This window comes from Sminthopsis crassicaudata, chromosome 6, assembly GCF_048593235.1.
Source record: "Sminthopsis crassicaudata isolate SCR6 chromosome 6, ASM4859323v1, whole genome shotgun sequence".
NCBI classification, from domain to species: domain Eukaryota; kingdom Metazoa; phylum Chordata; class Mammalia; order Dasyuromorphia; family Dasyuridae; genus Sminthopsis; species Sminthopsis crassicaudata.
Genome location: NC_133622.1, coordinates 71,275,182 through 71,347,270, shown reverse-complemented (window position 1 = coordinate 71,347,270; position 72,089 = coordinate 71,275,182). Strand labels below are relative to the sequence as shown.

At 35.9% G+C, this 72,089-nt stretch overlaps 1 protein-coding gene across 2 annotated transcripts; it reads right to left on the bottom strand.

Annotated features, from left to right (window-relative positions):
- Positions 1-30,294: 30,294 nt before the first annotated feature.
- On the bottom strand, positions 30,295-60,254 carry USP38 (ubiquitin specific peptidase 38). 2 transcript variants are annotated; one of them, XM_074274950.1, is made up of 10 exons: positions 59,440-60,254; positions 56,412-56,547; positions 55,226-55,355; positions 54,525-54,626; positions 52,805-52,963; positions 49,231-49,424; positions 45,639-45,732; positions 43,845-43,951; positions 41,226-42,597; positions 30,295-30,546 (listed from the first exon to the last, which is right to left on the bottom strand). In XM_074274950.1, exons 1-10 carry the CDS (start codon positions 60,119-60,121, stop codon positions 30,385-30,387), a joined length of 3,138 nt encoding a protein of 1,045 aa, XP_074131051.1. In that variant the 5' UTR covers positions 60,122-60,254; the 3' UTR covers positions 30,295-30,384. The 2 variants fall into 2 exon arrangements, with proteins under 2 accessions (XP_074131051.1, XP_074131052.1); XM_074274951.1 differs by lacking the exons at positions 55,226-55,355; positions 56,412-56,547; positions 59,440-60,254 and having other exon boundaries at positions 52,713-52,963; positions 54,525-54,564.
- Between the last annotated feature and the right edge of the window lie 11,835 nt (positions 60,255-72,089).

Sequence of the window (72,089 nt, the reverse complement as noted above, 5' to 3'; positions counted from 1 at the left end):
GCAATTTCTTTCTGTTGTTTTGCTTGGGGGGAGGGGAGGGAGCGGGTAGGAGGGTGTTGGAGTGAAGTTGGCAGGCCGGGAGAGGAGGGGGGGAGGCGGACTTTCAAATCAGTTTCAAACCAGTTCAAATCAGGAGGAATTAAGGTGTCCTAGAACTCCAGGACAGATTGCTCTAAATCAGTTTTTAAAAACCCACCAAACTGAAGGAAATTAGACTCGGCTTGAACTCAGTCGTGTTCAGCGGCAGCTCTAAGCTTTTACTAGCACTGGAGGGGAAGTGGAGGAGGCCGGGAGAGGGGCTACAAGTGACCCAAGCCCCCTCCCCCACTATCCGGGAATCCAGAGCGAGCTTTCCCTCCCGCTCTTTGTATTGGAATATAAAAGATTTGGCCAGAGGCAGCCCAGCTCTTTCTACATCCGGAGCCTGGCCAGCCCCACCTGGCCCACGAGCCCTTTCCGCTGGCCAGCCTAGGGGAGGGCCTGAAATGGAACCATAAGCAAATATTTTTTCAGCCAATGGCCCCGATCGCCGCGGTCTCCCACACCGTTGCGAGCTTGCATGACAGCTGGGAAGCCTTTTCAGGTTTAGTCCTTATTTACAGAACGCCAGCTTTATTTTTGCTTGTTTTTGTTTGCCGGCCGATGCCTTTTAAAAACAGTCATTGCCCAATACACCATTGGCCTTTTCCTGTCTTTCCCCCAACCTCCATTAAGCCCTGCTTTGGAGCAAAGAAAAAATTAAGCAAAGGTGATGGTCAAAGCTGCTATAAGTCCGCTCAGGTGCACACCATCCCGCAGCCATATTGTCCACACTCAACTCCTCGTGGGAGGGACGTGGCTGCTGCTTCCCCAACCCAAGCTTGCCTGTTGCTTTTCAGCTGAGTCCAGTGGCTTTTGGGCATTGTTTAGCATTTTAATTCGTAAACACTGTGCATGTTGGATTCCTGGTTCTGCTTTTTGCTCAAAGTTCTAACGTAAAACATCATTGATTTAGAGTTTGAAGGATTCTTAGAGGTTAGTTAGAATAATCCTTTCATTTTAATTGATGAGGAAAGTGAGGCAATGAATCAAAAAAAGTATTTATTACTACTGTGTGCCAGGCTCTGGGGATAGAAGTACAAAGAATAAAAGAATTCCCAGTTGGAAGAAAGGGGAGACAAGTAGATATAAAAATAGATTAATATGTATGTATGTGTATATACACTTATGTACACATATATATGTTTTGTATTAACAATTATATAGATATGAATATATATAAGCTCTTGTCTATAAGCTACAAGTAGACAGAGAGACAACAAAGAAAGACACACAGAGAGACTGAAAAACAGATTGAGAAAGACAGATTGAGGGAGAGACAGAGAAAGATTGAAAGAGACAGAGAGAGATTGAAAGAGGAGAGAGAAGAAAGAAAGAAAGAGGGGAGAAAGAGAGAGAGAAGAGAGAGAGAGAGAGAGAGAGACAGAGAGAGACAGAGAGAGAGACAGAGAGAGAGAGAGATAGGGAGAGAGAGAGAGAGAGACAGAGAGAAAGAGAGAGGCAGAGACAGAGAGAAAGAGAGAGAGAAGGAGAGAGACAGAGACAGAGAGAAAGAGAGAGAGAAGGAGAGAGACAGAGACAGAGAAAGATAGAGACAGAGACAGAGACAGAAATACAGAGACAGAGAGAGTCTAAATTACTTTGGGAAAGAAGCATGGAACTCTTTAGTGACTTGCTAAGGTCACAGGTGGTTAGTGGCAAAACTAGGATATAAGCCCAGGCTCTCTGATTCCAAAACCCATCCTCTTTTCTCCTATTTTGCTTTAGCATCTTTATGAAGTCTCCCTTGGAATACAGTGCTATTCTTATTATCCCCCATTCTCAAGCGTTAATATCAGCATGTAACAAGCAGCAACAACTGACATCCCAAGCATCTCCAAGATGCAATTTTTTTTCTTGAAGAGAAGAGGCAGTTCATGGAAATTTCTCAAAAACTATCTTTTTTTTTTTTTTTTTGCTTTTTTTTGCTAGCCAATAGGGGTTAAGTGACTTGCCCAGGGTCACATAGCCAGGAATCTGAGACCAGATTTAAACTCAGTCCTCCTGACTTCAAGACTGGTGCTCTACCCACTGCACTAACCAGCTGCCCATCAGCTGTGTTAAAAGCCTATGCTAACTTGTGAATTTTGAAATCAACATTACTAACCATTTAGAGCCTAAAGTGTACCTGGTACAGTGGTGTGAATTTGGGTACAGATAATCCTAGCAATACCACTTACCCCACAAATGGCACCTTGAACACACCATTTATTCTAGGATTATTTCCTTATCTGTATAATGAGGGGTTATACTAGGTTTCTTCCAGCTCTAAGCCTAATAATCCTATCATATTTATTCATACGTGGAAATATTCTACCGGCAGACGATGTCGAGAATATGTCCAGGGACTGTTCAAACTTTGTTAACTCTTTTAAAAGGGTTGAAGGAGGAGGCCTTTGCTCAAGAATTGAAAATCCCTTCCTATCCAAAGCAACATCTCCATTGATACAGCATTTAAGTTATTTCTTCTACTGATGAAAGCTAAGTGCTTGGTTGGTCATGAAACCTTAGCCTGAATAATCATTGGCCCACTGACGCCACATTAAGGCTACCATTAGTCTGTTTGTTATCTCAGACTCCTGACATAGAAATCTATTCAATGAGAAGGAGCCTGCATGGAAGTTCAGGGAAGTATATACCAAGAAACCATCTAGTTCCAGAAAAGAAAAGGGCCAAAGAGTCTTCAGTAGAAGGTGAGGAGTTTCTGAGTCAATCTGGGAATGAAAGATAGTAGCAATGAAGTGGCCATAGTGAAGTTCCCAGCAACTGGAATAACTTTAGGGTGGAGTATTTTGTCAGTGGGTCAATTAACACCTACTATGTGCCAGGTTGTATACCTGGTGTATCAAGAAAGGTTTTAAAAAACAAAAAAGAAAGTTTCTGCTCTTATAGAGCTTAAAGGGGGAGACAAAATGGGAACACCTATGTTCAAACAAAATATAAACATAATAAATTGGAGATAATCAATAAAGAGAAGTTACTAGAGTTAAGGGGGATTGGGAAAGATTTCATGTAGAAGGGGAGATTTTCAACTAGAATTTGAAGGAAGTCAGGAGGCAGTAATTCCAGGCATAGAGGATAGTGAGTGAAAATGTAGGAAATTTGGAGATGGAGTCTTGCACAAGGAGCAGAGCGAAAGCCTCTGCCACTGGATTGTATCATATTTAAGGTTTAAGAGGAAATATAAATAGGAAGGGGCAAGATTATGAAAAGCCAAACACTGCTTTTTATCTTGGAAGCTATAGGGAGCCATTAAATCAAAGTAAGACGTAATTGGACAATGTTTATTTCTAGGACAGAAAAGAAGTTCCACAGAATTGCTGGATCAAACAGAAGCCAAAACAACAAAGAATAAAACAAAAATATGGAGCCCCCTAGACTTTGCTTTCCATTGGTTTTGTGAGGTATAAGTGGACTGTGCATTTCCAAGAAAAGGTATTAACTATGAAACCCAAGTACTTTCCAGTTCTGGATAGGTAGAAGGCCCAATTAAGGTAAGGTAATAAATTTGAAGGATACTTTAGTGTAATGGGCCTGGAACTGATCCCCCTGTGCGGAAGGGAGCCGCCCTAATGTCAGTCATCTCCAGGATGTGGTTCCGGGTCGACTAATAGAGCTACGTGTCAGTAGATGCGTGGAACTATGAGTTGCCTGGCCATATAAGGAGAAAAACGGCTAGGCATTGCTAAAGGAGATGGCCCCGCCCACGAAGGGAGGAATCGGGGAGGGTCCAAGAAGATTCTGTATAAAAGTAGGGAACAGCAACGGCTCGGGGAGACATTTTGGGGAGCAGACAATAAAGAACAGCTCTGCTACATGTTGGCTCTCTGCTTATTCCCCGCTCCTGTCTCCGGAGCGGGGCCGGAGACGTCCAAAGGCTGGTGGAAGCTAGACTTCTGTGGTAAGAAACTTTCGGTTTCCAGTGAGACTGCAACAAGGGGTGTGGCAAAAACCCCCAACACTTTAGATCTTAGGAAAACAGAGCTTACAGGAAGTATGGTTTTTCTGACTCCATAGAAATCCTGAGTTCTAATACTGTGTAGCACCTCCTTTGGACTACTTCACTAATTCACACTCAGACTCATGGTTCAGATGCTCTGGAGTATGATTACCCTCAGTTTCTAGGGGTAATTCTATGGGAAGACACTTTAACATTATAATGTTACAATATGCTTTCCATTTTTTGTTGTTCAGTTGTTCTTTAGCCCTGTCTGACTCTTTGTGATCCCATTTGGGGTTTTATTGGACTGGTTTGCCATTTCCTTCTCCAGCTCATCTTAACAGATGAAGAAACTAAGGCAAAATAGGGGGGAGAGGAGGAATATGTAAATTCCTCAGGGTCACACAGTTAGTAAATGGCTGAGGTCAGATTTGAACTCAGGAAGATGAGTTTTCTTGACTACTCTAATGGCGCCACCTAGCAGCCTTTATGCTACCCATTAACCGGCAGCTAATATACACTATTATTAGCACTTAGCAAAATTTACTAGAATAGCATAACAAAAACAGCAGTTACAAAATATTTTCCAATAAACTGGGGATATTCTCCCACAAATACACATAGTAGCCATGGTAAAAAAAATATTAGAATATAATGGTAATGAGGTATAAGGGTAACTCATAACTCTTGGCATGATAAGGTTGTTTTTATTATACTCCTTGAGTGTAGTCTTTCTGCCAGAGGGGTTACTCAGTTAGCTGAGTTCCTAGGATCTGCTTCTTTTCTTAATGGACTCTCTTCTATGCTTTCCATTCCTTAATACTGCTTCATTCCTCAAGTGACTGGCTTTCTATATACATGTCTACCTGGAGTTTATTTCTTTCCCCTTAATTGTGCCTAAACTATTTCAAAACTACGAATACTTGAGTTCCAGAAATGGGTCTCTCCTTCTGGACAAGTTGCTGCTTAGACTTCATGACCAAAGAGTAGGTGAGAGCAAAAGGCATATTAGGTAGATCTGCTGTGGATAGTTTATAAATGAATTCAGAAATCACACATGATGAGGATGTATGGATGAGTTGTTATCTGAACTAGTAGAAAGAGTATCCACACTGAAGAAAATAAGGATCAAAATATGTTCTACTTTCATAATTTTTTTCATTATATTACTTGAAATTCTATAACTTTAGTTTTTCCAAAAAAATCTTGCCATTGTGTCGAGTTATAAAAAGTAAATCCTTTGCTATTTTGGTATAGCACTGAACTATTAATGATTTTGGGTAGTATCATGATTTCCTATTATACTGATATGATCAAACCATAACAATATAATTTCAATTACTTAAATCTTTCTTTGTGTGTGTGTGTTTTGTAATTGTATTTATGTTTTAAGTGTGTTAAGAGTAAATTATGTTTACTTTCAGATATTTTATTTATTCCATAGTTATTATGAATTTTTCTCCTAATTGAAAATTTTCCATGAATTTATTTTGTATCCTGAGAAGGTATTAATCATCAATCAAAAAGCATTTATTAAATGTCAGGCATTATGCTAGACACCAAAGACAGAATTACAGTTTCTTTGCTGAATCTCTGGGGTTTTCTATGTAAACTATCATGCAAATTCCACATAGAGATAATTTTGCCTCTTCTAAGAATGGAATCTTGGATAATTCCAATATACTTGGGAAAATGCCAACCACACACAGAGAAAGAACTATGGAGATTGACTGCAGATTAAAACATAATATTTTCACTTTTTTTTCCCTTTCTCATGGTTTTTTGCTTTTTTCTCATTTTACTTTCCCAACATGACTAATGTGGAAATATGTTTACATGACTGTACATGTGCAACCTATATCAGATTACTTGCTGAGTTGGGGATGGGGGGGGGAGGAAGAGATGATGGAAGGAAAACATGGAATTCAAAATCTTACAAGGATGAATGTTGAAAACTATCTTTACATGTAATTGGGGAGAGGGGAGATGCATTATTGGTGCAAATAGCTTATTCCCTAATGAAAAAGAAAGTCCCTTTTGCTTAGTGGAATATAGAAACAGTATAGATGCATCTTTATAGGAGCATGACACCAGAACAACACATACATCCCAACACTTTTATTAGGAGATATGTCTTGGAAGGAAAAAATAAGGTCCTTCCACTGGCATGTAGTAGTTGAATACTCATGGACAAGTTAGTCAACAATCACTTATTAAGCACCCATAGTGTGCATGCCAAACATTGAGCTAAGCTCTAGGGATACAACAAAGAGGAAAAAAAAAAACAATTTTTGTTTTCAAAAAAAGTCATAGTCTAATAGAGAGATAATATGCAAACTATGTATAAACAAGATCTATATAAGCTGAAGATAATCAATAGAGGAAAGGCACTAAGCATTACAAGAGATTAGTATAAAACTCAGTTTCATCATCTGTACAATTAGAATAACGATATAACACAGGGTTGGTTTTTAATTTTTTTATTCTGAATTTATACCAAGTAAAATGTGTTCCTATGTTCAAAGTAGAACAGACTGTACAGAGTTGTTAAGATGCTCCAACAAGATTATTGAATTTAAAATATTTTGCAAGCTTGAATAAAAAATTATATTCGCTTCAATTATATTATTGTCTATAATAATGGAGAACAGTACTTCAGATATAATTTTAAAATGCATATACACAGAGTTCTTTGAAACATCAGGAACCAATCTTCCCTGTGGTCTACCAATGAGTAGTGGGGTGAAGAGGAAGAAGGGGAAAGTATAATGAGAAATTTACTTTGATTAAACCACAGGACATCATGAGAGAATCCAAATCTCTCCCACAATGGGACCCTTAGAACCTAACCAGCTTTATACATTGGGTTTCTAGAAAAGATAGAATATACTTAACAATTATATATGACTATTTTTGGTAGAATCACTGAATCATTTATGGATAGTGGTTGCAAAATATATTTTATTTCATTATGGCTCATTGTTGTTTATTTCCTTTCTCACACCCTAGTATCCAGAAGTCTCCTATTCCTTTGCTAATTCACACCTTTGTTCTTATTACTCCCTAGACCTGCCTTGCCTTCAATTTGAACTGGAAGTCAAGAGATTTAGGCTCTTGCCAACTCTGCCATTAAAATAGTGCCACTCTGTGCCTCAGCTTCTTGGTTTAGAAGATCTCTAATAGCTCTTTGTTGTTGAGTTATTTCAGTCATATCCCCATTTGGGATTTTCTTGGCTAAGATATTGGAATGGTTTGCTATTTCTTTCTCTAGTTCATTTTACAGATGAGGAAACTGAGGCAAATGGGGTTAAGTGACTTGCCCAGGGTTACAGGTAGTAAGTATCTGAGGCTGGATTTGAACTCAAGTCCTCTGGACTCCAGGCCTCTCACTCTATTCATTGAACCACTTGGCTGCCTCAAGGGTTCTACTATCTCTAATTCTCAGTGACCACATCATTTGAGATCTTTGAAAATAGGAAGATCCAAGTTCTTTGTTAAATTATTATTATTTATTTTAAACTTAAATAGAAAATAGTAAAAGAAAGTAGTATTGCTAGGGTCACAGCAGAACATAAGACAAGATTCAAAATATAAAGCAAAAATTTCCTTTTCAAAAAAGTCTCTATTAAATACTATACATTATGTTCAGAGCTGTCCATCTTTTCTTTGCTTCCTTTAGATTTTCTTTTGTTCTTTGCTGTGCACTTTTTACTTTATTATTTTTTCCCTCTTACCCTCCTAGAAGGCTACATTCAAGTGTGGATATCTATATAATGTGTGTGCATACACGTGCAAATACATATATGTACACACATATACATATATACACACAGATGTACACATACTCACATACATAATGTGTATATCTCTATAATCATAAACATATACATTCACATGTATTTATGTAAGACTGTACTATGTTTATTTGTCCCCTTTTTCTCTGAAGGTGGATCATCATTCACAAATCCAAAATTTTCCATATTTTTCTAACTCTACCAACTCAGTATTTTGTACACCACAGCAATAAATATTCTATCCTTATCCTGTCTAGTTATTTTAAATAGTCTAAAACAATATTGATCAATATGGCTAACATATAGTGTAATTTTCCCATTTTTCTCTTTTTATTAAATCTATTTTAGCTTTAATTTTGAGATCATGATTACTACCTCTGCTTTTTTTTAAATAACAAATTCTCCTCCTGATCTTTATTTTATGTGTGTATCTCTTATTTCCTACTCCTCTTAATTACCCTGCTTTACTTCTCCTTGATACTTTGCCTTCCTATTATTTAGCTTATGCCCCTCCAAGGATCCTTCCCTTATTCTCTTCTCTTCACCCTTTCCTCTTTATCCCACTCCCTTTCTATACACTCTTCTATACCCTACTTTACCTTATTCCCCCACCCTCTTATTTCTTTATAAATTTAAAAGATTTTTATTGCCTTCTAAATATATGTTGTTCTCTCTTTAACCCTGATATAAGGCAAGTAGAGTTCCCTGTAAAAATTCCTGCCTTATCCTTTCCACTTTCCCCCTTCTCTTATCCTTTTACTTCCTTCTGTATTTAGAAGACTTTTATATCCTTTTAAACATAGGTATATTGTTCACTCTTATACTGATTCTCAATGAGAGTAGGATTCCAAAATTACCAGTCCTCCACCTCCAATTAATTCCTCTGTGACAGTTCTTCCTCTTGAACCTCATTTGTATAAGATAATTATTCTTTTTGCCTTTTCTTACCCAGTTTTGCTTTTTAGAATCACATCATATTCAGTTCTAGCACAATCTTTCATTCAAACTACTCAATCGCTAATGACAATCCAGACATATAGTTTACATTTTCACATATAAAACATAAAACAGTTTGTCCTTATTAAGTTCGTTATAATTAGTCTTCGATTTGATTTGATTTAATTTGATCTTGTGTCAAATTTTCTATTGAGTTTAGGCCTTTTTGCAACAAAATCTTGGAAGTCTTACAATTAATTGAATATCTTTTTTTTTTTTTTCTTTCCCATTCAGGATGATGTTTAACTTTATTGGATAGGATATTCTTGGCTGCAACTTTAGTTCCTTTGCTCTTTGATATATTGCAGTAATTGCAGTCTCTTAATATAGCCACTGTTAGGGCTTGTGTAAATTCTAATTGTGTCTCCACCATATCTGAATAGTTTTTTTTTTTTTTTCTTGTTGCTTGTAATATTTTTTCCTTGAACTGACAGTTTCAAAATTTGGCTATGATGTTCCTGTTGTAAGTTTTCCTTGTAGAAAATCTTTCAAGTGGTGATAGATTTTTTTTTCCTATTTCTATTTTCCCTCTTGTTCTAAAATTTCAGGATAAATTTCTTCAGTTATTTCTTGTGTTATTTTATTAAGATTTCCCCCCTTAATTCCAGTTAGTACAATTATTCTTATGTTTTCTCTTCTTGATCTATTCTTGTTCAGTTATTTTTCTAATAAGATGTCTCATATTCACTTCTACATTTTATTTCATTTTTTAATATTTTGTTTTATTATTTTTTGGTCTCATAACTTCACTATAACTATTTGTTATTTTAACATTTATTATTTTGTTTTATTGTTTATCATATTCACTTCTATTTTTTCATTTCTTTTTTATTATGTTTTGGTCTCTTATAACTTCATTGGCTTCTCCTTGCTCAATTCTAGTTTTTGAGAAGTCATTATCTTCCTTAAGATTCTGGATCTGAAACCCTTGATTGTAATAAAGAAAATCAATAATCAGAAAATAAACATTTATTAAGCACCTACTACATGCAAGGCATTGTGCAAAGCATTTGTGATACAAAAACAAAAATAAAAATATTTCTCCTCAAAAGAGTTACATTTTAATAGGAACAAAAATACATAGAAGCAGCCAAGGGGTACAGTGGATAAATCACTGATCTAAGATTCAGAAGGACCTCAATTCATGTCCTGATCGCTTACTAGTTTTGTGATCCTAGCAAATCACTTACTATCTCTCAGCCCCTGTTTCTATGCTATTTTCATGAGATTTTTCCTTGGTGAAGATTGATTGTTTGGTGCCCCATGTGTGCATGAGTAGTAATTTGTGAGAGTTAGAGGGAAGAGAGATTTTATCTTTTGACTTCTCTCAACATTGAGGGAGAAGTTACATAGTAACAGACTCTCTTCAAGTCCCTAAAGAAGCATCAAAGAGTTTGCTGAATCCTCTACATATCAGTGTCTTGCCAGGATTAAAGAGGGGTATTATTCAATGATCTCTAAGGTTCCTTACATCTGAATATATGATCCTGTTGTAAGAGGGACCCTTTCATTTCATTTATCTGGGGCTATGAGCAGTTATTAAATTGTCTGCTTTGATAATATATTTTCCCAGAGCATAGGTGTATGTTCAGTGTTCTAAGAGCAGCAGTTATCCTGACTCAGAAGCTGTGTCAGAAGTAGGACTAGAATCCAAGTTTTCCTGACTTTGAAACTGGACTTTTATCCACTACATTATAATGTCTTTCCAGCCAGAGATGAATATACCTAATTATATTGTCAGTGCCAGTGGTGTCAAACGAAATTATAAGAACAGATTCCTATAGGGCCCTATAGGTTTAATTTAGAAAACCAATTAACATTATCTATGCTATATTTTTATTTATTTTATTACACATTTCCCAATTATATTTTAATGTGGTTTAGCAGGACTTCAGAGTTTTGTGGCAGCTTGTACCCAGTGGGCACTGAATTTGACAACTCTATTCTATTCACAAGAATGGCAATGAGAGAATCTGTCAAATCTTAATTAAAATCTAGATAAACTATATCCATTGCATCCTCTTCTTTATCAGATTAATTCTGTCAATGAAGTTAATATGGCATGACCAACCTTTGAGGAAGCCATGATGGTTTTTTGTGATTACTGCTTCCTTTTCCAAATATTTAATAACCATTCTCTTAATGATATTTTCTAGGATTTTTGTCAGGAATCGAAGTTAAGTTCACTAGTGTATAATTTGCAGACTCTACTCTCTACCATTTTCTGAAAGTTAAGCATTTACCCTTCTCTAGTCAGTTCTCTGGCATTTCTTTTCTTCTCCATGATTTTGTAAAATTCATTGTCTATGGATTAAAAATCACATCTGGCAACTCTTTCAGAACCCTGGCAAACAATTGATTTGGGTGACTGGAATTAACTAAAAGCAACAAGGTATTTCTTATCTTACCCCACAACTCCTTTTCAGCTATTTTAATTCTGCCTTCTCTGGTTCAGAGATTCTTCCTTATGCTTGGAGAAGCAAAACAATAATTGAACCATCCTACTCTTCTTCATCATGAGTTAATATTGTCTCAACTACCCACAACAGAAATTGTAGCACTCCTCTGATTTTCTTCTTTTCCTTGTACCTTGACTGTCTCTGCTTATTCTGAGCTCCTTCATTTCTGATATTAATCTTTAGTTTTTTATTTTTCAAAATACATGCAAAGATAGGTTTTAACATTCATCCTTGCAAAACCTTGTATTCCATACTTTTCTCTCTCCCTCCTAATCTTCCTCCTCCCCTAGACAGTAAGTAATCTAAGTTAAATATGTGCAATTTTTTTAAACACATTTCCACATTTATCATACTGCACAAGAAAAGTCAGATCAGAAAGAAAAAAAAAAAAAAAAAAGGGAAAAAACCAACCAAGCAAACAACAACAGCAAAAAAGAAAAAAGAAAAAAAATGAAAATACTATGTTGTGATCCCCACAGTTTCCTCTGGATGCAGATAGCTCTCTCCATCACAAGTCTGTTGAAATTGGCCTGAATCACCTCGTTATTGAAAAGAACCAAGTTAACCAGAGTTGATGATCACATAATCTTGTTGTTTGCTGTGTACAAGGTTCTTTTGGTTCTACACACTTTACTTTTGCTGATACCATTCTTACATAATCATGCTATCCTTGTCTAGATATCCTCTAGTTTCCTTTTCTCATGCTTGTATCATCTTTATGAATGATACATCCTTTAAAAAAAATCTAATTCTGTGGATGGCTTCCCTGGTCTCTTTAGATAATTGTCTTTTCCCACTCATCACAATCTCTTCTTATTTCTTAAGAATTTTATTCTTGAGAACTTTTTATCCCTTCTGGGTCATAGAATTATAGAGATAACCCTTCCTAAGTGAAATGTGAAATTTGTTTTCCCCAAATCTAGAATGTATGTTGCACTATACCTTATATTATTCTCTTACAGATTTTAGGATAGATTTCCCCTGAGGTTCCCACAATTTTCTCTTCAGAACCTAGTTCCTCTTTGAATAATTTTTGTTGAACATTTTAGACAATTACTTTCTCAGAATCTAGTTCCTCTTTGAATTACTTTTGTTGAACATTTTGGACAATTACTTCCTCAAAGCAGGGTACTGAGTTTAGTTGGGAATGTTTTCTGTTATTGTTTGGCTAGTGGGACTCATTGCTTCAATGGTTTTTTTTTTTTCTTTCAATTTCTGAGAATTTCATCTTTTTGAGTTCAGAAAGAGGAAAGAAGCCAATTTTCCCTCTGTTCTTTCTTCAGAGCTCTTCTAACATAATTGCTTTTACTTTTAGGAAGATTCAGCATGGCACATCAGTTGACCATTTTCCATACTATTAGTGGATTCTCCATATTCTGAATCTTGATTTTCTCTTTTTTTTTTTTTTTTTTTTTTTTTTTTAATCATTCAGTTAAGGTGTACTACGTTGGGACCAGTTTGGAAGAGGTTGTGTCAAGCAGAACAAGCTAAGGGCTAATAGTTCCTCTCCTACCTGAGGATAATGAAGTTCTCTAGAAATATGAGCCCTTGGAGTTGCAGTACTGAAGGATGGTATTTGTCAATATGTGGCTTGGAAGTCACCCAAAGGGGAAATCATTGTGGAGATGCTGTTTTCCAGCAATGGCACTACTGCACATTCTGGAGGAGTGAGATAAAAGCCACACTAACTCACAGCCTAAAAAACAGTCACCTGCTTAGTCACTGCAGAATTGAGCCTGGGGTGGTGCTGTACTTTTGAAAGGATCACCAGCATTTCCCCAAGAAATAAAAACAAACTTAAAGGATGATGTCACTTACTGGGTGAGATACATAAAATACTTTGCAAATTCCAAAGGTGATAAGGCAGGATGGAGCAGCAGAAAGGAATATAGGGAATACTGAGCCAAAGGACCTTCAATCAAATCCTCTGGCTCTTCCATTCTATCCCCGTGTGATGCTGAGCAAATCATCTCATCTTTCTCATCCAAGTGAAAGCATTGAACTTTACCTCTTTCTAGTTCTAAATCTATAATCCTAAACACTATCCATGAGATAGATCCCCATTCTGAATATATAATGAATATAGCATTTCTTGGGCACTTTATTGAACACATTTATTCCTCTCCTTGAGGACAGGGAGATCTCATTCTAAGGGAAATAGAATGGTTTTATGATGCTTAAGGGTACAGTGGAAAAGCAGTTAGGATATCTTGAGTGCCATATCCATTGATGAAATCATAGAAGTTCCTGATGTTGAGTCATTTGATAGAGCCAAAGCTTTAGAGGTAAGAACTTTCTTTCTAGGGTCTTCAGTATTTGGCTGTAGTCCCTGCAGGAGTAGTGCTCCATTCTCCACAAAGGGTGATGGCTGAAGGCAAATAAGGCTCTTGGGTTTGTTCTGGTTGTCTCCATCATGGTCTTATATGAGATTGTGGCCAAGATGGTTGGGGTGCTTAGCTTGCTTGACATATGTCACCTTCTGTCTCTCTCCGTCAGGGTGCTCTGCTCGTTATTTCAGCTGCATTGGCTTGCCTTCTCTATGTGGAGTATTTGGTGGGGATGGCTGAACCCTTCTCCACAGGACTGGGTTGGAAGGCTATTCAAGGTTGGCTGGAGAGTGTCGTTGGATCATACAGTATAAGATGAAAGTAAGGGGTAAAAGGAAGAGATAGGTGAAGAAGAAATTCAAAAGCCAAATAGAGGACTTCTAAAGAGAGCTAACCTATTTCCCACTGAATAGTATAAAATAGAGAAAATTTGCTTCAAAGGGTAAATCATCCTGGACATTCACATTAAGTGAACAGTTATATTCTTAGTGATTCCAAAGCATTTATATAAGAAAGGAAAATGTACTATGACAATTATTTTCCTCAAATTGACATAGTGTTAATCAGATGGCTTTCCCATTGTCAAGTCAAAGAGAGCTTTGAGTGATTTTTTCTCAAGAGAAAAAAATTCATTTATTTTCATAGTCAACAACTGCAACTTTCACTGTTTATGATAAACCTCCATCTTGAATTTAGTTTGGATTTAATGGGTTATTTACTGGGATTTCAAAATAATCTGGCAGATAAATATTGTTGGATGTGTTGGGGTTCTTTCCTCATTATAGTAATAGAAAAGGGAAGTTGGTATTTTTATCCTTTTATTATTGGTAAAAATACCTGTGGCAATATGATATTTAGGGAAAACTCACTGGATTTGGAGGTGAGGTTTGTGTTCTTAAAACTGCAAAAGAGGGTTTCTTTTTTTGACTGTCTTTCAAATACTTTTTTTTAATTAAAGCTTTTTATTTTTAAAACATATGCATAATTGTATCCCTGCAAAACCTTGTGTTCCAAATTATTTTCCCTCTTTCCCCCAACTTCTCCACTAGATGGCAAGTAATTCAGAACATGTTATACATGTGTAATTTTTCTATACATATGTCCCCAATTATCATGCTGCACAAGAAAAATGAGATCAAAAGGGAAAAAAATGAGAAAGAAACACGAACAAGCAAACAATATAAAAAAAAGTGAAATATTATGTTGTGATCCACACTCAGTCCCCACAATCCTCTCTCTGGGTGTGGATGGCTCTCCTCATCACCATTGGAACTGGCTTGAATCATCTCATTGTTGAAAAAGTATAATCTTGCTTTTGCCGTGTACAATGATCTCACGGTCCTGCTCACTTCACTTAGCATCAGTTCATGTAAGTCTCCAGGGCTCTCTGAAACCATCATGTTGATTGTTTCTTATAGAACAATAATATCCCATAACATTCATATATTGTAACTTATTCAGCCATCCTACAAGATGGGCATCCACTCAGTTTTCAGTTTCTTGCCACTACAGAAAGGGCCACCACAAACATTTTTCTGTTTCTTTCCTTTAAGCTCTCTTTGGAATATAAACCCAGTAGAAACACTGCTGGATCAAAAGCTATAACAGATTGATGGCCCTTTGGGCATAGTAACGAGGGCTTCTTAATCCACATTAGGAAGTCAGAGGTTAATTCATCTATTGAACATTCTAAATCTGCTTTATCCATTCACAAAAAGTTAGTTGTGTGGCATGGCAACCTCTAACTCAAAATGACTACTCTTCAAAGTGAAGAGCAGAAGCTTTATTAGAATCTCCTGAGAACCGGGCAGTCCCCTCACTGGAGTCTCAGAGAGAGGAGAGCAAATTCTACAAAGGCCAAGAAATGATTTAAATAGTCAAAACCACAGAAATCTGTGACCTCCTCCCCTCATCTGGCTAATTTTCGCTGCCTGCTTAGATGGAAGTAGCAAAGGTTTGCTAAATTCTAGTCAAGCCAATATTGCAAGTGTGTTTGTCTAAATTTATGATGGTCAGTTTTGCAAATGCCAGCAGGTATGTTTGAGCTGGTATTAAACTCTCTCTTGTAAGGTTTGTACAAACTTCTCAAACCCATCAGACCTTCATAAACTAAAATTTAGATTATAGGTTCAATCTACCTTAGTTAATGATTTTATAAGAAACCACATAATTCCTCACAATAAGGAGATTTATTTAGAGCTAAGTAATAGATTAAGCCAGAGGGGTTAAAGATTTCTTAGAATAGGGGCAGCTAGGTGGCGCAGTGGATAGAGCACCAGCCTTGAATTCAGGAGGACTTGAGTTCAAATGTGGTCTCAGACACTTAACACTTCCTAACTGTGTGACCCTGGGCAAGTCACTTAACCCCAGCCTCATAAAGGGAAAAAAAAAAAAAAAAAAGATTTCTTAGAATAACTAAGGAGACTTAGTTTACCTCAGCTTTCTCAATCAACAAATAGAGATAGCTAGTTTGAAGGCTTCTCGAATATCTCCAGGCCATTAAATTATTAGTCAGGTTCTTCTCTAAGCAGTTAAATAAAGTTCCCAGGGGGTTATCTCAAGTATTTTTGCTAGAAGAGTAAGTCTTTTGCTCTTCTTCCCAGAGCCTTAATGATTAACAGATCCTTGGTGCTGAGTCTTGAATTAACCCACAGTTATTATTCTGAGAAGTCCTCAGTTTCCAGTCTCACTCACAGTGGATAATCATTTATTAAGAATATATAATATGCTAAGAACTTAGATACAAAGTAAAAAAAAATAAACAAAAAACACAGAAATTTAATATCTGTGATCAAGGAAATAACATTCTAATGGATAAGATAATACATAAATAACTATATAAACATAAATTTACACTGAAAATGAAAAGTAATCTCAGAGGGAAAAGACTGAAGATGAGAAGGGCAGATGACCCAGATTGAACAAGGTCTTTTGGAGAAAATAGGATCTGAAGGAGGCCAGTGAAAATAGGAGGTGGATGTGAGAAGAAAAGTATGCCAGAGGAATGGGGGACCCCCCAGTACAGAAGAGCAGAAGGGAAATACATTGTTCTGTGGAGGGAACAGAAAGACCAGGGTTATTGGATCACACACAACATGGAGGGGGAAGATTTTAGATGACCTTGGATAAAAAGGGGCCAGATTGTGAATGGCTTTAAATGACAAACAAAGGATTTTACATTTAATGGAGAATGGATTGATGAGAGAATTGGGACAAGGAGACCAATTAGAAGGCTTCAGCAATAGTTCAGTTGTGAGGTAAATGTCCTGAATCTAGGGAGACAGAAATGTACGCAGGGAGAAAGGAATGCTTTTTAGAGTTATAAAGGTTGAAAACGACACAATTTGACAATATTCATAGTGGAATCAGACTAATTGCTCACCAAAAATTTCCAAAAGACTAAGAGGCAGTCTGTTATCTTTGAATAATCACAACCAGATTCTGATGGCAGGAGGCCTTGGATGTGAAATGAATCGAAAACTAGACACTGGCTTGACAGAGTTTGTTATTTATTTATAAGACAGTTGATGGATCCCACAGAATAATGTTTACAATGGCTTGATTCCAGTTTGAGGAGATATGTTCTCGTATACTTATTATTTCCTTAAGTTTCAGGTGTCTTTAAATGTTCGCATTCCATGTTATCCGTATTTTCAAAGAAGCAGTTCCAAGCTTTAGCCTTTGCTGTAAAAGTGATGGAGAGGGAGGGGATAAGGGTATATATATTTCAGTAGGAAAGATGGAAAGCTGCCATCACAAACAGACAGAAAACGTTCCACTGGAGAAGCTCTGAACAGTGTTAAATATAAGAATTTTGTGATATTAGTCAAGGCACCCATTTACAAATAAACCATTCAAAAGGATAATAATTATAACTGACCTTTTATACATTTTAAGATTTGCATAGCATTTTGTATATATAATCTCCTGATCCTCACACCACTGTGAGGTAGGTCCTAGTATAATCATCACCATTTTACAGATAAGGAAATGGAGGCAGAGAAAGATTAAGTGACTTCTATTTGTAGCTTTCTACTAAATCATGTTAATCTTTAGATTTTCTTTTTAACTTACTGAAGGATGTTCCAAGTGACAGAGTTTTGGGTCTGTCCTCCAAGGACTAGGTTACCTATAACTGAGTCAGAGGGATTCTTCAGGTTTGAATGCAGATTGATGAGTTTGGGGACCACAGTAACACCCAAACACCCATAGAGGAGTTGACAAAATCACAGCAACTTCAAGAAATGAAGTATTTTTTTAGAAAGCTTACCAAGAGATACTCAGAAATCATTATTAATTTGCATAGAAATTTCAACATTTCTTCAGTGATTTTTCCAAGGCTAGAGCATGAAGTTTTAAGCAAGTTTTGTGTGGGTTTAAAAAGACAGGGAGAGGAAGACATTGTTTACATTTAGCATAGCTTCCCCCTCCCCAGTTTCAGTTTTGATCACATTTGTGTTTTTAATTTTCATTGAGAATTTCTCACAATATCAGGGCTGATTTTCCCTTTAAAGCCATAGGCAATGAGATCCTTCCCAATCTTCCACTGAATCTTTTGAAATATGCTTTCCTCAAATTGAGGCTATATGTCAGATAACCACCCCTTATAACAAAAAAGAAAAAAGAGGGGGGAAAACATTTCAGCAAAATGAAGTAATATGTTTTATAAAAGCTCTTTTATTTTCACTGTTCCAAACTTATAGTCCTCCACTTCTGCAAAGAAATAGAGAAAAAAAGTAAATGATATCATTAACAATTTTAGCAAAGCTGTTGGACCTAAAAGAAACTTTCATAAATCATGACTATTCCCTTATATAAGCAACAAAACTCAGCAAGAAGAACTGCAAAATGAAATTCCATTCAAAATTATTAAAGAAGCTATAAAATATTTGGAACTGTATTTTTCTAAGATTCAACCAAGGAGTATATGAATCTAATTATAAAATATTCTTTGAAGAAATAAAGACTAACTCAAATAATTGGAAAAGCATTAATTGCTCATGAGTAGACTAATATCATGAAAATGGCAATATCACTTTAATTTATTCAATGCTGTATCAATCAAGATCCTAAGAAACTATTAAAGAACTAGAAAAAAAATAAAATTCTTATGGAAGAATAAATAAAACCTCTTATGGAAGAATAAAAAATAAAAATAAAAAGTATAATAATTTAAAAATGGGAAAGGGGATGGGACTCTATCAATACTGATCTCAAACTGTACTACAAAGCAATAATCATTAAATTGTTACTGGTTAAAAGCGGAACAGATTAGGTATACACAAGTAGAAACAAACACCTTAGCACAGAGTTTGAAAAACCCAATGACTAGGGAAAGGATTCATTATTTAACAAAGATTGCTGGGAAAACTGGACAGAAGGTTTAGGCTAGCACCTCACATCATGTACCAAGATAAGTTTCATATATATGATTTAGATATAAAAGGTAGTATCATAAACAAATTAGAAGATCTAGGAATAAATGATTTTTCTGATATATGGGTAGGGGAAGGGAAAATGATAGAAGCTCACAGAACATAAAATTAACAATTTCTGTTATATACAGTCTAAAAGGTTTTGCACAAACAAATCTAAGGTAGTAAAAATTAGAAGGGAAGTAGGTATTTGGGGAAAAATCTTTGCAACAAGTTTCTGTGTTGAAAGTCTTTTTTCTAAGTTACATGTATTTATTTTACCAGATTATATAGATATGTAATAAAATTTTTTTTAAATTTATCAATGGGGCTAGAAGTGTAATAGAAGAGATATATTGATTTAAAAATACTTAACTCCCCTCTCCCCCTGGGAAAAAAACCTTAAAAATCAAAACTATACAAACCAGAACAAGATATTTTTTTGTATAGGCTATGTTTGGTTATTATCAAATTTTTTTTTTTTTTTTTTTTTTGCATCCCTGGGTAATCTTGAAGGTCATTATCATTAAAAATTTTTTTTTCAAGAACTATGATGAAATTCACTAAAAAGAAAATTATCCTAAAAATTAAATTTATTTCTCTGCCTTTTGAGGCAATTGGGTTTAAATGACTTGCCTAGTATCACATGGTTAGGAAGTGTTTGAGATTGGATTTGAACTCAGGTCCTCCTGACTCCAGTGCCAAATACTGTACCTTTTCCCTAAAATGATTTTTTTTTTTTAAAGTGAAAGCCAATATACAAATAACATAGCCACAGGATCTGTGGTATTCCAACTTCTCTGAAAATAAGAGATATAAGGAAGATTCCCCATATTGCTAAGTGCCAATTTATTAATCAGTTTAGTTCAGAAGTTCTTCACTTTTTTGTGTCATAGATTCCTTTGGCAAATCGAGGAAGCCGATGGACTCCTTGTCAGAATCATGTTTTTAACTGCATAAAATTAAATATAAAGAATTTCAAGGAAAACAATTGTAAATTGAAATACAATTATCAAAATATTTTTTAAAAGCTAAGTTCATAGACCCCAGGTTAAGACTCCCTGGTTTGGTCACTCTAAATCAACAGACTCATTCTCCTGTTCTCTTGCAACAAAGATTCATCCACTTCCCTGCTTCTGCCAGCTTCCTCTAGGAACTAAATAGACCGGATGTATCAAGATTATGATCTGTTTGCAACAGCTGTTTTCCACTTAAATTTTTTTCCCTTGCATCTTCCTTCATTTTTTTTTTCTTTTGCTTAAATTTCCAGGAGCTCTCTCTGCATGAAACTTAGCCTTCCAATTTCAGAAATTCTTAATTGTTCCAGGAATGCTATTGAAAGAATGTTTTTCTGCTCCTTTTTTTTTTCTCTTTCTTCCCCTCTCCTACTTTTCATTTGATCTATAATTTCAATAGTTTTTTTGTTTTTTATTGAACAGTTGAAAGTATAACTTTAACCATTTTACAATATCTTAGACATATTATCTTCTAGTTTTAGTGGGAGAACATTTTAGAATAAAATTTCATCTGGGTATCTTTTTTCCATAAGAAAACTGAAGACAGCTTTTATTTTTATTCGTCAGATATAACAGTAATGGTGACATTGGTTTAATTTCTAATGATACTATGAAGGAATCTTGGTAGATGGATTCTATGGTCTCCATGTTGCTTCTTGCAGTAATCTGTCATTATGGCCTGAATGGCTGGTACACAGAATATTCTAGAGAGCTCTCATTTCTAGAATCATTATCTTGGATAATGTTATTGTCGTTGAAAGCCACTGGAAAGGTTTAGTTGATGCACTAATAACCCCCAAGATGAAATCATCTCTTCTTGGTTTCTTTTTTCAATCTAAATAGATTTTTATTCAAAATTCAATTGACGGTTCTCTCATTTTAGAAATGTGTAAGCTCCTGCCATCTATAAAATAGCTTATTTAGGGCAACTGCATTTGCTTCCTCAGCACTCCAATGCATGGCTTCTCCTTCCATGTTTTAAAAATAGAGGTTTTCTTTTCTTTAACAGATATAACTAAATTGCTGTGAAGGGAGGATCATTGGGAGAGGAACTGCCTCTTTCATAAGAATGTTATCACTAAATCATTAGGCCTCCAGATTTGATAAGATGCAAATGTTGTAAAGAAAAGCTTGATGTGGAAAAAATTGCTGTGGAAGTTATTTGTATGGGGAAAAAGGAAACTTTTTTTTTTTTTTTTTAAGTAGAAGCTAATTGTATTTTTAAAGCCTAAGAAGGGAGTGGAGGAATGGGGAAGGGGGAGGACTTTATCCTGGACTTCCCTACACAATACGTAGCCTCCCCCCCACCTCCATGCCATGTTAATACTGTTTTATTCATGCATTTCTTCTGCATTTCCGATATATTTTTAAATAGCTATCTGGGCATGCAAATCCAGGCCAATAAAAGACCAATTAATGATAGCTCATTTTTGCAAAATAATTTAACACATTAACATATATTGGACTACTTACAGTCTAGAATCAGGGGTAGGAAAAGGGAGGAAAAAATTTGGAACCCAAGATTTTGCAATGGTGAATGTTTAAAATTATCTGTGTATGTTTTGAAAATAAAATGCTTTAATAAAAAATTTAACATATTCCTTCAAATTGCAAAGTCCTTTAAGCAGTGCACTGTTAAGTTTGCATTTGGATTATAGGAACTTAAACCTATACTAAATCTAGAACTAAAACTTTGTTTAGCCAAACACTGAAGCTCAGTCTGGGACAGGTGTTAAGTTTCAGTGGAAGCCATCCCAAGGAATTAAAAACTCAGAAAAAATGGAAATAGAAAAAAAAAAGTTTTATTTAATTATGTTGATTCCCCCCCCACCCCTAACACACACAAATCAGGGGAAAAAATTAAGTGAATTTTTAAACTAACCAATTGTTTCATCCCAAGATCAAATTCAAATAATATTCAGAGATGCAGCTGGTCAATACAAGCAAAGCTAGTTTCAAAGCTGGAATGACCAAGATGCCTAGACTATTGCTGTAGCTGGTTCATTCTCCACTCAGCTGGCAAAAGGATTTTCCTAACATGCAAAGTCTGATCATTCGATTGATTATTAAAGTCAACTCCAGTGGTTCCTTATCACCTCCAAGATCAAATGTAAAATCCTGGCTTGAAAAAATGTGACTCAGTTACTACAAAAAATAAAAAATAAAAAGGGTGGACCAGAAGCTTCACCTATAAGTAGTCACTTGCTTTCCAAGTCCCTCTAACATTTGCCATTGTCCTTGTCTCATTGCCACTGACAGGTATGAGGTGGAACATTGAGCTGCTTTTTTAAATTAATGGTTTGAAGCATTTTTTTTTTAATATGGGTATTGATAGCTTGGATTTCTTAGAGATTCGCTTTCTCATATCCCTTGACCCTTTATTCTGAGTTGCCTTAACAAATCCAATTAAAGAACTGTCTGTTCCCCTCCCCCTGCCTCAGCTGGAACTGCTCAGGGTATGGGTGGTGGGTTTCTCCCCTTCCCCTATCCTAGCTTGTATTCCTTTGCAGTGATGGATATTGAGATGTGAGAAGGTCTTTTTCACTCCTAGGAACATCAGCTTGAAAGCCCTAATCCTGATAGCCTGCAGGCCATCCAAGGGAGGCAGCAAGAGACAGTGATAGAGGTGGACTCAGGAAAACCCAGGTTCAAACTTGGCCTCAAACACTTATTAGCTATGTGCTCCAGGGTAAGTCACAAACTCTGCCTGCTCTCCTACTGTAAAATGAGGCTAACAACAGATAATACAGGGTAGGACATGTAGCAGGTATTATACAAGTTATTCCCTTCCTTCCCTAAATGATGCACAGAGACATTAGAACTCATTGAGTTTCAAGAACAGTGGGAGGTGTCTACGGGCACTGTCTAAGGGATTCCTCACTTTGTGACCAAAAATCTCTGAATCCCTCTTTCTGGCTAGAAAGGTGAGGACCTCGATTGGCTTTGGGACAGCAAGAGGGGAATTCCTCCCAAGGGTCCTGGCAAGCAACTTTTGAGAGGCAGTTTGGTCATTTATTATTGTCCTTAAATTCTGTTAAGGCATTTTCTCCATTCACTTTTACCTCACAACCCAGCAGGGACAGAATTTTTGAGAACAGAATTTTTTTCCCCCTCCAGACAACAGTCAAATTCAGAAGGCTGGGACTGGCTGTTTTGCATCCTTAATGGTCAGACTAGGCTTTTCTAAATCTTTTTGTGCATTTCCATCTATAACTGAAAAAGCTTTTAAAATTGATGATGGGGCTTGATTCCCCCCGCAAAGAGTTGTTCTACCTTACTGGGGGATTGATATGGAGAGGGAAAAAACCATTTTTGAGAATGAAAATCCAGGAAAAATTTTCCATTCCTGTTCTATGGAAATAAAAGTAAGAAGTATATTATCAACTTTTTCTTGCTGGAAGACTGTGGGCAGTGTTCACTTCCTGAAAGAAATTGGTTTTTCAATACCATTTTCCTCTTGGTTTCATATTTCATTTTTAACACTTGCTCATATTAGTGTGCTAAATCAATCCTTCTCCTGATCTCCATTCCTCCCATCTCTCAGGATTGCCAGCAAGGATTTTATAGGAGGAAGGAAAGGAGGAAAAGGGGAGGAACATTTGAATACTGACCTGTTCCCTGGTATATCAGGAAGGAGCTAAAGACATTGGATTAGCAACCCCCATGAATAATATAGCAGGTACACTTTTAGGATTGGACCCTATTTACCTATCTTTTGAAAGGGAGCAGATTATAAACAGGATCATAATTATATATTACTTAGGCTCTAAGAGAACTTCCAGAAGCCTCTGATCATAAACATAAACAAAATTCAACTGTGTGTGCTGAGAGACTACAAATAAAAGCAGATGTACACACTAGTGGCAGGTGAGCAGTTTCAGTGACTTTCCTTTTTGCAAGACAGACATGGGGGTGGAGGGAGGAGGAAAGAAACTAAAAAACCCAATTCAATCCTCTTTTCATGCTTTACCAACTCTTAAGTGGATTAAGTCTCAGGTATCATACTTTTATGACCTATAATTAAACAACCCTGTTGCTCAGGTAGTTGTTCAATGGCTGCATGCCTGCAACCAGCCAGTTCACAGGTGTGCTCGGACACAGATGTCTGTTCTTTTTATCCAACACACTATTCCTTAGACTCACTTAAATACCAGACCTTTTTCACTCATCTTCCTATCCCAAAGATTGGTTCTTTCTTCTGGCCCTGAGCAGCAGCCACCCCTTCCCCCCAAAATACTCATAGATGACAGAAGAGATCCCTGAACCATGATGCCTTGAAACACCAACCAAAAAGTTGTAGAAAACCATCCTTGACTCCTCCTTCCTGCAATTGAGAATCTCATCTTAACCTAATGATTCTTCATCCTTATCCCATTCGGTTTGCCTTTAAAAAGCCCTGAATTACATCCCAAAAAGATTTTAAAGGGAAAGGGACCTGTATGTGCAAGAATGTTTGTGGCAGCCCTCTTTGTAGTGGCCAGAAACTGGAAACTACGTGGATGCCCATCAGTCGGGGAATGGCTGAATAAATTATGGTATATGAATAGTATGGAATATTATTGTTCTGTAAGAAATGACCAGCAGGATGATTTCAGAAAGGCCCGGAGAGACTTACATGAACTGATGCTGAGTGAAATGAGCAGGACCAGGGGATCATTATATACTTCAACAACAATACTGTATGAGGATCAATTCTGATGGACGTGGCCCTCTCCAACAATGAGATGAACCAAATCAGTTCTAATAGAGCAGTAATGAACTGAACCAGCTACACTCAGCAAAAGAACTCTGGGAGATGACTATGAACCACTACATAGAATTCCCAATCCTTCTATTTTTGTCCGCCTGCATTTTGGGTTTCCTTCACAGGCTAATTGTACACTATTTCAAAGTCCGATTCTTTTTGTACAGCAATACAACTGTTTGAATATATATATATATATATATATATATATATATATATATATATATATATATATATATATATATATATATATAATGTGTGTGTGTTGTATTTAATTTATACTTTAATATATTTAACATGTATTAGTCAACCTGCCATTGTGGGGGTGAGAGGGGAAAAAATTAGAACAAAAGGTTTGGCAATTGTCAAAATTTAGTGTATTTAGTGAGGTTTCCAATAAAGAAAGGAAACTTTCATTTAATCCTAAGATGCTTTTTCTCTCACCCCTCTCAGGTTTTTTCTTTTGAGTCCTCTTCTTAAAAATTTCACATAAAAGAAGCTATTGCTTTCAAAGTTTTCTTAATTCTACCACAGGGTCAAAAGATTGCTATACAAAGCCATTTGGTGAATTCCAACGTCTAGATACCAGATTCAAATGAGACTCCTGCATTAGATCCGTGGTATATTTTAGCTCTAAAATTACAATTCAGAAGGGATAGAGTAGGGCTAGGCCATGCTAGTAAGGATTCTAAACAGACCGGAAGTTTAGTGGCTGATACTCAGTCAAGAGGCTTTCCTCTGGAAAGCCTTTTGGAAAAAAACAAAAAAACTAATGAAGTTAGGGTGCCCCATTCCATTAAAATTAGTTTGTTCAGTGGTTGAACTCTTCCCAAGTCTCTTGTTAACTTTCTTAATTGACTCAAGGTCATTTGAACAGTATGTTTTCCCAAGAGCTTAAAACCCCATTTTTTTTTTTGAGTGCAAAGTGACAAATATGACCAGTAGAGAGGCCCAAAGTACAAGGCATGGTTAGTGGTCTCAGGGAGAGGGAGGACCTCCAAGGTGACAAGGACTCTGGGAACTTCAAGGCTGTAGCTCTATATAGTCATCAGTGTGGTCAGGCTGGGAGAGAAAAGGAAATCTGAGATGCAGATCAAAACCCACTGTCTATGACACCTCTAAGAAGCAAGTTCTGAAATGAGGGCATAGGATGGGGAGGGGGGCTCCTTGGACCTTGGGAGTGGTCTGCACATTCCTACTTCCCGCTGCTGCTCTGGGTGTCCTGGCAAACTCAGTTGGGGGCGCTATAATGCCCATTCCTGGGGCGACCAGGCCATCTACCCATGGGTATCCTTATCTCTATTCTTCCCTACTCCAACCTGTCCAGCACACGGTGGTCCAAGTCATTTTCGTAAGGGCAAACCTCACTAGGCAGACTCCTTAGCCTCTTCAGTTAACTTTCCCGACTTCTAGTTTCTGCTAGAGCTAAATAAAGGCTCCTCCACATGGCTCCTTGGGCTGTGGGCCTGAGACCCGAGAAGCTTTCCGGGCCCCCTGCAAAGGTCAGGTTAGCTCCTGACCAAACTAGGGTACGCATAACTAGGAGCTTGCCTTTCTCACTGGAAGTCAAATTTGGCACAGGGAGCTCTACTTGTGCTACCTCCAGCACTGGCACGAGAGGCCCATAAACACTTGATAGAATAAATGTCTTTTACTTTGGATGTAATAGTAAGAGAGACTTGATAGGTCTACAAATGGCTTGCTGTGCTATCTGATCCTTACAACAACCCAGTGAGATAAACTGCATTGGAGAGAGAATCTAATTCAACTCTACCATTTTATAAATGACCAAACTGAGGTTCTATAAGGAGTATTGAGTCTTGCAGACAGCAGTGAGTGGCAGATTTCCCTCCAGAGATCCATTCCCCAGTGTCACATCTTCCCCTCTCCCCAGCTGTATAAAGTTGTCCTTATTTATTGATATGAAAAATACTGCCCACCTCAAATATCTTGTTTTTTAAAATCTTTCTGTATTGTGCTTAGTTAGCAATCAAAGTCACAGAAAGGTAAGACATTAATAAGAAAACAATTAAAATTATAGTTGGAAAAGATTCATGTGTCCACTCCAATAAAAGTTTGTTTAAATTTTTTTTTTTAAAGAAATACCACGGGGTGGCTTGGCTGCAAGATAATGAATATTTAAAGTAAGGTTAAGAACGTCTTTATTGGAGTGGAGGGAGCACCCTTACTGTGGAATACAGAGAATTCTTTAATTGTAAAAGTAAAAACTTGCAAAAAGCATTTGATTGAATTTCAACTTATCACAGTACATATTTTGGCTTATGAATATTATGCTAGTCAGAAAAATGACAAGAATAAAGATACAGAAAAAAGAGGATATGAAAATCATTTCATGATCAAGACAGATTTAGTTCTTCAATGTTTGTGACAGTTGTAAGCCTAGAAAAAACACAAGATATCTCACTGAGTCGCTTTAACCAAGTTGTGATTGGGGCCCACAATCATGTGGTGTGAAGAGCTATTAACTCCATACATTGGAATTTATGGGGATTCCAAGGCCTTTTTTGGGGGAGAGGGTAAGGGAAGACCAGAGTTCTCAAATGCAGGTACAGGTTGTAGCTCTAATACATGGGGGGGAGAGGAAGAGGGTAGTTTGGAAGGTGGGGTGGGGTCTGAGTTTAAAGCCTAGGCAAGAATATGCTAAAATACTGTCCTCTCACAAAGGATTTACAAGTTGAATATTACAGACAATTTAGTGACCAGCCTCCAAGTCCTTCACCTTATGTCAAATAATTTTCTGTCAGCTGCTTTTGAAAAAGACAAAAGCCTAAATTTCTATCTCTTGGTAAGTAAGCACTGACAACAAAAATTTCCATATGGGAGAAATCGGCCTCATTTATTCAAAAATAATACCTTTGGGCTGAACTAAAGAGAAATGTTAACTTGCTATCTTTATCGGCTCAACTCTACATGAGGATTCTTATTAGGGAGAAAGCCTGTGGAAGAAGGGAAGGAAAGTACAATGGTCAGGAGGAGAAATGACACTGTGGCAATATTCTCTTGTTTATAAATAACTTATATGGAAATCACTGAAGGGGGCAGTAAATCGGCCAGCATGCATGTCTTTTATCCTCTGCTAACCAATTTATGAACTAAGCATCCAATAATTCTGGATCCAATTCTTTCTCTAGACAAAAATTTGTAGTTGATGTTAATTTCTGCAAAATTTCAAAGTTAAGTTTATGCTGTATTATTTCTTCTAAATGGTTTTAGTAATATAGGACCCAAAGTTTATCTCAGAGCTGACAACCAAACTAATGGATTTACAATTTTGGTAAACTTTAAAGTAAATTTCTTTACCAATAAGATTAATGATGAGGAAATGCTTCTTAAAGTTCACTGCAAGTCTGATATAATAACTGACTTTTATATAATGCTTTAAGGTTTATATACATTATATCTCACTAGTAATACATTTTTATTTCCATGTCAAATATTACTTGTAAAAACAGGATTCAAAGTTGGCTGCAACAGATTTAAAAAAAAAAAAAAAAAAAAAAGCGTGACTTTAAATTACCTTCCCAACCCTCTCCAAAAATCGACCAACCACCCCACCACAATAACAATCTTCACCTAATTAGGAACCTCCTGTAGACAATGCCATCTTGTCACCTGTAGACAATATAGAAAGTGTAGGAAATTTCCAGAGTAAAGTTCAGTCTTTTCTATTCAAATGTTCTGCTTTTCTATCACATATGGCCTATGAAATAATTCCCTTTGAGGAAGGCTCTATTCACAATTCATTCTCTTACTGCCACAAATCACAAATATGAATACATGTATAATATTGCTATAGTTGTCTTTACAGGCCCAAACCTACAGCAAAGATGAATAACAAAACCCCACGAAACTCATTCAACCTTAAAATAAAAAGTAATGCAAACTTCTGACAGAACTGCTGTTTGACAGAACAGTTTTGTGGGGAAAAATTCCCAGGGAGAGCCTCCCTCTTAATCCACAGCAGCACATGCTGTATAATTTATAGTTTTAAGAGTTGTTTGGGAGCCCTGAGAAATTACATTACTTAGCTAGAGTCATACAATCAAGTATGTTTCAGAGGATGGACCCGAACCCAGACTCCTTCATTGAGAAGCCAATCTCTACCTACTATATGTCATGCTGTTTAACACTGATTGATTCCCCCCCAAAAAAATTTTTTTTCAGTTTTTAACTCAAACTAATTTTCTTGGGCACCTTCCCTTTCTCTGGAAACTTGGACTTTTTACTTATTGTCATAAAACACTGAGGAAAAAAAGACAAAGTCAAATTCTCTAACTCCAATTCTTGCTTAACCTGTTTTCAAAACAAAGGTAGGTGAAACAATCATATCCTAAGAACATAGTAGGATTATTATTTTAAAAAATAATTTTTTGAATTCTGTGTAGAGTAAGAAAGCAAAAGTACTGATTGGAGTTCAGTCATTTAAAAGAAGTACAAATATAAAATATAGAGATGATACCTGAACCAAAAAATAAAACAAATTTACAGCTACAAAAATTTGGGATCAATGTTTAATGCTTAGGATTTTGTTTGGTTAATAATGCAATCCAAAAAAATTATGCTTTCCTAGAATAATTTCTTCTGAATTCTTTCAAGAGTTTTAAGTAAACTACCAAACATTTTTTTCTTTTTTTTTTTTTTTTTTAGAACCACCAGATTTTATTTCTGGAAAATCTAATACCTTTCAAAAAGTTATAATTCTAATACCATCAACACAAAAGAAGTTAATTTCTAAGGTTTCATGTTCTTTAAATTTTCTGCAGCCAAAAACTCACATTTTAAATTACAGTACTGCAAGGCACATACAGAACCCACCTCCTTCAAAACACGAAGCAGATATACTCCCTGAAATAGAATTTAAAAATCCTTAAACAATTAGAAATACTACAAAGTTAGCAATTTCTAGTTAAAAATTTTGCTCCTACAGGACCATGCACCTTTTTTTTCTGAAATCAATTTAGCAAAAATCTATAAATGTTTTTCCTTAAACATTTGTACTTGAAATGTAAATAAAATGTCTCTGAAGAGCACTAACCTGGAAAGTACTGTAGCAAGACAAAGGTTAAGTTATTGCCTTCATTATAGATTGCATCACCTCTGATATTTTCAAGGACATACAAATTTAATGATGGGATAACTATGGATAATACATTTAATGTTTCGAATCTCTTCCCACCCTCCTCATTTCTTGGTTCAATGCAGATTTCTTTTCAAAAAGACAATAAACTGCCCTTTTGCTCAGTATGAACAGGAGCAGGACAATTTAATCGCCTCTACTAAATTTAATGCAGCTTAATTAGGGACCATGTATATATTTTCTTTGAAAGTTTTATGTTTTGGTCAAGCATGTCTAACCATAAAAGTAAATGGACTTTTAAGAGGTAGATTTTTTTTTCCATGATGCACTTTGTTAATAAATAAATGTATTGTCAAGAAAATAAAAACAAGTAATGGGTAGGTTCTTAGTATAGGGATCAAATGCAGAAGAAAATAAAACTAGATATGTTTGATACAATCTGACATTTTAACAGTCATAAGTATTGGATGCCGTTTTATAAATCAGTGCATTCAGGATTGGACTATTCCTTTTTAGGATCAAAAAACTAGCCTGCCAACTGTACTGAATCCTCCCCCACCCCCTCCACCCGTTGGTCCACAGCTTCCTGGAGGGTCATTGTCATCAAATCCATTGGGTCTAAAGGAACAGGAAGCAGAAGCAGCCTGTAGTGCACGTGTTCGAGCATTCAGCTCTTGTTCCTGAAATCAAAAAATAATGGAAGTTATAAAAAAAAGTTACTATTTTAATAGAATATCTTAAAACTCCACAATTAAGAACAAATGGACTTAATTTTAAACAAACTAATCTTTGAAATATCTTTGTAAATAATCTTAATTTAACCACTGGAAAAAACTAGGTATTTATATTATTAAAATTCACAGAATCGGCAGCTCAGGAAGAGAGGCAATGGTTCCAACCTTCTCTGTCACTCACCTTTATGTACACTATGATCCAACCAAACTTTTTTTTTTTTTTTTTTGCTAATCTCCCACCTCTCCACGTCTTTGACCAGCTGTTCCCAATGCTTAGAAAGTGCTTCCAGCTCTCTACTGTCTTTAAAATATCATTTTCTTCAAAACTCTGCTCAATCAATACCAGCTCTCTAGTTATATTTCTTTCCTACTCTCCACTTTATTTTTTTATTCTTATTTACATATATAATGTCACCAGAAGAATGTAAACTTGCTGATGGTAGGAACTATTAGTTTTGTCTTTGTATTCCCAGGGCCTAACCCATAATAGGTATATAATAATGAGCCTTAAATCTTTTAAGATTAGAGTTCCAATACTAGCTCAATTGTTTAAACTTCTGTGACCTTAGATAAAATCATTTCATCTTGACTTCAGTTTTCTTCATCTGTAAAATGGGGGAAGGGTTGTTTGAATTAAATGACCTTTAAAGTCCTTTTCTGGCTAAAAATCCTATGATCCTACATCAGAAGGACAACCTGTTAAAGTTGTCCCAAAGAAAATATAGTTAATAAACACCAACACTTAGGAAAAGATTTCTCTCTTTGAATACTTGGAGTATGTATCACAGGTATAGACTTGTGCACACGTAAAAGTTAGCTTGCAAGCACAAAGCATTATTCCAGATCCATGGGCATTGTAAAAACTGTTGGATCAAGGTAATAAAGTGAGTTAATGAAAAAAAAAAAAAAAAGTAACTAAGGGAAAGCCAAGTTTCCTCCATATTTCCCCAATTCTACATTGGTATTGGGAGATAGTCTCAGAATAACACACACGTTTGAAACAAATAATGAAAAATCCAGAAGCAAAGCTTAAAATCTTGTATATTAAGTTTAATGGTATGTGCCTTCACTTACTAGACAAGGACACATTTAAGCTATTTGAAAAACAGTTGGATATTATATACAGTCACAGGATCTTTGAGTTGGACAGGACCTTAAAGACTACCTAGCTCAACTCTTATTTTATAGATGAGGAAAACTGAAATCCAGACACATAAAATGACCCAAGGCAACACAACTAATTAAATGTAGGAGCCAGAATTAAAACCCAACTTCAACAGAAACTGCTTATAGGGTTCATTTTCAAACTCTAGAGTTCAAGGAATCATGATCAAGCCCACAACATACTATTTTTAAAGAAGAGCATACTAATTTCAGGTCTGTCTTCAACCTATAGTTTAGCATCTGATTTTTTCTATTTCATTAATAAAGAGAATCACAGAATGTTTGAGACCCTTTCCTTCCCCAGTTTTTCTTGGGCTAGGAACAGAACTTATGTTAACCAATCTAGTATATCCTTTACTTTGGATAAATTTTGTTTCTAAGAAATGTAAAGTTGTTCTTCACATCACCTCCTGTACCCTCACAGTATATGAAATATGCCAAATTAAAAAATATATGTATATGTGCAATTTATTCTCAGCTACCAGCTAAAAAACAAACAATGGATTACAGTTAAAATTAGTATGACTAAGAATTTGTTCCAATTAAAATTTCAAAGATAATTTAGAGTCAAAAGACAATGACCACTAGCAGCAATTTAGGTGGTAAATTTTTTAACCACCTAAAAAGCTGTCAAGGTAGAGAAGAAGTGATACTGACCAATAAAAATCTATTGCTTAGTCAGACTGACAGAGAAACCATTTTTATCTCCTTTCACCTATCATTAACCACAGAAATGTTGGCAGTATGCTAGAGAAAAAGAAAAATACCATTTGCTATGACTGATTTAAGCATGGAAAATGAAATCATTTTCAATGAGGGAGAAGCTTAGATTTGGAGGTGATAAGATTATTGGTAAACAATCAGTTTGACTCCTTTAATGAATGGGTGATCAAACTTATCGACAGATTTAAACTTACCTAAGAAACAGTTAAAAATAAGTGCCCATTTTAAAAAGGATATCTTGCTACAGGTTACTATTAGATTGCTGTATTAATTACTATACTAGTGACAAGTCTAGGTTTATCAACCTGTCAATCTTGGTCTGGCCAGTAGGTTTTCAAGAGCATACATATTTTTAAAAATTCTTAATCAAGCTTAAATTTTTTGTCATTTTACTAAGTAGCTTGCTCTCTCTCCAAAACTGCTGGAGCATAGAAATCGACTACTTTTTTTTTTTCAAATGCCAATCACGACCCCTCCACTGGAATAGAAAACCTTTTTAGATGTATTCAATATTAATACTGAATTCAACTAAGTAAAACTTTTATTTCTTCTTTTGAAAAATAAGTTAAACAGGTGTAAAAGACATGTCACATGTGTTAATTTATACTGTTCTAACCCTATAGTTAACTTAATGATAACAGCATTCATATGTACATCAAGGTTTGTAAAATTCACAATAACCCTATGAAGTATATCTGTCTGTCTGTCACACACACACACACACACACACACACACACACACACACACACACACACACACACACACACACACTTCTCATTTACAGATGAAGAAACTGAAATGTCAGTGTTTGTTTGGCCCTTAGTTCACAACTAGCTTCTGGGATGGGCTTGCAGGTGTCAAACCCTGCTCTATTATTCTTTATATTGCTTTTATTAAATTACTCTCTCAAATAGAAGATGTAGTAAGGTATAATAATAAATTCTAACTGTACTTATAACGTGCATGTTGGGAAATCTAATAGAAAATTTTATCTGAATTTCAAGCAATTTTCTGACAGTTAAGCCATGTCTTCTCCCATGGCTTGATGAAAGATCCAGAATAAGCAATTAAGTTAATTGTCCCACTGCTTTTGGGATCATAAAACCTGTACCTTAATTCATGAGGCTTCCCAATAAAATAGCAAAATGAAACTGACATTTTATCAGTTGTCATTTGATTGTACAGATATTAAGGCTGACAAAGTTCTAGAGGCAATTAGGCAAGATTCCCAAATCTTTTTTTCATTGGTTTTTCCTCAATAAAGGAAAAGTATAACTTTGGGATATAATTTTTAAGAGTCAAGTCTTGGTTCCCCCATAGCAACCAATTTACATTACGAATTTATGTCAGGATATTTGTTAATCTGAAGATTAATAATAGATCATGCACACAGAATTGTTGGTGTTGGTAGAGCAAGATTTCTTGCTCTAATAAAAACTATAAAAATCAAACTCCATCAAAGACTCAGCAAAGATTGACCCTCAGAATCATAGGCCTTACACTAAATATTGATTTTCTGACATTTAACTGTGTGACCATGGGCAATTGAGTTTACTGAACCTCAGTTTACTCAAGTACTCTGTGCTCTATAAATGTCACCATATATATATATATATATATATATATATATATATATATATATATATATATATATATATATATATATATATATATATATATATATATATATATATGTGATTTGCAAGGCAATTGGGGTTTAAGTGACTTATCTGGGGTCACACAGCTAAGAAGTATTAAGTGTCTGAGGCTGCATTTGAACTCAGGACCTTCTGACTCTAGGGCTGGTGCTATCTAGCTGCCCCATATCTATTATTCCTAACTTATTCTTGGATCTCCACTGTAGAAATAATTTCCTCTTATAATGTTTGTCTCCTGGACTTTTCCTCTGAATAATATGTCCTTGTCCCCCATTTTTCCCCTCTGAAAAAGACAAATGTGAAGAGCTCTGAAAGTTTTACTTGGGTATGCAGTTTAAATCTGTAGAAATTGAGCGAATTTCATATTTTTGTACCAGACTATAGTTATGAAAAGATTGGATAAGGACTGTTCTCTTGAAGAACATTTCCCTACGCAGTGAAAACTTCATCTTATTGCTCAATTTATCTAACAATATATTTCTCTTGTTGCTACTCAGGAATTGAGGAATTGAAAATATCAGATCAGGACCTATCACTAATACACTGAGTTTGTATAAGCAAAATTTAAAATTCATTAAATACCAACTTATGAAGATGTTTCTTTTAATAGAAAAAAATCTAGTTAAGTATAGTACATATAGGTAACCTTAAAATGCTTGCTCCAATATTTTTTTTTTACTAAATTAATTTTAGAATAATATTTTGGCAAAAAATAGACTTAAAAGTAAAAAAATATTCTATATAGAGTAATTACTATTACAAAATTTAAAAGACATTATAATAAATAAATAGGCACAAAAACAACTATTAAATAAAAATCTAAGGATTTTAAGGATAGAGCTATTTTAAAAAAACTCCCAAAGTATCAACATTAAAAATATATATATTAAACATAGCAGCTGAAAATAAGTTCCATCACAACATTTTCCAGGTGCTTGGCAATTACTAAAATATGCTTAATTTTTTGAGAGAACAAAACAGTTTCTTGGCATAAAATTAAAAGAATCAAAATAGTTTGGTATGATAAAGCAAGCAATTTAGGTGTTAGATTCTAATTGCTATAACTGCTTTGCTAGTTATATAGAAAGAGCCAGGTGGTGCAGTAGATGGAGTAGTGCCAGCCAAGCCCACACCAAGTTTTGCCTCAGATATTTACTAGTAGGTTTGACCTTTGGGCAAATCACTTAGCTGTTTAACCTCAATGTCTTCATCTGTAAAATGGAGATAATAATAGAATGTACCTCCAAGGGTTAATTTAAATAAGATTAAAAATTGTGAAGCACTTAGCATGGTGCCTGGCACACAGTAGACACTATAAAAATGTAAGCTGCCATTATTATTTTCCTAATACATAAGGCTGGTGACAACAGAAAATCCTGAAATCAGACATGTGATCAGACCTTGAGATTAAAAAAAACCAACGCACCACCTTGGATTTGCTACAATAACCAGATGATTCCCAACTTAAAAGTAAATATTTGGAACAACTCATTTTGAAGTCAGTTACTTGAAAGTAGAGAAACATCTTTCTATTAAATAATGTCTAAGGTAATCCACAAAATTGTATTTAACCCATAATTTCCCTAGTATGTAATTAAAAAAAAAAATTGGGGGGTAGAGAGACTACCCCCAAATTTGATGACTGTTGCATATCTCTTAAGGGCATATCCCGTCTCCCGTCTCCCCCCTCCCCCCTCCCCAAATGATCTTCAGGAACTTTGCCAGCTGAGGTTAATTAGCTTGGTAATCTGAACGCCACTAAAGCACTATCCCAGCTCTAGAGGCACACAATATGAATTCTATCCTACACCACACAGGCACAGTGCTGTGGAGGTCATCCCTATAATAAATGAGACAAACGAGATAGCCAGGTAGGAAGCAGTAAAGTCAACTGTCCTTACTTGTTCTTGTCTTGGTCATATCACAGACCATTTAACTAGTGATTATGATAAGATTTTAACAATTGATTTGACATGTTAGATTTCTAATAATGGGTAGATAGAGAGCTTCTTGGACTGGGAATAAAGAGATCTGGGGTTCAAATTTATAATGCAGACTGTCTAGTTATGTGGTGGCAAGTCATCAAATTATTCTAGGTCTCACTGTTTTCATTTCTGAAACAGAAACAATACTTGCAAGACCTTCCTACTGTGTAATTAAAAAAGTGACAAAACTGCTTTATTTATAAACCTTAAAACAATATAATAAATGTTAATTATTGAAAAAAAAAATTTTTTTTAAAGCCAGGTCACTCTTCAATGGTGCTATGGATCTGATACAAGGAGAAGGGTGCTAGATTTGGAGTCAAGAGAACCTAGATTCAAATCTTAGCACTGTTACTATCTGTAGGACCTTAGGCCTTTTCTTTCATAATGAGGGGCTAAACCTTACAATTTAAGAGTCTATTCCATCTTTAAATCTCTAATTTTCCTTATAGTGGAGTATACAGTAAAAATTAGCTTAAGATTTCTTATTTCAAGAGGAAGCTAGCAAAGTGAATAGGAATATTTTCTTGCCTTCAGTGGAATATAGCAGCTCTTTTAAGGAAGGACTGCTAATTTTTTGCAACTCCAGTGTCTCCTAACAAAATCATCTGTTAGTAGGATAATAGAGACTGCTGAATAGGCCAAGTCCTTCTTTCACAGACAGAGCCCAATAGGTTCAGTGATTTGCCTAAAGTCACAAGGGTAATGTTAGAAACAGAATTTGAACTCTGGCTTCTATAATCTTTGTACTCCCTGCTGCCTCAATACAGATAAGACATGGTAGACAGTCTTAAATTTGCATATTTGTACATTTTTTTGCTAAATTACTCCACAAATTTTATGACATAAAATTGAATCAAATTATATAACTATTGTACTGTGAATGCAAAATGGCACTCAAGTACTTATACAGGAAACTGCAAAATTTACTCAGTAATGTACAAATAATAAAGGAAAAAATATTTTCATCACAGGAAGTTACTTGGATAAAAGAAGTGAAACTAAATATGTTTTAGAAGGAAGCAATCTTGCATGGTCAAATTACCAATATGTCAATACAAATGTTACTTTTCTAAAAATTCACAATTTTTTTGTTATCCATTTTTTTCCCCAAATATCCTTTCAAAAGGTAAGAGAAAATCAGTCTTGCCTCCAAAAAGCCCAATGACTACTACAAATCAGATTTTTTCTTGTTTTTCTAAAACTACTTATTTTGTGACAAAAGGTAAGTGTCCTTAGAAACTCAATTTAGGTATGACTTCTACTGCTAGTTCTTGGAATATAATCTTACAAAGTAGTCATTAAAAGAATGATTTTTAAAGATATATTTATAATATTGCTTTAATTAATTTAAATTCTTTAGTTTATTTCCTTATTAATCAGGTTAATCCTTTCAGAAATTTGTTGGGAGATGTATGCTAAGACTTGTATGGGTCTACATTCGATTATTTAGCTTAGTTTTGTACCACATATTTTCCCACAGACCAATGCATGGTATTTATACTACTCTATCCTCCCTTCTCCTAAATATTTTTAAAGTGAAACATTATGGATAGTCTTCTGATTAGATGGATACATTTCACTTGCATTATTAAGCCAGAGCCTTAGTTGTCATGACATCGGATTAAATCCAATGGCACAGTTGGAGAAATTCTTTCTGCCACCAAATCTGGGATTTCCATTTCCAATAACTGGCTCGCTGGTACCATGGGCCATCCTTACTCCTCACCTCACTGGCCAACCTGACGCAGGATGAAGTTAGAGAAGAAAAAAAGATAAATACTCAATACTTCCTAGGATTCTCAGTAGTGCTATTTTAGTGGTATTCCCATTTTAACTGAGAAGCAGATTCTTATTCTTTCCCCCCCAGAGTATTTTCTTGAAATACTCGAGACTATCAAAGCTTAGAATTCCTCTAAAATGTAAAAAAAGGTTATACCTAAAGACTCACTGTTTCCAAAGGTTCTGATAAAGGCCTCATTTCCAAAATATATAGAGAATGGCCATTCTCCAATTGATAATTGGTCAAAGGATATGAACAATTTTTGGATGAAGATATGGAGACTATTTCTAGCCATATGAAATCAGAGAAATGCAAATTAAGACAACTCAGATACCACTATACACCTGTCAGATTGACGAGGATGACAGGAAAAGATAATGCTGAATGTTGGGAGAGGATGTGGGAAAACTGGGACACTGATGTATTGTTGGTGGAATTGTGAACGAATCCAACCATTCTAGAGAGCAGTTTGGAACTATGCTCAAAAAGTTATCCAACTGTGCATACCCTTTGATCTAGCAGTGTTTCTACTGGGCTTATATCCGAAAGAGATCTTACAGAAGGGAAAGGGACCCACATGTGCAAAAATGTTTGTGGCAACCCTTTTTGTAGAAGCTAGAAACTGGAAATTGAATGGATGCCCATTAATTGGAGAATGGCTGAATAAGTTGTGGAATATGAATGTTATGGAATATTATTGTTCTGTAAGAAATGACCAGCAGGATGATTTCAGAAAGGCCTGGAGAGACACTAAATGAACTGATGATGAGTGAAATGAGCAAGACCAGATCATTATATACTTCTATATCTATTCTAGATCTATTCTGATGGATGTGGCTCTCTTCAACAATGAGATGAAACATATCAGTTCCATTTGTTCAACAATGAAGAGAACCAGCTAAACCCAGCAAAAGAACTATGGGAAATGAATATGAACCACAACATAGCATTTCCACTCCCTGTTTTTGTCTACTTGCATTTTTTGATTTCCTTCTCAGGTTATTTTTACCTTATGTCTAAGTTCAACTTTTCTTGTGCAGCAAAATAACTATATGGATTTGTATACATATACTGTGTTAACATGTATTGATCTACCTGCCATCTAGGAGAGGGGGTGAGGGAAGGAAGGGAAAAGTTGAGAAAGAGGTTTTTGCAAGGGTCAATGCTGAAAAATTACCCATGCATATATCTTGTAAATATAAAGCTATATTAAAAAAAAAAAAAAAAAAAAAAAAGATCCAGTAAGAAACAGTGGGTTTGTGGCTTTGTGGCAGTAAAGGTGAGGATGGAAAACATTTCATACATGTGATGAGATACAAGACATGAGCAACAGCAAGGCTAGATCAAAGGATAGACCAAAGGTCATCAAAGGATGTTAACGCATATTAGTGTAACTTGAATTTTGCTAGGCAAGTCACAAAGTTCTGGACATTTTGTTACTGTAGATAAAAGAAATAATTTTACATACTATCAGCTTTATTATTCAGCATACATAGTATTTGCAAAAGAAAGCATACTTGCCACCGCTACCTCCACATAGCAGGGAGGTGTGAGGACGAGTGCTGGGTGGGGAGCTGTTTGGTATTAGAAGGAACTGGAGGTGAGAGATAAGGACAGGAGAGGTTCAGATCTATCTAGTGGAGTGCTAGCAAGGCATCAAACACCAAAATGTCTAATCTTGAAAATAGTAGGACAGTGATGCTCTCCACAGAAATAGGGAAATTTAAAAGAGTGAGCTTGAGGAAGGAAATGAGGTCTGATTTGTGTTGAATTTTAAATATTTTTCAGGCATTACATATGTTTAACTTATATTGGTTGGATTACTTGCTGTCTATGGGTAAGGGGTGGGGGGAAGGGAGGGAGAAAAATTTGGAACACAAGTATGAATGTTGAAAACTCTCTGCATGTATTTCAAAAATAAAAGCTATTATTAAAAATAAAAAAAGAAAATAGAAAAAAATAAAAAGAAAGGTTTTTCAGGGCATCATTTTAAAATGTTCAAAGCAAGAAGTTGGATATATGATGCTAAAGCTCAGAGAAGAGACTAATGCTGGATATGTAGATCTGGGAGCTAGGTGCCTAGAGATGATAATTTAATCTACAGGAGCCACTGAGATCACTAAGGAAGAAAATACAGAGAGAAGAGGGTACAAGACACAAGTCTTGGGGCATAGCTAAGGAGAACCAGAGAGACCTATCATGAAAACACAGGAGAGAGAATTTAAGGATAGTTAAGAGCATTGAATATTCAGCAGCAGAGAAAGATGAAAAAAGAGAAATGCCCTTTAGATTTGGTAATTAAAGAGATTTTTGTTCATTGGGGAGAAATTTCAATTGAATGATGAATGGAGGATCATTTAAATATAGATGGTGAGAATTACAACCATTATAATGTAATTTACAAGTTTATCCAATGTAACATATGCTCCCTTTAGACAAAATTTAGATGGAAAATTAATTTCTACTTTGGTTGCCACATCATTATACTGTATTATTAGGTACAGTCAATGTCAGTCAATCTAGCAAAAAAAAAAAAATCTCAGAGCACAGTCACACAACTTACTTAAATCCCAATATGGGGATTTTCCCATTATGATAACTATCAAGTAGGACACATTACTAAGTCCTCATCTTCGCTATGTGTATTTTTCTGCACTACTTAGCCTGTTCTTTTGCCAAACATTCCTGGGATTTCTTCTCTCCTTAAAGATTAGCACCTGTAGCCCTCTCTTCCTCTTCCATCCTCTACCAGTCTCTTCAAAAGTTCTTTAGGTGACTGTCAGAAACAAAGCTCTAAAGCAGGCCAATTCTGTTAAGGCTAGAAAGTCCCCTGTACTATAGGGCTGAACCACTTCAACAGCCATTTAGTGGAGAACTGCTATAGAGATATTTTCCAAAAAAGAATTTTGGCGAGAACATCATATCTTTCTCAATAAACAAAGTATCCTTCCTTTTGAAGGCTGATTTAACAAATTTACTGACCTCAATTGTGTGCGACAACTTTCAAATAACTAAAATAACATAATTAACTATAAGCTATGAATTTCATAATGAATTGTTGATACTGTACTTTACTGCCAATTAGTATTTACATGGCATATAATGGTTGACAAAGAGAGAACTCTTATATGCAATTTTTATTCACAACCCAAAACTCCCATTTTTAGAACAAATCTTAAGAATTTAAGAGATTAGATTTTAAAATTAGCCAAGATTTGCAAAATGCTGAGCACATGTGACAATTATTTTTAAGGTATGCTATAAATAAGAAAAGTTGTGTAAGTCACAAACTAGATAGATCTCCAACTTACCTGTAAGTATAGCTTGTTATCTTTTGTTATGGCATCCATGAGTTCCTTTTGCAGAGGCGGGTCTCCATTCACCCAGAGTCCATTAGTTGTATTATTAGCGCTGAAACCACTAGTACTATTCTGTTTTTTGTACAATAAAACATAAGCAGTATCCTTTGGAAACCTACTGGTAATTTTCTGGACTGATTGAAATGAGGTAAACGTCACTCTGCTGTCATTAAATAAAAACCACTCCTTTGACATTTCATTATTTTCCAGATCCTGCTCAATAACTGCAGAAGGAATCTCTCCCCCCAACAAATGACCCTGAGGGGAAGCTAGAGCCAGAGTTTCAGACTGATGGCACAGCTGAAAGGAAGAGTCAGAACCTGTGATATTTCTGGCATATGAATAGTAATGTCCACTTTCAGAGGAGATGCCTGAATGAACAACAACAGAGCTTAACAAATAGGGCACCCGTTTTGGGCAGCATGCTTCATCAGTCCCCGAGGACTTGAGCTTTTTAGCCAGGTTCTCACCAGTATCAGTAAAATCAACATCTACTGACCAACTTTCTGATAATGAAGTTAGAGAGGAATTAGTTCTTTTGACTGGTAACTCTAATACCAATGGCAGTGACACATTGTCTAGGATTTTGCGTCGTATGTGACACTTCTGATCATATGAAAATCTCAGGAGAGTGAGAATAAGGTATTCAGGTTCCTCCATGATTTGCATAGTTTTCTCTGCATTCTGAAGAGAGGCACAGTTTTCACAATAATAGCGATTATCGCCATTAAGGATCTCTGGTGCCAGAAAATAATTTAGCAAGTCTGTAACTGAAGGTGTGTTTTCACCTCCTGGTTTCTGAGATACTCCTCTGTTAATCTGAATCTTGCATGGTTCATTAGAAACCAAAGTGTTTTCTGTACAGGGAACCTCAGAAGGAAGATTGTCTAAAGCTGCTTCATCCATGACTGTTTCTGAGCCAAAGCCAGGGGGGACAGGATGACAAAATGCTGACTCTTCAGGAGAGCCAGCTGTTACCAAGCTAGCCTGTACCACCAAGTCATCCTGCACCTTAGGAGAACATGATGGACCTTGGAAAGATAGGTTTTCCATAGAAGAGGAAGGACAAAATGCAAGTGAAAGATCTGTAAAGGCTTCCTCTTTCTGTGAGGTACTCCTGCAGTTCAAACAGTGTATATTAGTTTGAAGTTTTCCCCCAAACATTTTTTCAATTAAGGTTTTCTCACTATCATTTGTGTAAGGGATCTCTGTATATGGTGCTGCCTTGTTGTTTACTTCCTGTAATGAGGCTTCATCAGATCCCATACTTTCAGAAGGCTTCAGTGAAGACAGGGCTTTCAAAGTTCTTTCTTCTTCATGGAGTCTACAAAGGAAACAGTCACATTTTTCTTTTCTTAACCAGTTTTAGAATTACAAGTAACCAAGCTCTCAGAAAAATCAATATAGAAGGCCATTTTTCTTGCCTCAATTTTAAGAAATGTTATGTACTCATTTTTATAATGTTATAAGCTGACATCTGTTATTTACACCATTTTGGTTTTTGCAAGAAAACCAACTGACTTTGTAAAGCATAAGTGGTATTCCCCAAAGTCTGAAGAGAGTTCTTGTTTTCATGTTACTTGACTATAAGATCAAAGTACTTTATCACTAGTTAATGCCTTCAGCTTCAAAATGTTCCTATAATCAAATAATTTTCATTTTTTTAAGAAGTATTTAGTCCTAACAAAGCATTTAGTAGTTAAACTGGGAAGCAAATCTGATAGAATTAATGATGAAACAGTATACTCAGTATAATAATCTTGAACTCATGTTCTAATGCCCTAGCTCAATAAAAATTTGCTAGAGATGATAACTATATAGTAGCCATTGCACTTTACATAAACACAGAAAAGAAAAGCCAGGTGAAGGAAACAAACTGAAATCAGGTCTGTCTCAATGTCTTGTGTGACAAGCAGCTGGCTGCATGAGCCCAGACTTAGAATTTTGAAAGCTCATAGGCTTTTCAAACTAAGAGAAAGGAAGGCAAAGGATGAACTGGACCTAGAATCTACCTACTTTATTAAAATGTTTAGAATTTCTCACTGGGATCAAGGCATAGCACTTTGTTAGTTAAACTTAGTTAGCATCTTTAATAAAGAAGGGAATTTTATACTAGAAAAAGAGAAGGTTTTAAAAAGTTTTAGAGGAAAAGTGGTAGTAAAACATACTCAAAATAATAAACTAAACTGCATTTAAAAAAATAAAGTTGGAAAGAACAGAATGAAAAAATTAATTTTCGGGGGGCAGCTAGGTGGTGCTGCCCACCAGCACCCAGCTGCCCACCATTGAGCACCAGCCTTGAATTCAGGAGGAGTTCAAATCTGGTCTCAGACACTTAACACTTCCTAGCTGTGTGACCCTGGGCAAGTCACTTAACCCCAGCCTCAGGAAAAAAAATAATAAATTAATAAATTAATTTTCCTCATTATAGAAAATAAATACCCTATTACAAATAGTGTAAGATATTTAAAATAACTTCAAATATAATTAGCAAAATAAAATCCCATCTGACATACTTAAAAAAAAATATAAAAACCTATCTTCAATTTGTAAAGTTTAAAAATACTTTACCTGTCTAGCAGAAATCTGAGGTATTCAGAGCAGTCTTGTTGTGATCTAGGAGTAAACCAGGGAGGTCTGGATGCCTCAAAAAAAATCCGTGGCGCATATGCTTCCCTCTATTGACAAAAGGTAGATGACAACAGAAGTAAACAATATATCCAAAATGAACAAAATAGCTTTTGGCCAAGTCAGCATCCTCTGAACTTATGAATTATTGTAAAATTTTGACTTCAAAGGCCATATACTATAAAACCCAAACAAAAATTTAAAGTTAGCAATAATGTTCCCTTTGCCTTCTATAGGCTAAATTATTAAGTGATTCTCTTATGATGTGATTTTGAGTTGTTTTACCATTCTGTTTATTATTCTCTGGATTCTTTTTACTTTTCATAAAGTATTCATATTCTCTTCCTAAATTAGAGACTGAACACAGTACTCTAGATAAGATCAGACTAAGGGTATACAAAGAGATACTAATTTTTTTGTCCTAGATATGTGGCCTAGAGGAAGCTAATATGGCAGCTGAATAGTATCTGGACTACTTTGGTTGCTATTCTACATTAACCACTCACTGGGATCCTCAGTTTTCAGAATCATTTCTGAAAATTACCCATTTTCTGAGCTGATTACCCTATAGGATCCTATCTACTTTTTTCTAGGAAGCATTTGAAAACTGATTTCTCCAAATGTACTTTATAGACTTTAACTAGTCCTTCTTTTCCTTCTTCAACACTAATATACAGTCAGTTCTTCCTAAGGCTCCAATTACTTCCATTGTAGAAATCAGTTTTCTTATTGATAAGATAAACTTTTTGGGAGATAAGTGCTAATTGAGAAAACAGGCAATCAGAGGTGAAGGGGCTGGCTGTGTACCTATTTTGTGTCTGAGGTCACATCTGAACTCAGGTTTTCTAATCTCAGGGCCTGTGCTCTAGCCACTGCGCCACCTAGAGGTGAAGTAGCATATTACATCCTCACTCGTGCGATGAAACATGTAGAAACAGATGAACTTGGGGAATTGATCATAAATTTATCACAAAACCGACAGAGAGATCATGTGGGCGTCACTGGAATATTCTCCAAACTCCAAAAGATACAAATTCTTGGCTCATCTTTATCACACTGTCATACTAAAAGCACTAAGTAAAACCAACAAGGAAGAACTGCTTTTTGGTACAAGGTTCTTATCCACAAGAACTATCAGGAAAAGCCAGTTAGCAAAGTTATGCCTATGACAAGGGTTAAAGAAACAAAACAAACCATTCCTATTACAGGGGGTGTAACAGTAATTGATATTGCCATCTGAATTTGTAGGAATCTAAGGGGCCAAAATATAGAATAGTGAGTGTATCAGTGACCTATCTTCATCAATTAGGGTCTATTTTTAAAACATGGGGTAAAAAAGTCCTCCCTAAAAGCAAATATCATTAAATAATCAAGTCTTTTATTTTGAAATCAAGGACCTTTTTTCACTGTTTTATTCCCTCGTTAATGCCTGCAATGTTGGCAAAAATTAAAACCAGTGAAAAAATTATATTTGTATCTTTTTGCTGAATAATAAAAAGAAAAAAAAATTTAAATGTTATCATTCACCATACTCAAAAGTAGCTGGCAAAGAATTCATTATTACTTGTATGAGAAAGCAAGATACCTACCCTTAAGTAGGTGTCTGGCAGGAAATATATAAAAGAGGTCATTTAAACTATGCTGATGAGTTATTTTCATGTTTACAATATAAACAATTCATCAGAACTGACACAATGTATATATTGTTTAAATTGATCCAGGCAAATTTGAACTTACTTGTGTATGAGCCAAAAAGGCAAAAAGATGCTGTAATTTTTTCATTAATGAATTGCACCCATTTAAATTCAAAGATAATACATGCCTCCTGAAACTGAAAGAGAATAAAACAGAATTATTAGTTTTATTTCACAAGAAGGGTTTCTTTAAATTTAATTAAACATGGATCTACAGAGGAAGTTACTGTATTGTATGACCTTTAAAGTTATAAAGCTATTACTAATTCACACACAATACACCACACAGTTATAAGGGGGGAAACCCCTAAGATTGCAAAAAGCCATTTATCTTTAGCCCCAAATAAGATTTATCTCAATCACCTAAAAGGTACGAATGTTAAAACTATATACATAATGATTTTAAATCTCAACAAAAAGATAAAATTATACATTATGTCTTCTGATTAAGTAAATTACATAATTATTTTAATTTTTAAAAAAAGATTAAAATGTTTTATATTCTTGGGGGCAGCTAGGTGGTGCAGTGGATAGAGCACCAGCCTTGAATTCAGGAGGACCCAAGTTCAAATCTGGTCTCAGACACTTAACACCTCCTAGCTGTGTGACCCTGGGCAAGTCACTTAACCCTAGCCTCAGGGGGGAAAAATGTTTTATATTCTTAAAGAGGTAAACTTGGAATTATATAGAAACTCAAAATTATGAAAACTTCATTGTATGATCCTGAAAATAAGTGTCATTCACTATGTATATATTTCAAATGTCTGGAAAACTATTAAAATGCTTTGAGACAATATAGTTTAAATAGACAATCATTAGCCAAAGAAGTTCCAAGTGTCATGATACTCAGAATATTCTTTCCCAACCACAATTTTGTAGAATGCAAAATGTACCAGAATTTTTGCAAGCCTCAAGGAGCAAGGGCACAGCCACACAATGTACTCAACCCATGTTTGAATTCTGGCTTTGCCATTTACTAAGATGTAGGAAATTGATATCATAGTTACAATTCTCATTTTTAAATGAGGCAATTAAAATTCAAAAGGTATTTGTAGCCTTTCCATGTAAGATTAGGAAGATCAAATGAAAGAAGAGGTGTGAAAGTACTTGTAAATCATAAAAACCAGTAAGAGCCATGAGCTTCTATGAAGTGATACCTGATGATAGATGCAACTGCCTAGTTTCTTCTACTAACATATTTTTGAAAAGTGAAATGAATATTTAAAGAGGGACTAAAAAGAAGCTACCTGCTTTGCCCAAACCATTAGAGGTTTTTCTGGAAAAATGATGCTTTTCAATCATTATTGACCATCAACATTAGCCTACATTTTTCTCCATTCAAGTTTTCCCCTCATTTCCAATTGTAGAAATAAAACAACTGTTTTAAAAGGACTAGAGATAGAGAATTGGTAATCTTAACACTATGGCCCCAATTTTAATGATGATTTCTTAAATAACATCCTATAAAACTAGATAGTAGTGCTATGAAATACTTCCATAACATCCTTCTTGTAACAATTAGTGTAACAAACTGTGCAAGTTAGGAAGAACAAATATAATTTAACCTGAATTTTGTAAAAGCCATTCCCCAGGAGCTCTTCTGTCTCTGGATCCTCAACATCCTCTTACATTCCCACCTTTTTCTAGGCTCTGATTAGGAGTTTTTCTGGCTGATATAAGGACACTTTTGATCACCTTTCCCTCCTACCTTCTTCAATAGATATTTCTCTCAATTACCCCCTAATATTTCATATCTCTTCCTATCTGCAGGTTCCTTCTTTATTGCCTTCAAACACACTCAATATTTGAGATCCTCCTTCCTTCTGAAGTAGTCATCCTACAATTTTTCTACCTTTCCAAAGCCCCAGAAAAGGCTGGACGTTCTTACTGCCTCTTCTTTCTCTCCTCATACTCTTCTCAACCCTTTGCAATGTCTCTGACCTCATCATGCAACTGAAACTCTTCTCCCCATGTACCAAGATTCTCTTAATTACCAGTTGTGATGGCCTTCCCTATTGTATTTCACACTGAAGAATACTGTATTCTCTCCTGTCTTTCCTCTTCCTCTCCAGTGCAATCCCATTTCCAATCTCAAATGTCTCTCTGGGTTTTCAGGATGTGATTTTTTACCCCCTTTGTTGGCTTCCTAGCCCCCAATGACTCCTCCTCTTGTCTCCTTTGTCAGCTCACAATTCTTATCACAATTTTCTAAGGCTTTACACTGAGCTCTCTTTCTCTTCTCTCTATGATCTCTCTGATCACAAACACCATGGGTTTAATTATAATTATTATGACTCTCAGATCTATGCATTTAGTCCCAGTCTCCCTTCTGCACTCAGGTTTCACATTAATAACTGCCTTTAAAAATTTTCAAACTGTTTTTCCATCTCATCCTCAGCATGTTGCTACCGATGCTATTTCCAAGACAAATTTGTGGATTTTGTCAGCTCTTCACGTCACATATTCAATAAGTTACCAAACATCTGAACCTTTATACTACACCTTGCATTTGACCCTTTTTCTCACAACACTTCGTCTTAGGCCAGATCTCCATCACGTCTCACAAGGAAAACTGAGTGAACTCTGGGTTTCCCTTCCCTTCTCACTCTAGTCTATCCTTCACGTAGCTACTAAGCTACTCTGTTTATGGCTATATCTGACTACGTCAACCCTTCAAATTTCAAGGATTCTCCTTCCTGCTTCTAGGATCACATACATACTACCTTAGCTTTTTAAAGTACTTTATACCTGAGCCCAATCTAACTTTCCAGTCACATTATACATCATACAGCTGCTGGCATATGCTACAGTCTAGACCAAATGGCTTTCTCTCTTCCTCAGATGATTCATCTCCCATCTGTTTTTTGGGACTGACCAATTCCCTTATCTAAAATGCATTCCCTCTACACCTCTATCCCACAGAAAACCTCTCTTTCTTCAAGACTGTGAAGTATCACCTTCTCCACAAAGCCTCCCCGATTTCTCCCAATTCCTAAATACTTTGTAATCACAATATGCCTCTCTCTACTTTTAACTTGTCATATTCTAATGGTATTTATATGTTGCTATTAATCTTTTGTTGCAATTCTTAATACATTCATTCAGAAACATTCACATCAGTGCCTCTCTAAGTCCAGACCTCTTTGGTGGGTCATCTAAGAACCTTTCCAACCCTTTCTCCAACTTTGGAGTAGTACTTGTTATTCCAACAACATGGAATGACAGATTTTGTTTATACCTGTAATAATCCAATTTCTGCCTGTTATGCCTGTCATACACTCCTTCCATGATCCCTTTCCTAATCCTATCAAAATCATCAACACTTTTCTTTCTCAAGATCCATATTACTCTGAAATTTTTTATAATGGGTTTTCCTGTTCATTTCATATTATACTCATGGAATGTAAATTCTTTGTGGGTAGAACTTCTTGAATCCCCATCACTTAAAATACTTTTAAAAACCCATATCAGCTGTGGGTAAGTACTGGTTCTTCACTAGATTCTAAGCTCCTTAAGGAGTCCAAAGCTTCCTTTGAATTTGTATATTTTCCCTAGCACATAACAGTACTTTTCACACCAGAAGAGCTCAACAAATATTTGCTCAACATGTAAGACATTCTTCAGTTTAAACTTACTCTGTGGCCATGAACAATGCTTGTATCACACTGTTCATATAGCAAGTATTTCCTAGGTTAATCAGACCAGTTTTCCCAGTTTCAGATTTTCCAGAAAGTCTAGACAAACAAGATGCCAAGGAATTAGACTGAGAAGTCCAGGCACTTTGATTGAGGATCAATTTGATCTTCTCTTCACTGGGTTTAGGAAAATCCTGTAGATAATTAGAAGAAAAAAGACAAAGGAAAAAAAAATTAATATATTATGTTTTGCTTTTGAAATAACCAGTACTGCAGCAGCAGCATGTTTCTAGATTACTGAGTTTGCTTTACTTGCCATGTCATTATTTTCCACTTTCACAACCCAGAATTATATCTTAATTGGCTTTGAAATCAGATAGAAAAACTGTCTGGCTAGTCAAAGACTCAAACTACATTTTAAGAGCCAAAATAAATCTTTCTCGAGTCAGATTATCAAATTTAATAAGGACCACAAAATAAAATACTAGCATGACCACTTCTGAACTGTCAAAATTGGCTATGAATATAAAATTTTGATGTCAAAAAATATGCTGTAAAGGATGAACTAAATCAAAATATGACCCAAATAAATTAAGCAAAAAAACCCCAACAAACAAACAAAAAAACCCTCCAAATTAATCTACCCTCCAAATTAATCTATAGCTATCTATAGCTCCTTTAATATGTGTATCACACACACACACAATTTTTTCAATATTCATGCCATAATTACATGTGTGCAAAATCGTTTGGGGCAATGGGTTTGGAACATTTAGACACATAGCTGTATGTATATTCAACAAGTCAAACTTTATATTTTACTTAAAACAACTCCATTTCATTTTTTTTTGTTCTGTAGAAATGTCAGTTATTTGAAGTTAATTCCCATCCAGATTCTAAAATGTAGTTGAAAAAAATTTCAAGTAAAGACCTGAAATGAATTGATGAATAAGAGAAGTATGGAGAGGAATCAAAGGGAAAATGAATGAGGGAAGCAGGTTGTAACAGCAAGACTTTCCAAAACTCAATCTGATTTCATGAAGGCCTTTCTCAGGTTAGCATTTACAGCTAATTTCCACAGAAACTATTTTACTCTGAAGCATACTGGACCACATGAGGCTTCTTCTAAGCAAGTTTTAAACTGGATATAAGAAAAGCAGTAAAATTTCTTGTAAATGATAATCTGCTACAAGTTAATAGCATAACATTATTAAGAGCAAAGTCCCAATTTTAGAATAGACACTGCTGTCAGAGGCCAAAGAAAAAGGTTTTCAAGAAGCCAATTATATATTTCTATACATTTCCATTTATGAATTTTTAATCCAAAAGATATAGATATTTAAACAAAGTAGTGATAAGGTTTTTCTTTTAATTTCCATAATTCTGAATGAAATTTTTTGTGTACTTAACATAGCCTACTCTTCTCCAGTTCTTAGTTCTTTGTATTGCTTCATGTAGCTTTTTCACAAAAAATTCATAAAAACTTGCATAGGTCCTATGTCTTATAAACAATAGGAAGTACAGTACCTTGTACTTAAAAAAAATCTGGAGCTATGATATCATTGGTTTAGAGAACTTTTGGTGAGAATTCCTTCTTGCCAGTGCAGATTTGTAATTGATTCTCTAAATTATTGTCTTAAAGAGTAAGAGGTTATGGTATTTGGTTCAGAGGTAGGATTTTAATCCATTTTTCCACTCTTATATTTGCTGAATCAATGATAAGACTTCTGCTGGGAACTGAAAAACAGAAACCTAAAAGAATCACCAAGAGGCTTTAAAGATCATATCAACTTAAAGCACAACATAGTTGGATTTGGACAAACCTATCCAGATCTACCACTACCCAGTTTAATTAACTTATTTTCTGATGGTTTTGTTTTTGTCAAAATAAATGCTGCCAAACCTGACTCATTCTACCTCACTAAAAAGGTTTTATTCTATCTTGAGAAACCATAGTTGAATGTGGGGGAGAAAAAAGGAAAAGAAAAAGAAATAGAAGCTGTTAGAATGTTTTCTAGCCTTTGGCTATTTCAACTTGACAGGTTAAAAACATTAAAAAAATAAGATTCCCAGGAATTTCTATCTACTTAAATAGGTAAAAGGCAACTGGGTAATTTATAAACAAATACAATACATAAAGAATTACTCTGTTGAATAAATTCTACACACTGAAAATAAGATGGACTATAAATATGCTTATGTACCAACTAATTTACTACACACAAGATAAAATTTTATTGGTCAATCAGAACTGAACATTGCTAATGAATTTTACTATTTGACAACGAATCAAAAAAAATTTAAGGATGGCATAAAGGCCAAGGAACCAACAAATAGAAAATCAGGTGTGGTCTCAAGATGACAAAGTCTACCCCAAGTTAAAGGTTTACTGAGGAATAATTAATATTACTCAAGCTCCTATGTGATTCTACATAATTATGTAATATAGATGCCCAGGCTAGGAGAATTCAAGTGATTTTCTTGACAGTATTTTCCATTTTTAAAATGCTTTATTTTTTAAAAAGCACTTTAAAATTATCTCATTTGAGGCTAAGAATCACCCTGAAAAGGAGGCAATTCAACTGTCCACTTTCATTTTTAACAAATAAGCCTCAGAAAGTTTAATATCTCAGTTTAAAGTTTAACACTTCAAATGAAGTATTCTTTACATGATATCACACTACCTTCTGTCTTTAGGAAATCAGTGTATTGATTGTAATGTCATGTGCTATAAACTCATTGAGTCACATATTTTTAAATCTATTAAACTGGAGGATAATATAGAGTACAAGACAACATACTAACCTATTATGATAATGTATATGTAAGAAATTGCGAACTACCACTTTTTAAAATTGTCTCTGCCTCATCTATATGATGGCATGCCCTACTTTTTGGATCATTATGTTTTCTTTTGGAATTTAAATCTGAAATATCTAGCAAGAAATAAACATGGTTCTAGCAAAAGAATTAACAAGAGTTTCAGTATAGGAAAGAGAGTAAAGATTTCAACTGGAAAATGCATTAGCCAACCTGTGAATAAAGTTCAGGACTTAAGCAGGATGGAATACAAAAGATTAAAAATGATTGAATCCATATTCCTATAAACTAAGCTATGAAGCTATGATGAAAAAAGATTTAGTAATCAAGTTACATTTTAAAAAAAATAAAGTTCATCTGAAGGAGTAAATTTTTTTTTTGGTCTTTGAAATATTTAGTCATAAAAGGTAACTAACTGAATTACCTTCTAGGACAGAACCATTGTCTATACTAATTTTTAATAGTTCTATAACCAGTTCAGATAATTTATAAGGAACAAATATATAAAATAATTCCTAACATGGTGGGTATAAAAGAGAGCTAACTCACCACTCTCATTTCATTAACAATGCAGATTACTGCTCTTAACTTATTTATAATTAACATATCCATAGTTATGAAGTCCATTAAAAAACATATTAATGATCATGTAGAATGCTAACCTTTACTATTTCCTTTCAAGACATACTTCATAGTTGTCACCATGTCAGTTGTTTACATGTCAATGTTAGTGCACATTCATGTCACACTGTACCTTGATGGCTTCCAAAATAGGTTCATAAAGATCTGGAAATCCTGAATAATGATACATCATACAGTGTATCAGCTCTGTTAATTGAACTAGGAAGGCTGTACTGGAAGGCAGGCCATCAGTTTTAAAAGAGTGAACCAAGTTAACCACATGTGGAACAATCTAAAAAAAAAAAAAAGAAAAAAAATCATTTGAAATGTACTTATATGATACATCTGATAATAGCCTAGCTAATAAACTGTATTTTAATGCTCTTAAGACATTTTTCTGAATATTTTATATCACAAAATTTTAAAAGTCTGGTATTCTCTAAATTTGGATGATATTTAAATCTTAAGAGTTACTCAGAATTTCATGTTATTCTCTTAAGAAATAAATAAATATTAAAAATTTAAGTTCTAAAATAGCAAGGTCAAGATTACAATTCTGAAAATATTTTAAGAGGAATATTAATCAGCTATCTCAATGAGAATTACATTATCTAAAAACCAAAAAACAAACAAAAGAAACAAATTTAGTTTGTAGCTCCATCTAGTGTGGATTTAAGTTTTCCATTTGTGGGAATTTATTATGTAGTTAACCACAGCACTATTCAAAATGTTGGAGAAAAAAAAAGGCTATGCACATAAGACACATACAAGTTGCCAAAACTGACTTATCTTCAGGTTATCTCCACCCACAAGTTCAAGCCCTCACTCTAACTTTTTATAACTGTTAATAAAAGCCATTGTAATAGCTCTTAGACTAATCTCATAGGAAGACCATGTCACTCCAGGAGGTCAGGGGCTTCTTTAGTACCTCCAGTAGCAAATAACCATCTCTTTACAACTTGGTCCCTACCAACTCTTCCTCTTCATTTACTCCATGGTCCAGACAATGTAGATTTCTTACTACTTACTACCTTCAAGGCAATCCATTTTCCCATCTCTGCTCCCTGATGCCCTAAATGCACCACAATCTCACTTTTTCCTAACCTCACTTTAAGTGTCACCTTCTACAAAGCATGGATGACTGAATAAATAGAAGAATCAAATAAAAGCAACATTTAAGAAATTAATAGGTGGAGCAAAGGACACAACTGGGAAGGGGGAAAAGGAGAGGAAAAGAGATGTAAAGCTCTTTTCAAATTATTCTGGAATTTTTAGGAGCCTTGTCTTTAAATCAATATTGTGAACCCCATTTTGCTTCTTTATTTTAAGCTCCTTCTTATAAAAAGTTTTGTGTTTGAACTTTACCTATTCACTAAAATAACAGACAGGTCAGCCAAAAAATTATTATCATCCATTTTGAAGATATTCCTTAATTTTAACAGATTTTCAGAGTTCTAACTTTTACAAAACACTTTATACTAACACTGGTCTGATATAGGTGGTTCAAGTATCACAATCTTTGTTTAAAATCCCAGACTTGCAATTCCATAAGTGCTGGAAATTTCTGGGTAGAAACTCCCTCTGCCACAGAATGATAATTTATCTCTACCTTTTAAGTCCTAGAGAGTTGTCTTAGGGGACACCAAGAGAAGGTCATGACTCTTCTATATTAGAGGTAGAACTACAACTTAAACTACCTAGACTATTTGTGCTTAATATCTTATTTCCTATGCACTATCTTAAATATCCTGCTGCTAATATGGTGCAAAGATCTCATTTTGGAAATATAAAATGACATACTATTAACATTTTTAAAAGAAATTTAGCATAAATTAAATGGACAAGTAGCTTACCAAATGGAAAGCTTCTGGAGAATGCTGAAAACTAAGTAACATGTGAGAAAGAACTGCAAGAGCACCAGGTCTCACAAGAGGAAACCAAAGTCGATTAAAAACCTTAAAAAAAAAAAAAAATTATAAATTTTACTTTTCAAAAAACCACGAACATATGTTAGTTAAAAACTGCCTAGCCTAAGACATTTTAAATTATCAAAATTTCTCCTCAAAGTTCCGAAATAACCTTTTTGATTTTTGTACTTGGCAATTTAGAAAAATGAAATATAGCCTAATCTAGAAAAATGCTTCCATAACTTGGCAATGGTCCAAGTGCCCAAATAGCACTGCCTGATATCTAAAAATAAGTTAAGGCAACTTTGTAAGATACATACTACATAATTTTATTAAGAGAATTTTTTTTTACTATATATATACATAAGTAAAACATTTTTCAAAATCTTCAAGAGCTATAGGAAGGTTATTACTACATAGAACATACAAAAAGAGACTCCATATTTTAAAAGGGCTTTTAAAGTAATCTTATTTTAATTATACAAATAACTTTTTAAAAAGTACATCTCTAAAACTAAAACTGGTTCACATACCTTTGATAATTATGAACTCCCTCTCCCACTTTGCAAAAGACCAAAAGCATTTATTTGTTCATTATACCTCCAAATTTTTTATCCCACTTATTCAAAGGTTTTTATCCCACTTACCAATTCAATCTTGAGCAAAGTAACATCTATCAAAATAGTAAACTTTTGGACTGCTGCCAGTCCTTTTAGCAGTGCAATCACCCACGTCTCCACATGCTGTGCCAAAGGCCAAGACAGCCAATCAATCATTCTGAAAGACAAAAGAAAATGAGAAAAAAACTTATTAAGCAGATCTTCAAAATATTTTGCTCAGGAGCAGCAAGGGTTTCAACACAGAGCACTAATAACAAAAAGGTAGGTTCTTAAATGAGTAACAGCTAATCCCCTCTTCACCCAGATGCAGAATCTGAATTATGGACTTCTTTGACTTTTCCACCAAGCCTCCAGGAAACATCATTTTATAAGATCCAATCAGCCTCATCACCCCCAAGGTATGCCCTTCCAATTAAAGGACAGAGTCAAACTCTTACATTTAAGGAGAAGGATTAGCACTGAATGGAAGAATCAAGCAAACTAAAAATGAATTGTGAAAACAGAAGGTTATAGAAAGCACAGGAAGAAAAATTTAAGGGAAAGGGATAGTTACAATTAGTGTTAAGTTAAAATTTCCAAAAATCACAAGAAAAATGAGGGCAAGGGAAAAGTCATCAAAAATATAATTTTGGTAGAGTATTCATTCAGTCAACAAGTCAGGCATTATAGATAAAAGGTATTGGGCATTCAAAGGCAAGAACAAAATAATCCCTGACCCCAAGAAGCTTAAGTTCTATTGATGGGGAGAGGACGGGAGGAAAATATAGTTGATGAAAGCTAAAAAAGGGCAAAATCAGATAAGTCTTATAAACAAAGACCAAAATGTTTGGAGATAGTAAAGAAGAAACAAGTGGAGTAATTTAGACTCTGGAGAGGGAATGATTAGATACAGGAGTTAAGTTTGGGAGAGAAGGGAGGGTCTGTGGAGTGGAGGAAAAGAAGATTAGTTAGATAAGAATCCTCAGTATATAGCATTTTTCATTATCATGACCATAATCAACACAGTACTGTTATCACAATTTTAAAGTACAAAAAAACAAAAGCAAACATTCTTATGCCGTTAAAAAAAATTTAAAGTGGATTTGGTAGTGAAATCTACTCTATCAATTATGAGACCATTCACTGGAGTGATTTCTGTAATTTTTGTATTTTAATCAAAAATGTCTCTTGCTTTCAAATCTACAATTATTGTCAAGAAATCGATATGAAATACCTGCACAAAGCTTGTGTCATACTTGCATCTTTTACATTTGGATCCGTGGTAAGGCTCCTGATGAGAACTGTAATCATCTGTAATGGAATATGCTGCACAAGACTTGCCAAGGCAACAGAGGGTTCAAATGAAGCATCTATTTAAAAAACAAACACAAAATAAAAGTCTGAATAAAGCATTGAGGAATATGGCACATTAATAGAAACACATCATTAAGAGAATATAAATCACAACACAAAATGTTGTTATGCTATATCCACAAAATATCCTTTTAACAGTAAAAGGAAAAAAGTGATGACTTATAAGTTCTTATGTGTATGAACTATGAAAGTCTTATTTAAAATAACAAGCTTACCTTTTTGTTTATCATTATATTTTATATAGTTATTTTTTATTTTGTTATATAGTTATTTTTTGATACTATAGTATCTACTTAATCATCATAAACTGGCAATACAATGGATACAGGGCTTATGTCAAGAAAATGATCCTCACTTGTGAGGCAACTCTAGGCAACTCAAACTTAGGCTTGGCATAGTTTTTTCAATGGTAAAATATGGTTAGCATATTTTCCCCCTGGTTGTTGTGAAGATCAAACAAGATTGTTTAAAAAAAAAAAAAGAAAAGAAACTAACATCTCTTCTTAGTCCAGTGCCTGACACATAGTAGGAATTTATAAGGCTTATTTCCCAGGGGTTTGTATATGTGGTTTACAACAGAAAAACGATATGCAGCTATATCACCTGACATTTTAATTTCAAAGTAACCTACAAGTATTAAACAAACCCAGTAAATACTGCCAAGAAGTTTGACTCGGACTCTGCCACTCAGTACTCAAATGAAAGGGGGGAAAGGAGGAGTCATTCTCTAAGTATTAGTTTTCTTATTATAAAGATGAAAGAAATACGACTTGAGATAGTTTCCACAGGATACTTGTGAGGATCATATGAAAACTTCATAAACTTCATTTGCCAGGTAGCAAATTGATATTAGTTACATTAAATGGTGAAAAATTCCTTTCATCACATACATTTAAGGGAAGACAAAAGAAGCAACCATTAAGTTAATGTAGTAAGCTGCTCAATGTATAACAGAATACTAATAGTTATTAACAATATGCACAGATTAAAATAATTTAAAAAGACTGAAAAAAACTTGATAATCTTAATTTTCATGCTATCTATGAAAGAGAGAGCCCTGGACTGGAAGTCCAGGAAGATCTGAGTTCAAATTTGCCCTCAGACATGTAGTAACCTGGACAAATCAACTTAACTCCATTTGCAATTTTCACCTCTGTAAAATGAGTTGAAGGAAATGGCAAAACCATTCCCCTATCTTTGCCAAGAAAACCCCAAACGAGATAATGGAGAGTCTGGCCTGACTAAAAATGACTGAATATAATATGCAGCAGATTACAGTTCTCATCAAGTACTTTGGTTTGAGGGAAGTCAGGCCTAAAAAGCAGTTCCCATTTTCGAAAGCTGATTAAGGTTAACCCAGAGTCAATTCTTCTCACCAACTTTATTCTACAAACCACCCAAGAAATTTATAAATGAGTTTATTGATTTGCTCAAACCACTATTTTTAAGATACAAAGATGAATAAAATAGTCTTTTGCTTTTCAAGGTACTAACAACCTAACAGGAAGATAAGAGTATAGGAATAGTCACTTTACTGGAAGAAGTTTGGTAAATTTACCGAAAGCAAAAATATTTAGGGCTACAAAGAGGCAATGAATGACAAGTCAGCAAAGGAAGATTAAGAATGGCAAGGTGGGAAGGAATGCCGAAATTTCACAAAATTTTACTAATGCCTTTTGTTTTAATGTCAGTCATATCTGGAAACACTCATTTTAGTCCTTCAAAATCGATTCCCTTCCTTAACACAAAGAAAAAACACTGAAGAAAGGGTAAGGTTTCATTGGAAGGCACTCCAGAGGAGTGAAGAGCACAAGTCCAATGAAGTCATTGTTAGAAAATTTCGGGATAATCTGGGAATGAGTTTAGTTGAGGGCTCGGGGACCCAAAGCAAAAAAGGTAGAATGAGGTCACCGAAAGCATAGCCTTTAACACCAGGTTACAAATTATATAATTACAACTGAGTGACATCAAATGGGAGGCCTAGACTGGGTGTGGAGGACAAAGTGTTGGCAGGAGGCATCTAACCCTAAAGGACACCTCCAGATCAGGAAATACCAGATGAAGAGTGGTAGGTGTGATTTCCTGATGACACAAGTCTAGGTTTCCAATAAAACCTCCGTTCCCTTGCAATTTACCTGTGAGTAGTGTTCTTAAATATTCACCTCACAGAAATTTCTATTTCTAAATAGCCACCATTACACAATACTAATCTTCTCCACTCCTGTATATCAAAGACAAATTGCAACAGACAGGAACAAAATATTAGTAAAGGTTGTGTTAAGGACATACATTCCTTTTGTTAAGTCTAGAACACTCAAATAGAAGACATACCGCACTAAGGCCACAGAGTTAACTCTAATGTTTACCCTGTGATTACGAGTCATTAATGATCTGGTAAAAGCTTCATCTTCACAGCAAAGGCAAAGTAGTAAAGAAGCTCCATCTCTTGTTCCTGCTTTGAAGGAGGGGAGAGTGCAGGCGGACCATCATGGGACTTGGGCTGAGAACCCAAGCACTACTTGCAGTGTAACATGTTATCTATTCAACTCTGGTTTTTTGGGGACTGTGCGCAGACTAAGGCATCTTACCGCTGTAAATCACTTTTTTAACTTGGGAGCTTAAATTCTTCATCTACTAACCCCCTTCAGCTTCCGATGTCCCTACTTTTGTTCCCACCTCCACCCCCACTCTGCCTTGAGATTTAAAATTTGTTCCCAGAAGGTTATCAAGAATTCACTAAATGCTTACTATGTGCTAAGTACTGGTCGTACAAAAGAAAAGCCCCGGAGAATGAACAGTACAAATATCCACAGGATAAATAGTGTTCCAGAGAGAGAAGGCCAAGCCCTCCCCGGCCCCCGCCCCCGCTCCTAGCCCCCGAGGCTCACCGGTGGAGGAGATGCTGGCAAAGACTTCCTGCAGCGAGGGCAGCAGCGTGGAGGGCTCGGCTTTCCAGATGTTCTGCAGCAGGTGGCTCACTTTGGTGACCCGGGCCACGTACTCGCGCAGCTCCTTCTCCTGGCCCGAGGCGCACTGGAAGTGGCCGATGGTGCGCACCAGCTGCTGGCAAAAGGCCACCGCCAGCTTGCCCTTGGGCACGCACTGCACGAAGTCTCCCAGCAGGTCGCAGAGGCGCGCGCACAGAGCCGGCTCGGGCCGCTCGCACACCATGCGCAGCGCCTCCACCTGCAGCACGCTGAACAGATCGAGGACGGACGGGCAGCTCATGATGAGACGCAGCCCGTTGTGGATGTAATCGAGGATGGCCACGTCCTTCCTGTCCAGCGAGTGGTAGCCGCGCTGCAGGAGGCCCAGCACGAACGTCTTGTTGAAGAAGCTCTCGAACTCGGGGCGGTGGTAGCGGGCGTACGCCTCCAGCACCTGGTGCCCCACCTGCCTCTGGAAGGGGTCCTGGCCCTCCAGGATGAGCCGCGTCGTCAGGCCGAACATGGCCTCGCACTGCGCCCCGTCCAGCCACTTCTCGGCAGACTCCACCACCTTGCGCACTATCACCCGCTTGAGCGGCAGCGGGTGCGACGAGCTTACCAGGCCCTCCAGGATCTTGTCCATGGCGGCGGGGGGGGCGCGGCGGGGGCGGCAGCAGCAGGGACAACGACGACAGCAGCGGCGCACAGGCCAGGGGGGGCAGCAGCTGGACCGGCCACCGCCGCCGCCGCCTCAGCAGCCACATCTAGGGGGCGGGCGGGCCCATGCGAGGGGAGCGCGTGCTGGGGGCCGTCCAGGCCGGGACGGGCCGCTCCTCCGGCTCTGCCGCCGCGGGGCCGCCCGAGGGCCGAGGTCCGGCGCACAAGCTCGCCGCGGTCCCGGGCCGGCGGCCGCTCTCACCATGGGCGCCGGCTGCGGAGCAGCGGCGGGGAGTTCCGGGGCCCAGGGAGGAGCAAGGGGCTTTAGTCTCTTCCCCCTCCTCACTCCCTCCCACCTTCCCACCGCCCCCGGCGAGTTCCGGGAGGACGGGAAAAGAAAAGCGGACCGGGAACTAGAGAGCAAAGAGTCCGAACCTCGATGACCCCGGATGCAGAAGTAGTTTCAAACAGGAAGTGAGGGAAATCTGGGTCAGTTGGAAGTGGAAGAGGAGGGCCCCGCCCCTTCCTTGGACCTCCCCCCTTCCCCTCCCGCCCCCCCCCTTCCCCACCCCACCCCTCCCCTCCCCTCCCCTCCCCCTCCTCTGACAATGCGCAGGCGCGCCCACCTCCCCCACTTAATTTCCCCTTCTTGTCCCCTCCCCTCTAGCTCAGTCACGTGGCGACGTAGTTGACGCCCGCGGCTCCGTCGTCACTGGGGAGGTTCTGTCCAGTCACAGGCGACCGTGGTGAGGAAGAAAAGGCCAGACCGGGAAGCGGTCTGCGTGAACGGTCGCGAGGGGACGCACCTCAGCGCCTCCACTTCCGGTTGCCTTGAGGCCGTCTGTTCTCTCGCATCCTCCCCTCCCCCGCCACCATTCCTTCGTTCTGCGCGTGGGCAACCGTTGCTACACACACTTCCAGACCTCTCCCTCCCCTCTCGGCTTCCCCGCCGCCAGAGGGGCGAGTTAACCGCCCGCTTCGATCCCTCCCTCTTTTTCTTCTTTGGGACTCCCGCATCTCCCGGCCCGGGCTTTTCTTCCTTCACGTCAACCCCAGATCGTCCACGATTAACCCCAGTCTTTATTTTGTCTTCCGTAAAGTGGGGATCGTAGAACCTCTGATAAAACTTGGCCCGAAGAGCTTGGTCAGCCCCATAAAAGGCCGCCGAAACGTCCGCTTTCCCGGTCAGGTCCTCACACCTTTCTGCTGCAGCTTCGTTCTGGGCCCGGATGTGGGTGGGTCACCAACTCCCCGCCATACCCCCAGCTCCGAAACGCTTTGCAAACCCCCCCCCCCCCGTGTGCTTCACGTCAAACTTTGCCGGGTCTCGGGATCGGCGCTTTACCAAGCTGGGGGGAAGGAGAGAGTTGGGGTAGAAGCCCCTTCCCCTTTCTGTCCAGTGCTTGGATGTGTGGCTGCTCACGAAGGCCCCCACCCACTTCCCTAAACGATAGATTACGACATTGTTCCTCTAGATGAATGCCGGGGTGCGGGGAATCCCTGTGCCAGTGCGGCGAAGTGTTTGGAGCGCTTGTCAGGGTGATAGTCATAAATGCAAAAAAATAAAGTACAAAATTACGCAGAATAGAGCTTTCAAGAAATATTTTTAAAATTCCCCAGCAACGCGTTAAGAGCCCCTAATCTAGGGAAAAGTGATACAGAAAATCACCATTTTCTAACACACATACGCCCCCTCCCCCATCTGTAATTAAATAATGGAAGCTGTTTTTGTTACCCGATGCAATCGGACCGTCCCCAGACCCGGCCACCGAAATGATGGGATATGGGTGTTAGCCCAAAGTTATGCTGAGATTACCGTCTGTGTCTCGAGGTGTCCCCAAAGAATTTGTAGGCATAGACCCCTAAATTCAGGGGCAAAGATTTTATATTGACCAGCCCTGGAAAGGATTGAGCTATTGTGACCCCAAGAAAGAGAAAGGATCTACAGAATGAGCAGATCTTTCATAGGGGAAATATGAGGGAGAGAGGGTTTGACATCGCAACTTGGCTTTCTGATTGGATACAGCAAACTATGGGATTATGATGATTTTGTCAGTGCAAGGAACAAAGAGCCTGCTTAAATTAAGGCTGAAATGATCCAGTCAGTGCTCCTCCCGGCTTGGGTTTCTCTTTGTTATCATTGTACTAACTAATGCTATACCACCCCCTTTTAGCTCTTTTTGCTTCTTTCCTCACCCCTGCCTCCAGCATAATCATCCTTGTTTATCCCAACCAGACTTTCAGTATCACTTTAAAGATTTACAACAAACATTTCCTCACACTTAACCTCGAGAAGTAGGTAAACATGTATATTTTACAAGCTGAGAAAATCTGAAGTCTGGAAAAGTAATGTTTGCCTTAATGAAGGTCACACAATTAGTAAATGTCAAAGCAGCAAGAACATTTCAGTTCTCTCCTACTCCAGACCTTTTACTGTATCAGAATGCCCCCGGTATGGCTCAGTACTGGATGTGCAATAACATGCAAAAACTTTGTATCAGACCTCTTACAACTATTGTATCCTTCTTTTTCCAGGTTAATAAGAGTTTTAAAAATTATTTCATTTTTTCCAATTACATAAAAAAAAAACATTTTTAGCATTTAAAAAACAATTTTGAATGCCAAATTACTTCCTTTTTTCTTCTCTTAAGATGGCAAGTAATTTCATATAGGTTACATATATGCAGTCCTGTAAAACATATATTTCTCTATTAGTCATGTTGTACAAGAAAACAAACCAAAAAGCCCTCAACCAAAAACCTCAAGAAAAAAATGCAGGTTTTATTTCAACCTGCATTTAGACTTCTGTTCTTTCATTTTTCATCATAAAAACTTGTCTTGGATTATTGTATGGCTGAGAATAGCTTAAGTCATTTACAATTGATTATCAGTACACTATTTCTGGCACTCTGTATAGTGTGCCTGTACAATGGATCTGCTCACTTCACTTTGTATGGGTTCACTAGGTCTTTTCAGGATTTTCTGAAACTGTCCTGCTCATTTTTATAGCATGGTAATATTCCATTACAGTCCTATACCATAGTTGTTCAGCCTTTTCCCAAATGATGGACATGCCCTCCATTTCTAATATTGCTATGTGAATTAGAATATATCTATTTACTATAAATATGTACAATTCTTTTTTCTTTTTTGGGGGGGATACAGATTCAGTAATGGTATTGCTGGATCAAAGGGCATGCAGAGATTTATAGCTGTTTGGATATAGTTCCAAATTAGTCTCAGTTGACAATTCCACCAACAGTGAGTTTAGTGTTCCAATTTTTTCCACATCTGTTCTAACATTTGTCACTTTCCTTTTTCTGATAGGTTTAAGGTTATATCTCAGTTGTTTTAATTAGCATTTCTCTAATGGTGATTTTTTTTTAAATATATGACTATATAGAGAGAGCTTTGATTTCTTCTGAAATTTGACTTTATATTTGATCATTTATCAATTGGTATTCTTATATTTTTTTTATTATATATATATATATATATATATATATTTTATAATATTATCCCTTGTATTCATTTTTCCAAATTACCCCCCTCCCTCTATTCCCTCCCCCCGATGACAGGCAATCCCATACATTTTACATGTGTTACAATATAGTCTAGGTACAATACATGTGTGTGAATATCATTTTCTTGTTGCACAATAAACATTAGAATCCGAAGGTACATGCAACCTGGGCAGACAGATAGTAGTGCTAACAATTTACATTCCCCTCCCAGTGTTTCTTCTCTGGGTGTAGCTACCTCTGTCCATCATTGATCAACTGGAAGTGAGTTGGTTTTTCTTTATGTTGAAGATTTCCACTTCCATCAGAATACATCCTCATACAGTATTGTTGTTGAAGTCTACAGTGATCTTCTGGTTCTGCTCATTTCACTCAGCATCAGTTGATTTAAGTCTCTCCAGGCCTCTCTATATTCCTCCTGCTGGTCATTTCTTACCGAGCAATAATATTCCATAACCTTCATATACCACAATTTACCCAACCATTCTCCAACTGATGGACATCCATTCATCTTCCAGTTTCTAGCTACAACAAAAAGAGCTGCCACAAACATTTTGGCACATATATGTTTTTTTTCCGCTCTTTAGTATTTCTTTGGGATATAATCCCAGTAGTAGCGCTGCTGGGTCAAAGGGTATGCACAGTTTGATAACTTTTTGGGCATAATTCCAGATTGCTCTCCAGAATGGCTGGATTCTTTCACAACTCCACCAGCAATGTATTAGTGTCCCAATTTCCCCACATCCCCTCCAACATTTGTCATTATTTATTCCTGTCATCTTAGCCAATCTGACAGGTGTGTAGTGGTATCTCAGAGTGGTCTTAATTTGCATTTCTCTGATCAGTAATGATTTGGAACACTCTTTCATGTGAGTGGATATAGTTTCAATTTCTTCCTCTGAGAATTGTCTGTTCATATCCTTTGACCATTTATCAATTGGAGAATGGTTCGGTTTCTTATGAATTATGGTCAGTTCTCTATATATTTTGGAAATGAGACCTTTGTCAGAACCTTTGTTTTTAAAAATATTTTCCCAATTTGTTACTTCCCTTCTAATCTTGTTTGCATTAGTATTATTTGTACAGAAACTTTTTAGTTTGATGTAATCAAAATCTTCTATTTTGTGATCAATAATGATCTCTAGTTCTCCTCTGGTCATAAATTCCTTCCTCCTCCACAAGTCTGAGAGGTAGATTATCCTCTGTTCCTCTAATCTATTTATTATCTCCCTCTTTATGCCTAAATCACGGACCCATTTTGATCTTATCTTGGTATATGGTGTTAAGTGTGGATCCATATCTAATTTCTGCCATACTAATTTCCAGTTTTCCCAACAGTTTTTTCCGAAAAATGAATTTTTATCCCTAATGTTGGAATCTTTGGGTTTGTCAAAGATTAGATTGCTATAGATGTACCCTTTTTTGTCCTTTGTATCTAATCTGTTCCACTGATCTACCGGTCTATTTCTTAGCCAATGGTATTCTTATATTTTTGATACATTTCTCTATTATATATTTGAGAAAGGAGGCCCTTATCAGAGAAACTTGCTCTATAAACTTTCCCCCTAGTTTTCTGCCTTCTAATTTGGCTTCATTGGATTTGTTTTTGTAAAAATATTTTAATTTAATATCAAAATTATCTATTTTGCTTCCTGTATACTATCTTTTGTTTTGTCATAAATTCTTCCCTTATCTGTAGATCTGGCAGATATTCCCTGCTCCCCTGATTTGCTTATATCACCCTTTATGTTTAAATCATGTGCCCATTTTGACTTTATCTTGGCATATGGTATGAGATATCTGTCTATATCTAGTTTCTGCCAAATTGCTTTATAGTTTTCCCAGAAATTTTTATCAAATAGTAAATTCTCCCAAAAGCTTGGATATTTGTATTTATCAAGAACTAGATTATTATAGTCATTTACTACTATGTATTGTGTATCTAATTGATTCCACTGGTCCACCACTATTTCTTAGTCAGTACTAGATTGTGTTAATGATTACTGCTTTGTAATACAGTTTGAAATCTGATATTGCTAGGCCATGTTCTTTCACCTTCCCCCCCCCCCCATTGATTTCCTTGATTTTTGTGATTTTTTTTGTTCCTCCAGATGAATTTGATTTTTTCCTAGATATATAAAATAATTTTTTGGTGCTTTGGTATGGCACTGAATAGGTTAATTTAGGTAGAAATGTAATTTTTATTATATTGGCTTGGCCTACCCATTTGCAATTAATATTTCTCCAGCTGTTTAGAACTGACTTTATTTTGTGAAAACTGTTTTGTAATTATATTATTATAGTTCCTGAGTTTATCTTTACAGGTAGGCTCCCAAGTACTTTATTTTGCCTACAACTATTTTAAGTGGAATTTCTCTATTTCTTGCTGCTGGACTTTGTTGATAATATATAGAAATGAGATAGTTTTATGTGGTTTTATTTTACATCTTGCAACTTCGCTGAATTTATTTTTCAATTAGTTTTTTAGATAATTTTCTAGAATTTTCAAAGCATACTATTCTATCATCTGCAAAGAGTGATAGTTTTGTTTCTTTACTGCCTATCATAATTTAATTTCTTTTTCTTTTCTGTTGCTATAGCTAGTATTTCTAATATGATATTGAAAAGTAGTGGTAATAATGGACATCTTTGTCTCACCCCAATCTTACTGGGAAGGTAGCTTATCCTTGTTATAAATACTGCTTGTGATTTTTTAGAACTTATCTAATAGTGAAATTTTTTTAAATGGAATTTTATTTTTTAAGTTCATACACATTTTTTCTTCCTCCAAACCTTCCCACTCAAATACACAGAGTAAAAGAAAAAAAAACAACAACAACCCATGTAACAAATATGAATAGTCGAGCAAAATTCCCATATTTACTCTATCCAAAACTATGTATGTAGACTATCAGTTCTCTTCCATACAATGGGTAGCATTCAAATGGTTCCTCAGGAATCATGTCTGAACATATTATTGATCAGAGTTAAGTCTTTCAAATTTGCTAATCTTTGTGATGTTGTAGTATAAATTGTTCTCTTGGTCTTGCTCTCCTATAATCTTTCTAAGTTTCTTTGAAACCATCCCCTTTATAATTTCTTAATATATATAATTAGTGAAAATTGATCAATTAATAAAAACTTAAATTGTAAAAAAAGACAGATAGGAAGAAAAACATGTCAATGTATAGAGTACTAACTAAAAAGTCTTTGAAAACTGATAAAATGAGAGATTTCCAATAAAACAAATATAATAAAATATTCATAATTAGTGATATAGACATTATGCTACTAGGAAAAAGCTTTTGAGTTCGTTTTTATATATGTTATATTTAGATCACAAAATTAAGTCTGGGCTCTAGGTTTTTTGTTTGTTTGTTTTTTAAACCTTCATCTTTGGATTTGTGTGTGGATGTGATGCTCAGAGAAGATACCTATTGCAAAGATTTGGAGCTGGGAAGGAATTTTAGAAAGGGATCTTGAATTCACTTTACAGCTGAAAAAAGAGGTTCAGAGATCATACAAGTAAGAAGCATTTGGGATTTCAAAGAATTTTAAAGTTGTTTCTTTTCAGTGATGAGCATACAAGGTGATGAGACATTATGATTCAACTTTTCTGTGAAGGTGGACAACCCATTTTCTTCTAGGACATGCCCGCTGATGACTTTCCATAGGAATAAGTGAGTTTTAGTGGTTTTTAGAAAACTTGACATTGGATTTCACACCTTTAGAGAGATATATAAAGAGGAAAGGAAAAGCCTGCTCTTGGACTTTGGGAGATTCACAACTAGGATTGACTTCCAGGAGATTCACAGAGGTCAGAAGTCAGAGGTCAGAAACCCACAAGCCCACTCTCTGGGAGGAGGAGTCAAGATTCATTCTAATTTCCACTGTTGTGCTGGCTGGAGACATTGGGAGGAAGATAGGCTGAAGCTGGCTGGAGCGATTTGGACAAGAGCTCTCAGGGAACCAGGAGAGAGGAAGGCCTCCAGAAAACTAGTGAGCCCCAAGTGAAGGAGATAAGATTTGGAAAGTAACAGTAAAGGACTTTAACTCCTGGCTGCATTTTGGCACTATTGAACTGAACTGGAACTAAGACTGCCTCCAGAAGCTCCCCAAGAAATCTGCTCTCAGAGAATAATTACAATTTAGAGAAAAAGAACATTACACCCATCCCCTCAATCTGAAACCAGCTCCTGCCTCCTCAGGCTCCCATCATTCAGAAAACTATTAAATAATTACCAACATACCACTGGGTACAGTATTTGTATCACCAGCATTTAATAATTCATAGAACTTTTAAATGCTTAGTAAATGCTTGAGAATTGATTCACTCAATTTAACAAACCATTTAAGAAAAGCCTAGGATTCTCAGGCATTATAAGGTACTGGAGATGGATAAAAAGATCCCTGGCCTCAAAGAGCTTACATTCTACTAGGTAGAATATATAAATAAGAAGAATATGTAATTTCAAGAAAAAGGGATAATAAGGGAAGGAAATGGATATGGGGCAAAGTGTTAGAAAAGTGGAAGAAAGATTCTATTACATGTGGCTGATGACATGGGAGAACTATTTTATGCAAAGGTACAGAAGTGGGAAATGGAATGTTTTTATGAAAAAAAAAATTGAATTAGTTTGGAACAGAAAACACATGATAGGTATTAAAAAAAAAAAAAAAGAAAAAAAAGAAAAGAAAGGAAAACCTGGATAGGTGTTTGAAGATTTTATATGGTATTGGGGATAATAGGAAGCCAGTGAAGATTTTAAAATAGAAGGCAACAAACATATCTGTGTTTTAACTATTATCAATCTGCCACTTTGAGTGAATATCAGAGTTGTGACAATTTTTTAAGTAAAAGAGGGTAGCTAAAGAAACCCCTAATTTGTTACAGTGGGATACATTTACTAATCCCAATTTTTTTTTTCTAGAGGACTCCAAACCACAATGTGATATCATGAATCAACTGAAAATATTTCTGATTTGTTATATAAGGTGTTTAATAGAACAAAAACTAGCTCTGAAATCAGAGAAATTTGGTTCAAATCTTATTTCTTAAGATCTATCTAACCTTAGCAAATCACATTTTTTAAGCCTTAGTTTTTACATTTATAAAATGAGTGGGGTGGATTAAATTTTGTCTCTAAGGTTCCTTTCATTTTTAAATTCTGTGGAATAGGAAGCAAATCTTCTGTGATCAAAACAACAACAAAATAAGGTAAAAGAGTTGTTTTTAGTATTTTTTTCTTGTTTTCTTTTTAGTTATTTCCCATTATTCATACTAAGTTCAGAGTCTTTTAAATATTATTTCTTTACTTTTCTCATGCCCTTCACAATGACCTAAAATGTAAAATAAAAATCTCATCTTTTTATGGATCAATATTTCTATAAAAGTTAGATTGTTCTGGAGTCCTATTCATAAAATGTTATTGTCAATTCTAAAGTGCTAGCATAAACCTGGAGAGAGGCCTGAGAAATGAATTTGCAATGAATGGCAATAGGAGGAATATGAGACATTCCTATGTGGAGCTAAGATGGCAGAGTAGAAAAAGCACTAAGCCAAGTTCTCCCAATATTCCCCTCTAAATAATTTAAGAACAATGCCTCAAATAGAATTCTGGGGCAACAGAGGCACCAGTAAGTCAGAAGGAAACATTATTCCAATTCAAGATAACTTAGGAAGTCAGAAAGAGAAATTTGTAACAAGGGGATAGAGGTTGGTTTGTAGCATGGAGGAAACATTGATGAAATTCCCAAAGTGAGATTAGGGGGTGTTGACAGCAACAAGAACAGATGGTGATATTTGACAAGTAGTCAGATATTACAGTGGACTTCTTTGCTAGATGAAGGACTAGATGCTAATTGCCAAATTCATAAAATGGCTGATACCCTCTTCTGGGTATAGTTGAAGGGTGGAGAGGAACATTTTTGGTCAAAATGGAGCAGGAGCCTTAAAGAATAGTGTTTTTGGTCACACGGGATCAGGGATCTGAGAAATAATACTACTTGAAATAGAGGTTCTTCTTGGGTAAAGATTAAAATGCAAACCATGAGAGGAATGACCACATTTTCCCCCAGGTCAGACTACCTTGGAAACACTGAAAACTCCCAACTCCCCCACAACTAGCTCTGAAAACAGTTTGGAAAAAGCCTGAAACTCGACACAGTACCCCTTCCCATCTTCATATATTTCTTCCCCACCCCCACCCCACACATCAGGAACAGAGCCCAACTGTAACATAAAGTTCAAAATCAAGAAATGGCACACAATCACAACAAAAAACTGCTATGGTGATAAGGAAGATCAAGACACAAACTTAAAGGAAACAAGTCAAAACAGCTAGAAGCAAAGCCTAAATTGAATGAAAAAATATTAAGCACTAGTATTAAGTATTAAGTACTAAGTACTAAGTACTAGGCATTGGTTTGACTATGAAGATACGAATACAAAAGGGAGATAGTCCCAGTCTTCAAGAAACTTAGATTTTTAATCCCCTCCTTTCCCCAGCAAATTAACCTTTATATTTGATCCCTCCTAGAAAAAAACAAACCCTTGCAACAAATATTCATAGTCAATCATAACAAATTTTTTCAGTAGCTATATCCAAAAATCTATATCTCATTTCCCATCTCTTCATTCTGAAACTAATTACAGTGTCTATTACTTCTCTTTTGGGTAGATATCATGCTTCCTTATTGATCCTCTGGAATGTTGGTAAGTCATTTATCACCTTTTTGAAATGAATCTTTCCGTTTCCATCCTAAGAGCTATACCTTATAACAAATAATTTTTCAAAAGAGAGAAATATTAGTCCAGTAAAACTAACCTACATATTAAAAAGGTTAAATATTACATTCAGATCTTTTTTTCTTTATGACAAAACTTATTATTTTTCAGCATTCCATTTTAATTATTTTGATACTTGTGTAGTGCAACTTAATTTCAATAATTGCATGACAGGCACAATCAACTTCAAGGAATAAAATTTTAAAATACTGTATGTGTATGTTTCATTACAATGTACTTGCAAATAATCACTTTTCTTTACACTGAAATTTGTTGCTCAAAATAAGTGGTCTGTTTTTAGGTAATATACAAGTATTTATATGTGTATCAGAGCTGAAATTAGAGGCTGGAAATAAAGGAAATCACCTGTACAACATGCAGTACATGCATGCAGTGGAAATGAAAAAAAGAATAATTTTTTTTAATTATAGATTTTTATTGATAGAACATATGCATGGGTGATTTTTCAACATTGACCCTTGTAATCACTTCTGAAAAAGTAATAATTCTTTTTTTTCTTAAAAGTAATAATTCTTAACAGTATCTTTTACAAATGCACATTTTAGTGACATGTCTTCTATGCCACATATTTATTTTATGATATTTTATGATAGGTTACGGTAAAGGCTCAAGGTTTCCAGTGATATGGAAGGGATGCAATATTCAAACCTTATTCTGACTATTAAGCACCTAGTATTTCCTATTAATGTATAAGTCATTTGAGGGCAGGGGTTCTGAATAGTTTTCTGGCATAGACTTTTTTTTTTTGTCAGTCTGTACATGCCTTTTCAGAATAATGTTTTTAAATGCATAAAATAAAATACATGAGATTGAAAGTGCTATGTGACCACATTATAAATAGATTTTATGTGATAAAACAAAGAAAAACTTGATCCTTTCCTTTAAGAAATTATGGTCTGTATAATTGGAGAAAACAAAATGCAATTATGCCCTATTTAAAAAAATTATTTTGAAATAGTTATCAAAATATTAAAAAAAAAACCCTCATAATCACAGATTTCAAGGTAAGAAGCCCTGCTTCAAGAGATTAAAAAAAAAATTAAGTTTTGTAGTATAGCTAACAAATACACTGAATATTAAAAAAAAAAAAAAAAGGAATGTAATGGCAGCTAGTGATAGGAGAAACTTTAGATTTTTGAGAGCAGGGACTTTTTTTTCATTTTGTCCTGGTATTTTCAATTTCCAGAATAGTTCTTTGAATATGGGTAAACAGATAAATAGTCTCATAAATCTCATTACTTAAGTTTCATTTGTGTGGTATAAATAAAATATTATCCATTGTACAGTGTCCTAACATTATGAATTCTGTTTCATTTAGACTTAGAAAGTTTTTGCATTTTCTAATGACAGGTCCTTAAAGGTAAAAGTAGACAGAAGGGAATCAATCAACAAGCCTTCTTCTTTGTCAAGGAATGTATTTAATGCTACAGATACAATGACAAAAAAAAAAAAAAGAGGTGAAAATCTTCATACACACATGAAAAAATATGTATATATATTTTTCCTCTTATACACACACACACACACACACACACACACACACACACACACACACACACACACACATATATATACCTGTACATATACAGGTATATATATGTGTGTGGCCTGGAATGAACGAAAGA

Coding starts and splice junctions, on each gene's coding strand:
- USP38 (XM_074274950.1), bottom strand. CDS start 60,121: ATGGACAAGATCCTGGAGGGCCTGGTAAGCTCGTCGCACCCGCTGCCG. Junction 54,627..55,225: donor CTTTGCTCAAGATTGAATTG/GTAAGTGGGATA, acceptor TTTTTTTTTAAG/GTTTTTAATCGACTTTGGTT. Junction 52,964..54,524: donor CTCCAGAAGCTTTCCATTTG/GTAAGCTACTTG, acceptor TTTTTTTTTTAG/ATTGTTCCACATGTGGTTAA.